This window comes from Palaemon carinicauda, chromosome 13 (genome assembly GCF_036898095.1).
Source record: "Palaemon carinicauda isolate YSFRI2023 chromosome 13, ASM3689809v2, whole genome shotgun sequence".
Taxonomy (NCBI): Eukaryota; Metazoa; Arthropoda; class Malacostraca; order Decapoda; family Palaemonidae; genus Palaemon; species Palaemon carinicauda.
Window position 1 is genome coordinate 34781354 of NC_090737.1, and position 72089 is coordinate 34853442.

General features: G+C 43.5%; 2 protein-coding genes across 2 annotated transcripts in view; both read right to left on the bottom strand.

The window, feature by feature from the left end:
* Positions 1 to 2534: 2534 nt before the first annotated feature.
* On the bottom strand, positions 2535 to 46468 carry LOC137652274 (protein RCC2 homolog). The gene is made up of 6 exons (XM_068385565.1): positions 46151 to 46468; positions 34283 to 34502; positions 32805 to 33055; positions 19755 to 20006; positions 8044 to 8400; positions 2535 to 6795 (listed from the first exon to the last, which is right to left on the bottom strand). The coding sequence occupies exons 1-6, from the start codon at positions 46325 to 46327 to the stop codon at positions 6625 to 6627; spliced, it is 1428 nt and encodes a 475-aa protein (XP_068241666.1). The 5' UTR covers positions 46328 to 46468; the 3' UTR covers positions 2535 to 6624.
* Positions 46469 to 70656: 24188 nt separating this feature from the next.
* Positions 70657 to 72089, bottom strand: part of LOC137651496 (ankyrin repeat domain-containing protein 10-like) — an 86950-nt gene continuing 85517 nt past the window's right edge. Inside the window, exon 7 of the mRNA XM_068384722.1 lies at positions 70657 to 70791. The gene's annotated coding sequence lies outside the window, so the exon portion shown is untranslated. The remainder of the gene's footprint in view (positions 70792 to 72089) is intronic.

Consider the following 72089-nt stretch of genomic DNA (forward strand, 5'->3'; position numbering starts at 1 on the left):
TCATTCCAGGACTCGCACTCCGGACACGTGGCTGTAGGGGAACACACACTGCCCCTACACGACGAACACGAGGAGTACGGGTCAACTTCGGGCTTAGAGAGGAAAGCGCCACACGAATTACAGGCTACAGGCCCACGGCAACGACGGGGATGCTCCATAACGCACTAGTAATACACCGCGAGACACAGGAACACAGAGGGAAAGGATAGGGAAGCACACAAAGGGACCACGTGAGACACAAAGGGTCGCACTGGGTTAAGAAAGAGCGTCGGGGTGTTAACGCCGGCGCGACCAAAAACTTACTGGAGATCGAGACCTGAGCAAGCATGCTCTCTGACCCCGGGTCGTCTCTGGGCGCGTATCACTCCGCCAGAGATTACCCCGCATAGAAAAAGGGAGTAGGGTAAACTACACAAAATTCTGGTCGGATGGGAGGAGATCCCAGATACTCCTAAGAAAGTAGGTCTAGGTAAGTACTCCGTGTTAGAACAAATGTACAATAACCCCCCAAGTTATCGGAACCGGTCGTCCAAAATACTTGATAGAATTGCTACATATTGCGCAGCCAACAAATCGTGTCGACACGAGAATAGTTACAGATGGCTTCAAACTGTTGGAACTTAGATTTATGTCTACTTTAGGCTCCAGAGCCTTTAAATATGCGGCCCCGAGACTATATAATAAGCTCCCACGAAACATTTGAATGATTGAAGACATTAAGGCTTTCAAGAGGAAACTGAAGACTTTCTTATTTCATGAATCTTTTGACAGCGACAATTTAACAGTAAATGAATAATATGTGATATGAAATGTTAAATACTCTGAATGAACAAGGTAAAACGACAGTGGAGGTCCTGTAGAGAGTGGGGTTCCCCTGCTGTATGGGACCGGAAAAGCAGCCATCAAAGTAAAGTAAAGTAAGTAGATAATTGTTTTCAGTTCTTTGTACAAGGGGAATGGGGGAAGAAAGTTTTGCAGTTTTCCCAATAACTGTAACCAACTGATTTTTCTCTGAAACCTGACTACTGTATATACACTTCTTGTCCCGGCTGCTATGACCTCACAAGTGTGAACTGGTAACGATGATGTCAGAATAACCAAGGAAGTGGGGCATTACTGCATTGTCAATAGGAGAACTTCAAGTTAAGTAGTCACGGCAGCAGCGAAAGTCCTTCTGCCAGACTATCACATCAGCAAGCTCAAGGAGGTGGTGGAACACTTTTTGTTTCAGGCAGAAAGTACAGCTCAGCGCTGGCAGTCTTTTGTCGGCCACCGTTCTTCGCTAGAGATTTGTACCTCATGAGTGCCTTAACAATAGAAATCTTCAGGGGTTTGAAGCATCACTGGTCAGCCTCCAGGAATCGTTCTTGCTCCAGTGGGGCAGGAGGCTCGAGACCATCATAACTGTTGGCTACAAAAGGAAAACTTCACCACAGGTCTTGCTACTCTTTCCCGTAACATACAACTGTTTTCAGATCTGACGAAGGAGGGGTGGGGCTCACCTGGAATGTGGTCAGAAGAAATGCATCTGCAGATTGACCTTGAAATGTAAGCAGCATTTCTAGTGCTGCAAATATTCCAAGAAGGTTTGAAGAGGCACTTGGTAATGTTGAGGAGAGACATCACCACCATAGTGGCTGATGTCAACTAGCAAGGGGGCACGGTCTTAAATCCCCTCTGCAAGCTGACGAAGCGAGTGCACATCTGAGCGACACTCAACGCTGTAGTTGCCAACCACGTACATTCCAGGCAAAAGGAATTCAATAGCAGACTTATTTAATTGCTTGGGGCAGGTTGTAGGGTCTACATGGTCCCCTTATCTCTACTGCATAGTAGAAAGGCTTCTAGTGGCAACTCAACAAAATGTGCATCGTTGCAGACCTATTGGCCATGTATGACTTTTCTCGGTTCAATGTGAGCCATTCACTAATCAACGTTTATTACACCAGGAGACAGGATAACACTGATGGCTTCCAGACACCCATATGCAGAGTGGTAATCAGTTAACACTTGTCAAGATCCTGAGAGATCTACACCCATGGCCCACACTCCTATGTCAGGTGCGTCTTCAGAAGTACCACCATTCAGTGAACTTGACGGTTGAGACTATCCAGCATCTCAAAGCAAATGGCATTTCTTGAGGCACTGCACAGATGTCTAGGTACCTGTGACGGTCAAATTTAGTTGAATATCAGGGAAAGTTTGTAATTTTCTGTGATTGGTGTTATATAAGGGATACCTCTTGGTCTGAGCATCTCTAGGGTAGATCTCTTCTTTCTTTGCCAAGAAAAGCTCCTCTCATTTGTTGCTGTCAAAGACTATAAACTAATAGTTTGAGTAACCCAAGCTCTTTTTCCATATATTCTTAAAACTTGTCAATCATATCACAGAATTCCTACCAATGTACCAATTTGTCTGAGTTTTTTGATAGATGCTGTAATAAATGTTGAATATCACAAAATTGACACGAGGACCAGTAAAAGATTTTTATGCAGCCTCAACTGTATTTCATTAATGGTAAATAAAAAGGACCATTAATATGAATAAGTGTAAAGTATATTTGGATTATTTTCTTACTCAAATGAAATAATTATAGAGTACCTTTACTCACAATAGCCTTATATCTAAAATACTAAAATGTAAAAATTTGGTGCAAAAAGAAAAAATCAATAAATTAACACCCTGAATCAGCGATACTGCAATTATAAAACTTGGTACAATCAAACTTATGTAATACTGATAAAAATGTGTCCATAAGAATTGCACCACTTATAAAAATAATTAGGTCGTGAAACTCAACCCCTTAGTTATTATCATTTTCATGAAACTGCTTTTAAATTCACATGCACATACTATACAATTAAATCTAAACCTACACTAGCTATGTGCTAAAAACTTGCAAAACTACAAAAGGTGAATGAATGTAACTTTCTTCGCTTTTAAAAAACTTTCTGAGAATCGATTTTTTTGAGATCAGTTTAATTGTAAACTTTCAATTTCTATGAAAATTAATATGGTTAACTTGTGTTTACATTTCAAACTTATTCTTAAGAATAAAAATTTTAGCACGAAGACTTAAATTGCACTGAAATCTCCACAACCAATTTAGACCCCGTTATAACAAAGTTTTATTTCACTGAAATAATGATAGTATTACATTATGAGGTAATGAAATGAAAGCAAAATGATTACCAAGGTAATATGGGTACTGAGCAAAATGCTGAAAGCCTTGAGACTATGACAGCAAGAAGGAGCATTATATAAAGACAGCTAGACTTGAGTAAAGACTATTCTTACATTGTACATTACAGTCAAGAAAAATAAGTTATTGTGAACCTTGCGATCTGACTGGCGAGCGAGGAGAAAACAAAGAAGGGCATGAGGTTAACACACGTAATAGTCCTGTTAAAACAGATTTTGATTAATTTGGTAACTTAACAGATGAAAATTTCCAATTTCCCCTAAGCTTCACCACCTGGAAAATTATATTTTTTTCATAATATCTTCACATTACCAAAGTATAATAAGAAAGGCTTGGTAACCTTTTTTTCCAAAAAATAAGCATACATATGCAAAACTGTGTATTGGAAGATCAAACACAAACTCACTTTCTGAAACTACTTAAAACTACAAAGGCACACATACACTTATCATTAACTCGCACTCCTGAGCAATTAATTGGGAAAGTGCCATAGTTCCCTTGGTGAAAACTGTCAACTTGTGCTTATTCACAACTATAAATCAATTTTACACTGGTATGTATGCCTTACATGGAGCGCCTATGCATTCTATTCTCAAGCATTGAAGAGTTAACACCTGCACAACAAAGTTATGCGGATGTACATCTTTACAAAAGCTGCTGAAATATCAAACATTCATTATTCATAAACAATGAACAGATTCCACATCAAAATATTTGTCAAAGGTACATGCTAATGCAAAATGCAGATTAGGAAAACAAATCTCCAAGAAATATAGTAAAGATGTTTTACATTAGACATGCAGTTGTCTGGTGTTCTAACTTTGAATTACTACTACTGTAAAGTAGTCTACATTTTTATTGTCATTTTACACATTTCAAGACTGAAATACTGTACACTCACTCAAGTTTTTAAAGATCAATACAAAAAGTCATTACAGTCTGCCCTTGACTAACTTTAAATATGATGTGATTTCTAGCAGCAAAATATTTGTCCACTGCTAATTTCATATAAAGAAAGCCAAGCTTTTTGAAAGATGTAAATAATACTTTTTAGGGGTTTCTTAAAATGTCAGGTACCTTTATATAAAACATTATAGCAGTTTCAATGGTTTAAAAAAAAAAAAAAAAAAAAAAAAAAGTCATCTACTGCGAACAAGTTCATTATTAAAAAATGGACCTGTCCTTGTACAGTTACTAAATATAGAAAATTAAATTGGTTCATCTAAATATGTTATGATTAAAAGACTTATTCATGCTATGCCTAAATGAATAAGTGAACTCTTGAATCAATTAAATTTGTGGATTCTCAAAACAAATGAAACCAGTCTTTCGTGAGTTCAAGAAAAAATATGAAGCAAGAGTAATTCTCCCAAGTAATGCATATGGTAATATTTTTCAAGGTCTCCCCTGGCTTAGTCAAAAGTCCTCATTAGCATGGGTGTTAACCTTTAATTTGACAAAGACATGAAAATAAATATTCTTGCTTACACCAATTTTCCAAAATAGCATACTAACTCTTAATAACTAAACAACAAAATGTGTTGAAATATGCTTATTTTTCAAAAAAATTTCATGCTTGCAGTCGACTGACCAACATTAAAATTTTGCACGCAAGTCTATTGGGAGTTTAGGTCTGACATGTACTAAGGGTGAAAGACTGCTTTCAGTGCGAGTCTTAGGGCAAACTGTAGAGTAATATTCAAATATTTTTTATTATTCACCTGAAAAATTAATTGGTTCATAAAACTAGTACAAGTATTACTTTTTTGCAGATAAACAGTGAATATAAATAAACAGTATGGGGAAAATTAAGAATATATAATGTACAGTACTGTATGCGTACATTTCTGCCTGAACAAAATGCGCTTAATAAGGAATAAAATTTGAATGAACTTGATAGTAACTGGAAAAAAAAAAATGCTAATAATAATCAAAATGCAGTTTTTAGCGAATAAAATGAAAAGAGCCTCTTTTAATATATACGTACAATGGAGAGAACAGACTGTTTAACACAACGTAAACTTTTGTAATGGCAGCATTCTCATTAACTCTTGTACACATTCAATGACCTGTTGAAGTTCACAGATGTGGACTTCAATAATGTCATTGTCTGAAATCACTGTCAATCTAAGAGAATTTCAACATGGAATGTATTAACAGTTCATATAAAATTTTCCAACACAAGTATAAATAAGACTAGCATAACAATGCCAGGAGACTGAATTTCAAGGTATAATATAAAAAAACAAGAGCACCAACGCCAATGGCCGGAGTTAGAATCCCATTTACTACATATGCAGGATAATCCTCAAATTTTCAAAACCAAACCTACTTACTATTCCTACTAAAGGAAACTTACATCACAGCAAATATTACGACTTATAAAATCTTGTTTGAACTAGAAAAGCCGGCACTGGATCCATAGGTTTTATATATAGTACTTCACTGCCTTTTCCCTCTTTAAGAACAAAGTTTTAGCAAAAATAAAATCAAATAAATATTGTCATAATTGTTTAAAAGACTACTACCTAGATATCAGTAGCACAATAAAATAAAAATTTATGTTCATTCTTAAGAGAAATATTTTCCTTTTATACATTTTGATCACCAAAAACTGATGTGCTACCTGACAACACTAGAATCAAAACTGGGAAATTGCTTTAATGATTTCAAAGAATAACCAAAAACAATTTTCAAACTAGCATAACACCTTAAATGAAATATAATCTTTTGAGAGTCCTGTCCTACTCCTGCGTTTGTGAAGTTTATGTCAATAGCAACACAGTATAACACATGCTTATGCACCTTGCTCTGAATCTCCTAAAAGGTAGAACTGAAAACCTAAATTGAATCAACATCCTACTTACTGGGTAATGCTGATGTCTTAAATTTTACCACAAACAGGTTTCTTTCATTAAGGTTATGAGACAGAACCCAACACAAGAATAAAACCAATTCACAAGCAAGATGGTATCATTAAAGAATTAACCAGAACACTGAGTTTAACAATTAACTCTCAAGGAGCTGGCCTGGAAAACTGAAATTCTCTTACACTTTGTCAAGTTTGAGGATTAGAAAAAGTGTCTTATTCAAGACAGAATACAGTAGTTAGTACCTCAAGTAAACTTCACACAATACTACAGTAAATCGAGTGATTCTTTGTATCATCAAAGAACATCATACAGTATAAAACTGGAAAAGTTAGTTCTGACTACCATGAGTTCCATTTTAGTCAGATCAATTTAAAGGAAAATTCTTAAGTATTAGAAATACTCTATTTTTGGTAAACATTTCACTTTGGAATTGTCAAAAAAGGTGATTGCCGCCATGCATAGATAAACACTATTATCTACCCATAAATTAGGACAATTTGAACACTTAACTTTCTCTTGATTTAAGTCACTAACATCGCAAATAATGGCTTACATGGTGACCTCCTTCAACTTAGAGAGAATCTCTTTATCCTTTTCAGTTTCATCTCGTACCAACATCAAAGTGTGACCCATCCCACATGTGACTTGAAAAACATGAGCACCTTCCAAAGGTTTGACTTCTTTTGGCTGAGTACTAGATTTGACATTTTCTCCAAGACCCTGTAATAACAATAAACAAGGTTAATTACCTACTAAATCTTTGGCACTACTTTAAATATAAAGCTCACCAATAAGATAATCTAGACTTATTCAACTATAACTATTTTGTTAGAAGGTTAAAAAAGTTTAAATATTACATTTACATATTGGAATTTGTTCTTATATTATTAAAAAAAAAAAACAGGAACTGGTATGTTATACATTAATAGACTCCTGTCAAGACCGAAGGCATCTAATACCCACGTGGTAATGAAGCCTGAGAAAAAATCTGGACCAGGCCAGTCAATAAAATCCTATGTAACTTCATTTAGCTAAGAATTTCATATAAACCATTAACTGTCACCTCATGTCCATGTTTGTGACTTCCGTTCATGGTTATCTACTTAAAGTTCACATTTTCTACACATAATCTGATCTTTGTGAGAATACAAAAGCAGTATTAATTATATCATATATTCATACATTTATGGTGGTTCTATGCAGCTAGTATTTTAGCTTCAGTGACCAATAGTCACTGATAAGCAAGTAATCTTTTGGCTAAGGTATGTGACAAATTGAGAAATAATCTTTGGGCTAAGATATGCATAATTAGATGAACGATCTAGAATCTAATGCAACTGGAAAAAAGGAGGCAATACAGTTGGAGGTTCAAGAGATGCTGCTAAGAAGAGACTTTTCTGCCACATTGTAAACTGCAACAAAAGCAGATTCTCTAGAGTAAATAGTTTCTTTAATGCTATTCATATTACTGTGATATACTATTCCCATTTATCTACTTCTACATCTTTAACTTCATCAGAAATTAAGAAAGTATTAAAAGTGAAAAGATAGTGGATTGCAACACATCAAATTTAGCACGAGCGAATCTTTTGATATTTAATATTCAAGACAAAGTAGAAGTTCCTTATTTTTTCCGGTACTTGATTTATGGATTTCAAGCTTTACTAGAGAGAGACCACCATTTGGTGGTACAATATACATTTTGTCAGCATTGAACAAGCAGGTCTGGTGTTTTTCTCTTCTTTTCTTTTCCTCACTAGAAACCAGCAACAACCCACAATACTCAGCTAACAAATCAGTACCTAATTTCCTGCCTAAAACACCACAGGCATGTTGGTATGTGAATCTAACACTGGTTACTCATGATTGTGGGTTGAATCCACTTACCACAGCACCCAGGGAATGTGATAAAATTTGTAGAATAGATTAATTTTTTTCTAAGAAACAGTGAAAGGAAAAACTGCTTACCAATTCTCCATACGTAGGCGAAGGACCCCAAGCTATTACACTTTCATCTGCAGCAACAACTATTGAGGTAGTTGAACAACCTACTGACCGAATATCCCAACCACACAAGTCTTGCAAGGGTTTAGGATACATATTAGCTTCTCCAGTTCGCTTGGTCTGGCCCCACAAGAAGGGACCTAAGAGACTGATTCCAATCGTGTATGTGGAGCCACAATAAATTTTGTTTACACCACGATTATGGCCATCAAAGTATTTTATCAACCGGGGTATATACTCATCTTTAGGCTCAGCATGACCCAATCTTCCATAACCACCAAAGCCCCATGAAAAGGCCCTCTTTCTAGCATCAACTACTACCTGAAATGAAGAATAATTACAATTAATCTGTGGAATAACTTTAGTTCACATGAATTAAATCCATAATTTACTAATAAAATATCCCTCATAAAAAATGAAATAACGTTGAAACTATTGCTTTGTAGTCATGGTTAAAAGTCTCAATTACATACATAACTAGAAAAGCCCTGTGAGATTGCAGACCTCCTTCACAGCAGCTTATTTCTCAAGACCAGCTTGCCTAAGGGTCGACATTTTGCTCAACCTCGACCTTTGACCTAGGATTTTTACCTCCTCCCAAATTTTTTGGCGGATGTAAAAAACATGTCAAGCAAGTGATGATTAATATTCAGAAAAACATCTCTCCAGGGAGAAATAAGCAAGTCAACAGGATCAATCTGATCGCTTGTCACAAATGTGTTTTCGAGATTCACAACAAAGTTAATATCTGGGTCTGTTACCATGTTTATCTACAGTCTAAGAATCAAGCTGACCACAAGGACAGTAGTTCCAAGAATATTGTAGCTTCATTACTTTTGGATGAAGGAGTCACATGAGGCTCAAATCTGGTCTGAGAGAATGTCATTAAAATAAACAAAAAATATTAAATACATAAACTAGAAAAGCACACTTGAGAGTGCAGACCTCCACCGTGGCAGCTTATTTTTCAAAACCAGCTTAACCTCTTACCTTTCCCAGAATCAATTTAGACTGTAGGTATATTTGAAGTCTGTGTGACAACCATGTGCAAACTTGAGGTTAAGGTTAATTTGGTCGACCTTGAATTTGACCTAGGAATTTAAAATTTGAATAACTTCCACATCTCAACTTCACAAATTTCAAGTAATTTGTGTTTTTCCTAACAGTACTTAACTCGAACTACTTTCTTAGGAGTATCTGGGATCTCAACCGACCAGAGTTTTGTGTAGTTTACCCTACTCCCGTTTTCTATGAGGGGCAACCTCAGGTGGTGTGATACGCGCCCTGAGGCGACCCCGGGTCAGAGAGCATGCTTGCTCAGGTCTCGATCCCCAGCAAGTTCTTGATAGCTTAGGTTTCTATGAGGTCCAGCAAGGCACTCGGGGAAGGATGGGTGGGCCATTACCCGAAAGTAGTTCGAGGTACGTACTGTTAGGAAAAATACAAATTACTTAAAATTTGTGATTTGTTCCAATACCGAGTACTTACCTCGAACTACTTTCTTAGGAGACTTATACCTTAGGAGGTGGGAGTGACCTTCATGACCTAGAGACCATGAGAAGTATATAAGAGGAACCTAGATAGGAGACTAGGTTCTGCTGACCCCAAGGAAAACACGAGAGAATTGGGAAAACTACGCACAAACCCACCTCTGCAAGAAATCCTAGGAGACATGTCCTTCCAACGATAGTGTATCCCATGGCAGTTTCAGGGGACTACTGGAGTCATTTCGGCAAGGGAACAGGGGAAGGAAGAACAAGGGGGGTTAAGAATGGAACCTGTGTCTCTTGGACTTACTACCCGCGGTTGTCACTGGGGCTACATATTTAAACCATTTGGAGCGCAGAAATGACGGGACCTATCGAGAACCCGTCTAGGGACTTCCTCGAGTAGTCCTTCAAGTAGTGAGCTGTGAAGGTTGACTGGTTAGACCAAGTACCTGCCCTCAGGATCTGGCCCACTGCCATATTTTTCTCAAATGCCAATGAAGTACTTAGACCCCTAATGTCAAGGGGTCTGGGCTTTCCTGGAAGGGGGACCTCTGCACTACTGTAGGCCCTGACGATCACCTGCCGTAGCCAGAAGGAGACAGTATTCTTGGAGACTGGCTTCTTCACTAGTCCCGAGGAGACGAACAGACTCTTGATCTCGGGTCAAAGTCTGGCTATCCTCTCTTAAGTATTTTCGTACTGCCCTGACAGGGCACAGCAGCAAGTCCCTCGAGTTGTCTGAACGAGGAATTGCCGGCACTGAGAACCCTTCAAACTTGGGATCCCAAACGGCTGGATTCTGAGTCTTTGCCACGAAGGATGGGACGAACCTGAAGGTAGCCTCACGCCAACCCTTCGAGTGAGATACCTCGTACGACAGTCCGTGCAACTCCCGATGCCAGAGCTAACAGAAAAACTGTCTTGAGGGGGAGTTCCTTGACCAAGATGTCCATTAGGGGTTCGAAGGGAGGTTCTGTCAGCATCTTCAGGACTCTGGTCACGTCCCACAGGGGCACCCTACTAGCTTGAGGGGGGCACGATTGTTCGAAGCTCCTGATGAGCATCGAGATATGTCTGGAGGCACCCAGGTCAATGCTCTTCAGGAGGAAGACTTGACCCAGAGCAGCCCGGACTCCTTTGATGGCTGGGATGGACATGTTTACCTCGTCCCTGAGATAGACTAGGAAGTCCGCTATCTCTGTAACGGAGGCCCTCAATGGTTTGATGTTCCTCGAGACGCACCACTTAGTGAATGTGGCCCACTTTGCCTCAGATACCCTGACATCCTTGCTGCCGTTCTCGAAGAATATCCTTCCTTCCTCAGGAGACGCTCGATAACCTCCACGCATGAAGGCGGAGGGACCGAGGGTTCTCGTGGATCCATTGAAAATGGGGCTGCCGGAGAAGGTCTGGCCTGTCCAGAAGGGGCCAAGGTGGAAGGCGCGCCAGTTCCTTTAGATCCGCGAACCACTCTCTCTCCGGCCACCGGGGCGCTACCAAAGTCATCCACAGGTTGTCCGCTCGCCTCACCCTGTTGAGGACCTGTCTGAGCATCCCGAAGGGAGGGAAGGCGTAAACATCGAGGTTGTCCCAAGGGTGCTGGAAGGCATCCTCAAACGCTGCTTCTGGATCTGGCACAGGAGAACAAAATACGGGGAGCTGTGCATTCAAGTCTCGTTACGAAGAGGTCCAACACTGATGATCCCCATTTCTGAATGAGGGTGTTGGCCACTTCCGGGTGCAAGGACCACTCAGATACTACCACTTGACCCATTCTGCTGAGGCCGTCGGCCAGGACGTTTCTCTTCCCTGGAATGAATCTTGCTGAGATCTTGATATGTTCCCCTTCGGCCCATTCCAGCAGTCTCAACGTGAGGCCGCACAACTCCTTCGATTTTAGTCCTCCTTGTTTCTTTATGTAGGCCACCACCGTGGTGTTGTCGCACATCAGTGCCATGGTGTTTCCCCGGAGCTGATGGACGAACTCTAGGCACACTCTTCGCACGGCCATCATCTCTAGTACGCTTATGTGCTGGTTTTTCTCTACGTCTGTCCAACTTCCTCTTGCTGTCCTGCCGAGGAGATGGGCACCCCACCCCTCCTTGGATGCGTCCGTGAACAGAAGCATCTCCGGAGGTTCGACTGCGAAGGGCATTCCCTTGAAGGTGTTCGATCTGGCGATCCACCACTCTAGGACCTCCTTCGTCTCCGGGAACACCGGGACCACCTTGTGGGGGGAGTCTCTCTGATTCCAGGTCTCCTTCAGGTTCCATTGGACTCCCCCGAGTTTGAGTCTCCCCTGGGGGACTAGCTTCTCCAATGACACGAGGTGGCCTATCAGTCTTTGCCAGTCCTTGGCTCTCCTGGGCTGGTCCGACAGGAAGGGCCGGAAGATCTGGTCCAAGTTGTCCAGTCTCTCCGCGGAAGGGAAAGCTCTCGCCAACCGGGAGTCCAGGACCATTCCGAGGTAGGTCATCCTGGTGGAGGGTATCAGTTGGGACTTCTCTAAGTTGATGATGATACCCAGGACGTTGCAGAACCGCAGGAGCTTCGCGCCTTGCTCCCTCAGTACTTCCCCTGAGGCTGAAAGCAACAACCAGTCGTCCATGTACCGAATCAGGCGGATGCCCTGTTCGTGTGCCCAGGCTGAGACTGTTGTGAAGGCCTGAGGGGCTGTGGACAGAGCGAAGCAGAGGGTATTGAACTGCAATGCTTGGGCACCCCATTTTACCCTTGGGTACTTCCTGCTGGAGGGGTAAACAGGGATTTGGAAGTACACGTCCTTGAGGTCTATGGACATCATGAAGTTCCCCTCCCTCAAGGCCGCTAGAACCGACTTCGGGGTGTCCATCTTGAAGTCGGTCTTGCACACGAACTTGTTGAGGGCTGAGAGGTCTATGACTGGTCTCCAGCCCCCTGTCGCTTTCTCCACCAGGAAGTCTGCTGTAGAACACCGGACCCGGGTTCTTGACTGGTTCTATAGCCCTTTTCGCCAGCATCGCAGAGACCTCCTCTTGTAGGGCCGTCCTTCTCAAGGGGTCCTTGGGTGCTAACCCCTCTGCCTGTTGATCTGAGAAGACTGAGACCAGGACGTAGTAGGGGCGTCTCTCCTGGGTTGACTAGGTGAGGCGCGAGGAGGATGGGAGGCGTCGGAGGGCGCCCTTCTATGGGTAGGTCTTCTCGCTGGAGGGGGTCTGGAGTCTCCCGTATCCTTCAGCTTCCTGACCCTCTCTACCGTCTCTTCCACTGCCTTCAGGGGGAAAACTGAGTCATCCCACAGGGGTAGGCTCCTCAGGAACCTCGCTTCTCTGTCGGGGAGCCTCCTTACGAGCTTGTTGAGTACCGTATCCCTTTTTCGCAGAACCCAATTGGCAGCCTGCGCGATGGATTGATACGAGAGAAACTTAAGGGCTTTACCTCCCGAGCTAATCAGCTCCTTCAGTAAGGCCTGGTTCTCTGGGATAGTGAGGTCGTAGGAGGACAGGAAGCCTACCAGCGTAGAGGCCCACCAATCCAGCCAGGAGGAAACGTTCACCAGGTCCTTGGCTATCTCCTCCATCATGGCAGCTTCTGAAGGCGAGATACAGATAGGGGCGGTAGTAGTCCTCTCTTCAGCTGCTCCTTGCCCCAGGATGGCGATTGCAGGTTCCACAGTACAGGGACCCGCACGATGCCCTTCAGGAAGGTAAAACCGGCTCTGAGATTTTAGGCCTTGAAAAAGCTTGGAGGAACTCTGGGTCTTGGGGGCTTCTGCATGGTTGGCCACGATCTTGTCCAGTGAGCCCTACCCAGGTTAACATCCCTAGCCAAAGGTAGGGCTAGCGAGGGTCTCCACTGCAACGGGGCATCAACCAGCCTGCTGAGGCTCGAGAGCCAGACTTCGTCGGAGGAGGGCTCGGGTTCGTCCAGTCTGTGATGCCTGCTAATGAGTACTATTACCCTCCTGTAGGCCGAAACTTCTGCTACTGAACCTTCTCCGTTGTCGTCCATTTCCTCCGTAGGACGTTCCGCTGCCTGTGACGGAGGTCGTCGCGGGGGGGAGGGGGGGGGAGACATCTTGGACTGGTCCAACTTCGGCGGCTCAGGGCGTAGCACGGGCATCGCCGTTGGGACGGAGGCCTCCGTCCTGGACTTATCCCTGCTTACGGAGGTCCAGGTAGATGCGGGCTTGCTCGTCGAAGGGAGTTGCTTGTCTCGTTCCTGCCGGTTCGACGTTAACTTGGAGGTCGGGACGCGGCTACCAGACCAAAGGGGCGACTCTCTCCGCTGGGCGGATGGAGTCGGAACCTTCGCGGACTTATGCCTGTCCGCTGGGACCTGAATAGACGACACTCTCCGTCGATCGTATCTGCCGCTGGATACGTACCTTACTGGTGAGCGAGCCCTGGGAGCCAGTTCGAGGGGCCCGGAACTGCTGACATCTCTAGAAGTTTGCTACGAGGGATGACGACCCATTCTTCCCCGGGGAGTCACTTCTCCTAAAGTTCCTCTTGGGGGATCTAGAGCGCCTACCCCCGTGGCGGGATCTGGAGTGGGAGCGAGAACGAGAACGTCTCCTGCGGGACCTCTCACGACGTCTCCTATGGTCCCTCGGGGCTCCGTCTTCCGAGGAGCAAGAGTAGGCTTCGACCGAGGAGCCCGATGACTTGCACGTTCTCACCGGCGGGCCCAACTCGTGCCGCGTTGTAGATGGGTCCACGCGTCGCTAGATGGAAGAAGAGGGCTGTACGAAGACGGACGGAAACGTAGCTGAAGGAGCTGGAGGGGAGCGTGGGAGTTCCTCGATGGGGGACCAGGTTTCAAAACCTTCCTCCATCCTCAACGGAGACCTGGAGGGCGTCTTCGGCGGGGACCACGCGAGGGAGTCCGACGGCAGCGAGCCTTCCTTCTCGGCGGAACCCTCGACCGCGGAAGCACCTGAAAAACATGCCCACGAGGCGGGAGAAGAGGTAGGCACAGTTTTTCCCCACATAGGATCATCTGAGGAGACGGGCCCTGCTTGCACCAGGATTCCGTCCCCCGAACACACTCCCGTCTCTCCCTCAGGCCCATCACTTGCCTGGAATGATGCCACAACACCACTATCCCGCAAATCAGACTCCTGGGGAAGGGCCATAGGCCTGTTCCCCGCAACCAACTTACCTCGTCCCCTACTCTGGGTAGAGGAAGGCGGCAGAGAGGCTCTGTCTGACGAAACGCCCGGCGAAGCAAGAGGAGAAGAGACGTTAGGCTTCTTAGGCGATCTCTTAGACGCCTTCTTCTTTTTAGTGCCGTAACGCACCCACTGCACCTCGTTCCAGGACTCGCACTCCAGACACGTGGCTGTAGGGAAACACACACTGCCCCTACACGAAGAACACAAGGAGTGCGGGTCAACTTCAGGTTTCGACAGGAAAGCACCACACAATTTACCAGCCATAGGCCCAGGACAACGGCAAGGATGCTCCATTACGCACTAGTAAAGCACCGCAGGAGACACAGGAACACAAGGGAAAGGGATAAGGGGGAACACATCGGTACCATGTGGTAACCGCGCGAGACACAAAGGGGGTTGGGGACACAAAGGGTCGCACTGGATAAGGAGACCAGAGAACTTACTGGGAATCGAGACCTGAGCAAGCATGCTCTCTGACCCGAGGTTAGCCTCAGGGCGCGTATCACACCACCTGAGGTTGCCCCTCATAGAAAACGGGAGTAGGGTAAACTACACAAAACTCTGGTCGGTTGGGAGGAGATCCCAGATACTCCTAAGAAAGTAGTTCGAGGTAAGTACTCGGTGTTGGAACAAATAACAATTAATACCCGAAAACTGTGGTCAGAAAGTTGTTCACAAACAAATAACCAAACAAACAAGGGCAAAAACATAACCTCCTCCCAACTTTGTTGGCGGAGGTAATAAAATCGCTTTCATCATTTCCAGAATTCCCTCTTTCCAGGTAGCCTATTCTAAACAGCACATTTTAGATGGGACTAAAGCGTAATTGCAATGGCCATGCAACACCCTGCTATACTGCTGTGTAACAAAATGAATGCTGTTTTATCTCTATCTATATACCAAGGCACTTCCCCCAATTTTGAGGGTTAGCCGACAAAAAAAAAAAAAAAAAAAAAAAAAAAAAGAGAGAGAGAGAGAGAGAGAGAGACCTTTCCTCTCTACGCTCCTCTCAGCCTGCCAAGGGATTCAACCGAGTTCGGCTGGTACTCAGGCTAGGGAGCCACAGCCCACCCTTCCCCGTTATCCACCACAGATGATGCTTCATAACGCTGAATACCCAACTGCTTCTACCCCCACCGTCATCCAAGGTGACTGGAGGAAGGAGCAGCGCCTATTGGAGCTGTCACAATCACTCACCATTCATTTCTATTTCTAGCAAGCGCTCTTGCTTCTCTCACATCTATCCTCCAATCACCCAGAGCTTTCTTCACTCCATCCATCCACCCGAACCTTGGCCTTCCTCTTGTACTTCTCTCATCAACTCCTGCATTCATCAACTTCTTTAGCAGACAGCCATTTTCCATTCTCTAAACATGGCCAAACCACCTCAACACATTCATATCCACTCTAGCTGCTAACTCATTTCTTACACCCGTTCTCACCCTCACTACTTCGTTCCTAACCCTATCTACTCGAGAAACACTAGCCATACTCCTCGGACACTTCATCTCAAACACATTCAATTTCTGTCTCTCCATCACTTTCATTCCCCACAACTCCGATCCATACACCACAGTCGGTACAATCCCTTTCTCATAAAGAATTCTCTTTACATTCATCCTTAACACTCTATTCTTTACCACTCCCTTCACTGCCCCCCAACACTTTGCATCCTTCATTCACTCTCTGACATACTGTACATCTGATCTGTTTCCACTCCACTTTTTGCTGCTACAACAGACCCCAAGTAGTTGAACTGATCTACTTCAAGTAACTCTCCATTCAACATGACATTCAATCTCGCACCAACTTCCCTTCTTGTACATCTCATAAACTTACTCTTACCGACATTAACTCTCAACTTCCTTCTCTCACATACCCTTCCAAATTCTGTTACTGATCAGCTAAGCTTCTCTTCCGAGTCTGCAACCAGTACAATATCATCCGCAAACAACAACTGATTTCCCCCCCCACATTCATGATCATTATCGTCTATCAGTTTCAATCCTTGTCCAAGGACTCGAGCATTCACCTCTCACCACTCCATCAAAATGACAAATTCGTAGATAATTTGTGTTTTTCCTAACTATACAAACCTTAGGTATTTAACAGGGGTATTACTTTCGGCGTAGCTGAAATGACGAGCCATTAATTTTTAACGAGGGTAAACTACCCACACCGCTAGATAGCAGGGGGTAGGGAGGGTAGCTTGCTACCACTCCCCCTCACACACCTGTGATTGAGCTCACTTTGCTTGGAGGTAGGACTTCAAGGGGGATAGGGCTGGCGGGCAAGTTTGGTTAAATCGCTAAGGTTTGTATAGTTAGGAAAAATACAAATTATCTACGAATTTGTCATTTGTTCCGTAACTGGAATACAAACCACGCTATTTAATAGGGGTGACTCACCCATAAGGAAGGGTGGACGTCCAAGCCAATCTGGGTTTTTGGCTTCGCCCGGGGGCTCCTTATCTGAGTGTGTTAGCACTCAAGGAATAAGGAGCCCCTCTCCTCGCAAAAACTTTGCTACGCAAGGTTCGCGGCCTACACAAGCTGTATGTGTAGGTATGTAGAAGTGTGACTTGTCCTGGTAAAGTTATTCCGAGTTCTTTAGATGGAAAAACTGTGCACTAGGACTTTCCCAATACCACCTTGTCAGGGTATGGGGACGCAACAGTAGTAATCTTAATACTAGATACACAAGGGAGCATGGTTTCCCTGCAGTGGTTTAAGGTTAGCTATGCAGAGAACCCAGGATGCTGCTTTCCCCAAGAGAGGGGAGAATGAAGAAAAGAATAAGGGCCAGTCAAGCCTTTTCATTCATGCAGACTAAAACCGGGTACCAATGCCCTCAACCTTCTGCTACATGTCCAATAGGAGCTTGAGGTTTTAAACCAGCTGTTGTGCAGCCACTACAGGACCGATAAGAAACGTATCGAGTTCCTGTGGGTCACGTCTTGCAGGTAGTGGGATGTGAACGTGTTCTGATGCTTCAACACCACAGCTTGAAGAACCTGCGTCACTGAGTAGTTTCTTTTGAAGGCCAGGGACATAGCTATGCCCCTGACATCATGAGCTCGGGGCAACGTGACGGAGGAGGGTCTGGATTCAGTGCATTGTCAGTGACCCTGCGAATCCAAGCTGAGATGGTGTTCTTGGTGACCGTCCTCTTGGTCCTTCCTGTGCTGACGAATAGTGCAGGCACACGAGGACGTGCTGCTGCTGTTCTCTTAAGGTACAGCCTCAAACTCCTTACTGGGCATAGTAAGAGATGGTCTGGGTCATTTGTTACAGTATGGAGACTAGAAATCCGGAAAGAGTCGAATCGAGAATCCGCTACTCCCAGGCTCTGAGCTTGACCGACTAGTGACAGAATTTGGAAGGGTGTGTGAGAGAAGGAAGTTGAGAGTTAATGTGGGTAAGAGTAAGGTTATGAGATGTACGAGAAGGGAAGGTGGTGCAAGGTTGAATGTCATATTGAATGGAGAGTTACTTGAGGAGGTGGATCAGTTTAAGTACTTGGGGTCTGTTGTTGCAGCAAATGGTGGAGTGGAAGCAGATGTACGTCAGAGAGTGAATGAAGGTTGCAAAGTGTTGGGGGCAGTTAAGGGAGTAGTAAAAAATAGAGGGTTGGGCATGAATGTAAAGAGAATTCTATATGAGAAAGTGATTGTACCAACTGTGATGTATGGATCGGAGTTGTGAGGAATGAAAGTGATGGAGAGACAGAAATTGAATGTGTTTGAGATGAAGTGTCTAAGGAGTATGGCTGGTGTATCTCGAGTAGATAGGGTTAGGAACGAAGTGGTGAGGGTGAGAACGGGTGTAAGAAATGAGTTAGCAGCTAGAGTGGATATGAATGTGTCGAGGTGGTTTGGCTATGTTGAGAGAATGGAAAATGGCTGTCTGCTAAAAAGTTGATGGGAGACGTACAAGAGGAAGGCCAAGGTTTGGGTGGATGGATGGAGTGAAGGAAGCTCTGGGTGATAGGAGGATAGATGTGAGAGAGGCAAGAGAGCGTGCTAGAAATAGGAATGAATGGCGAGTGATTGTGACGCAGTTCCGGTAGGCCCTGCTGCTTCCTCCGGTGCCTTAGATGACCGCGGAGGTAGCAGCTGTAGGGGATTCAGCATTATGAAGCTTCATCTGTGGTGGATAACGGGGGAGGGTGGGCTGTGGCACCCTAGCAGTACCAGCTGAACTAGGTTGAGTCCCTTGTCAGGCTGGGAGGAACGTAGAGAGTAGAGGTCCCCTTTTTGTTTTGTTTCATTTGTTGATGTCGGCTACCCCCCAAAATTGGGGGAAGTGCCTTGGTGTATGGATGGATGGAAGCACTGAGTAACTCTGTGCAGACTATATTACCATCTCAAATACCAATTGCATGAGTAAAGAGTCAAAGAATCCTGGACTCCTAGAAGTTTTATAGATGTTAAACTAACTCCTATGCATGACTTACAATTGTCTCCATGTCTATTACAAGAACTCAAAGCCGAGTCAACACAAGTAGTAAATCAGCAAGTGCAGGCTAAAGCTTGAATTCAAAATAAAGAGATTCCAACTACACCATTCTGACAGAACTAAAGAGGCTGAATGGAGATCTCACTGAGATGTGTATGTGTTTAATAGCACAACTCTGGTAACTTATGTGGTCTCTATAAATATTGCGTTTGTACTACAATGTTTCTGAATGCTGTGGTGCTGGAAATCTCAGCAAGGGTCTAAAATTTCTTTTAATCCAACTAAGACCAGGGAGAACTAGGCTATAGCTCCTGGTAACTCAGCATGGAGACTTATAAGGCACCCCAAAACTCCCACCCATACTCTAAAAAAGACAGTGATGATCATGAGAGTTAAGAGTTGCTGGCAACCCAACTAAGCTACCAGGATATCCCTCAACACTAGTCATATTCACAAGAAGATGCTAGTAATGTGGCTGAATGGATACTTATAAGAGACAATGTTTCAATAAATTTAATACATTTTTCTTTTTTGCTTCACCTATAACCAAATAATGTACACTGATACACTTACTGTATGATTAGCTCCACATGCGACATCTACAATTTGTACATCTGTAACAGGGGTAGGGTGACCATCTTTACTGCGTTCTACAAAGATCGGAACTCTCCTGGGCGATCTTTCATGCTGGAATGCAAGCTTGTTGCTGGTTAAGAAAAATTTACCATCTGTATTATGGCCAAGTTGTCCATATTCAGGTAAACCAAAGGAGTAAAGGTAACCTTTCTTGTCAACAATCATGCTGAACTCTCCTCCACATGCTACCTGTAAATAGTAAAAAACAAATAGAAAATATCAATAGGATAATTCATTTAGCAAAATATCTATGACACAAGTGATCTTTCTTGAAATGATACAATAGATTTAATTTTACAATTTATATATCTAAAATTTACAAAAATACCCATCAATCATAGTACTATACTATTCTTCATTATCTTATGTATAGGAAAAAATACCTGTCAAATCAACCAAGACTGTTAAAAAATGAGAGAAATCTACTTTGTACGACCTGATTCTTTTACTCCTCACTACTTGGTATGACTACTGGGAGTAAGAATATTTCTTTCTTTCATTAACCACCTTTTACATCATTATACTACAGTATACTTTTCATTACTTATTTCATTGTTTTCATTCACTTCATCCATGTCATTTTTATTATGTAATACTGTACAGAAACAAGGCTGGCATTCGGGATACGAGAAAGGAAGAGGAGGAGGAATTCAAGATAGAATTCAATGAGGTGAAGGTTGGTTACTGCTCACAGGGATAGTCTCCAACCATGAGAACTTTGGTTAAAATAAAGGGAACTCTCTTGAATTGCTTTCACTATCAGTAAATGCATCACTTAATTTAATTTTTCTGGATACTTGGTTGTCTTTTCTTTTAATCTTACTATCAGTTTTGACAAGGAACCTATTCAAAGTTGACAGCTTTGTCCTTTTCTTAAAAATGATATTTTGATTATAAAATAAATTTTTGCATATACTTACCCGGTGAATATATAATAGCTGACGTCTCGGACGGCTCGACAGAAACACAAAAACTCGCGAGCGATCGTCATGAAGGTTGCGGGTGTACCCACCAGCGCCAACTATCGGCCAGATACCGCATATACATGTAAACAGCTCCAGTTCTTCTCATCCCGCTGGGTCTCTATCGGGGAGGAAGGGGGGGCCTTTAATTTATATATTCACCGGGTAAGTATATTCAAAAATTTATTTTATAATCAAAATATCATTTTAAAATATTAAACTTAGCCGGTGAATATATAATAGCTGATTCACACCCATGGTGGTGGGTAGAGACCAGTATTAATACAGTTTACGGCGTATATGCTTAGAGTTTTTGACAGTTATATCATAACAAAACCCAAATAAATATAGGTACCTGGTAAGGAAGCTGACTCTGACGATTACTCTGCCTTGTTAGTCTGCTTTCCTCACGAAGCCCAGCCATCCTCTTAGGATGCTGAAAGACTCCCAGGAGCTGAAGTATCCAGGGCGACAACCCATACAACAGGACCTCATCAAAACCCTCAATCTGGGCGCTCTCAAGAAATGACATTTGACCACCCGCCAAATCAACCAGGATGCGAAAGGCTTCTTAGCCTTCCGTACAACCCAAAACAAGATTAAAAACATTTCAAGAGACAGATTAAAAGGATATTGGAATTAAGGGAATGTAGTGGTAGAACCCTCACCCACTACTGCACTCGCTGCAACGAATGGACCCAGTGTGTAGCAGTCCTCATAAAGAGTCTGGACATCTTTTAAGTAAAATGACGCGAATACCGACTTGCTTCTCCAAAAGGTCGCGTCCATAATACTTTGCAGAGATCTATTTTGCTTAAAGGCCACGGAAGTTGCTATAGCTCTTACTTCGTGCGTCTTAACCTTAAGCAAGCAACGGTCTTTTTCACTCAAGTGAGAATGAGCCTCTCGGATTAAAAATCTGATAAAATATGACAAAGCATTCTTTGACATAGGTAAAGATGGCTTCTTAACTGAGCACCACAAGGCCTCAGATCCACCTCGTAAGGATTTGGTACGAGCTAAATAGAACCTAAGAGCTCTAACTGGACACAGTACTCTTTCAAGTTCGTTGCCTACGATCTCTGACAGGCAAGGTATATCAAATGACTTAGGCCAAGGACGAGAAGGCAGTTCATTTTTGGCCAAGAAACCAAGCTGAAGTGAACATGTGGCTTTATCCGTGGAAAAGCCGATGTTCCTACTGAAGGCATGGATCTCACTGACCCTTTTAGCCGAAGCCAAGCACACTAAGAAGTGTCTTGAGGGTGAGATCCTTCAGGGAGGCTGAATGTAATGGCTCAAACCTGTCTGACATGAGGAACCTTAGGACCACGTCTAAGTTCCATCCAGGAGTTGCCATACGACGCTCCTTAGAGGTCTCGAAAGACTTAAGGAGATCTTGGAGATCTTTATTATTGGAAAGATCTAAGCCTCTATGTCTAAAGACAGACGCCAACATGCTCCTGTAGCCCTTAATAGTGGGTGCTGAGAGGGAGCGAACATTTCTCAGATGTAAGAGAAAATCTGCGATTTGGGCTACAGAGGTACTGGAAGAGGAAATAGATGCTGACTTTCACCAGTCTCGAAAGACTTCCCACTTCGACTGGTATACTTTGATGGTAGAAGCTCTCCTAGCTCTCGCAATCGCTCTGGCTGCCTCCTTCGAAAAGCCTCGAGCTCTTGAGAGTCTTTCGATAGTCTGAAGGCAGTCAGACGAAGCGCGTGGAGGCTTTGATGAAGATCCCTTACGTGGGGCTGCCGTAAGAGATCTATCCTTAGAGGAAGACTCCTTGGAACGTCTACCAGCCATTGAAGTACCTCTGTGAACCACTCTCTCGCGGGCCAGAGGGGAGCAACCAACGTCAACCTTGTCCCTTCGTGAGAGGCGAACTTCTGCAGTACCTTGTTGACTATCTTGAACGGTGGGAATGCGTACAAGTCCAGGTGAGACCAGTCCAGTAGAAACGCGTCTATGTGGGTCGCCTCTGGATCTGGGACTGGCGAGCAATAGATCGGGAGCCTTTTGGTCAACGAGGTGGCAAAGAGGTCTATGGAGGGTTGACCCCAAGTCGCCCAAAGACTCTTGCACACGTCCTTGAGGAGGGTCCATTCCGTGGGGATCACCTGACCTCTCCGACTGAGACAGTCTGCCAAGACGTTCAAGTCCCCCTGGATGAATCTTGTCAACAGGGAGATGCCTCGATTTTTTGACCATATGAGGAGGTCCCTTGCGATCACGTACAGTGTGTGGGAGTGAGTGCCTCCTTGTTTGGAGATGTACGCCAAAGCTGTGGTGTTGTCTGAATTGACCTCTACCACTTTGTTTCGAAGAATGCTCTCGAAACTCATCAAGGCCAAGTGGACTGCTAATAGCTCCTTGCCGTTGATGTGCATGCTCTTCTGAACCGACGTCCAAAGACCCGAACATTCCCGACCGTCCAGAGTCGCACCCCAACCAAAATCAGACCCTCTCTCAGACTTATGTTGCTGTCCCACCAGTTCAGGCATGCTTTTACTGGCTCGGAGACCGGGATTGATACAGCTTCTAAAGTCTTGCTCTTGTTCCAGTGAGAGTCTAGATGGAACTGGAGAGGGCGAAGGTGAAGTCTCCCTAGCGAGACAAACTGCTCCAGGGATGACAGAGTCCCTACGAGACTCATCCAACTTCTTACTGAACAACGTTCTCTTTTCAGCATGAGTCGGACTTTGAGCAGGGCTTGTTCTATTCGGGTGGCAGACGGAAAAGCCCGAAAAACTAGACTGCGAATCTCCATCCCCAAATAGAGAATCGTCTGGGATGGAACCAGTTGAGACTTTTCTAAGTTGACCAAAAGTCCCAACTCCTTTGCCAGACCCAACGTCCAGTGTAGGTCCTGCAGACAGCAATGACTGGACGATGCTCTGAGAAGCCAGTCGTCCAAGTACAGGGAGGCTCGAATTCCCGATAAATGAAGGAATTTTGCCACATTCCTCATGAGCCTCGTAAACACGAGAGGAGCAGGGCTGAGGCCGAAGCACAGTGCTCGAAACTGGTACACCACATTCCTGTAAACAAACCTCAGAAACGGTTGGGAATCCAGGTGTATAGGAATGTGGAAGTACGCATCTTGCAGGTCGAGAGAGACCATCCAGTCTCCCTCTCTGACCGCTGCTAGGACGGACTTCGTGGTCTCCATCGTAAATTTTGTTTTCGTAACAAAAACGTTGAGCGCACTGACGTCCAGCACTGGCCTCCAACCTCCCGTATGCTTTGAGACTAGGAAGAGACGGTTGTAAAATCCCGGTGATTGAAGGTCCGAGACTTTCACCACCGCTCCCTTCTCTAGCAACAGAGACACTTCGTGATGTAGAGCTTGTCTCTTTGACTCCTCTCGATACCTGGGAGAGAGGTCTAGAGGAACTGTTACTAGAGGAGGTCTGCGTACAAAAGGTATTTTGTACCCCTCCTTGAGCAACAACACAGACTCTTGGTCTGCACCCCTCTTCTCCCAGGCCTGCCAGAAGTTGTTCAGTCTGGCCTCTACCGCTGTCTGAGGACGTGGGCAGTCAGACTCTGCCACGGGAGGACTTGGCTCCTCTCCTCTTACCTCTCTTTCCGTCGGCACGAGAGCCTCCCCTGCTGGGAGCTCTGCCACGAAAGGGCGGGATAAACCTAGACGCAGGAGTCTCGATTCTGGGTCTCACAACAAAGGATGAAGAAGGAGCTCCCTTGCGAGCAGAAGAAGCCATCAGGTCATGTGTGTCCTTCTGTACAAGCGAAGCAGCAATGTCCTTAATCAGCTGTTGAGGAAACAAGGCAGCCGATAAGGGAGCAAAGAGAAGTTCTGATCTTTGACAGGGAGTAACTCCTGCTGAAAGGAAAGAGCAAAGGATTTCTCTCTTCTTCAAGACTCCAGACGTAAAGGTGGAGGCGAGCTCATTGGAGCCATCGCGGATGGCTTTGTCCATACAAGACATAATAAGTAAGGACACATCTTGGTCAGCAGACGAGATCTTCCTACTTAATGCTCCTAGAGACCAATCTAAAAAGTTAAAAACTTCGAAGGCCCTGTATACCCCTTTAAGGAGATGGTCAAGGTCCGAGGAGGACCAACAAATTTTAAAGCGTCTCATGGCCAGGTGACGGGGAGAGTCTACGAGGCTTGAGAAGTCACCCTGGGCAGAGGCAGGGACTCCCAAGCCGAGAAGTTCTACCGTGTCATGCCAGACGCTCGATCTAGAAGCTAGCTTAAAAGGTGGGAAGGCAAAGGCCGTCTTCCCCAAACTCCTCCTGGTAACCAACCAGTCGCCTAGAAGACGTAAAGCCCTCTTAGAAGAGCGAGAGAGCACTAGCTTAGTAAAGGCAGGCTTGGTAGCAGCTAAGCCTAGCGCAAACTCAGACGGAGGCGAACGAGGAGCAGCAGTAACAAAATGATCTGGGAAAAGATCCTTGAAAATCATCATGATTTTCTTAAAATCCATAGAAGGTTGCGCAGCCTTAGGCTCTTCTACGTCTGATAAAAAATCCAAAGGATTATCAGTAGGTGGAGGATCAGCAACATCCTCATCTGAAGGAACCTCGTCCGACAACTGATGAGTCTCAAGCAAGGGAGAGACCTGCCGTGGTGGCAATGCTTGACAAGCAGAGTCCACACGCAAAGGAGCATCAGTAGCAGTCAAGGACGCTACGTCATGTAACTGCTTAAAGGACTGACCAGCAACAACAACAGGAGCGGGAGGACGCTCGACGTCAAGTCGAGACTGCCTTGACTGCCTAGATTGAGCAAACAACTCTTGACTGCGGTGCTTGACGCTCAACGTCAAAACAAGTCAACTTAGCTGGTTGGCGAACGTCCTGAACGTCAACACGAGCATGCGGCAGCGGCTGAACGTCAACAAGCGGCTGAAAGTCAACACGGGACTGCATCGAGTGAGGCTCTACAAAACGTGACTTTGTAACGTCAACATCAACAGGACGAGCAAAGGCTCGTTTGGGCGGCTGACGGCCAGGATCTCGATCAGCGTAACGGCGAGGATCATCGTGAACCTGCTCAACGGTATACTCCTCCATAAGGGAGGCAAGCTTATTCTGCATATCCTGCAGGACAACCCATTTAGGATCAACGGGAGTCGGTACGGGTCGAGACGATGGTAACGTCTGTGACGGCGAGCAGTCTTCCGATGACTGCACAGGGTCAGAGCTGTCCCAATGGCTACAGCCAGGACGCTGGACCTGTCCTGAAGGGACTGACTTCCGCTTTAAGGGTCTAGAAACCTTGCTCCACGGTTTCTTTCGCGAGAAGCCTTCGGAAGACGAGGAGAAAACCGCCTCGCTCGTCTTATGGTAGGGGCGGTCTTGACGAGACACGCCCGAAACCATAGAGGGAACGTCTGTTCGTTGGTTATAGCCTCTCGTCCCCATAAGTCCTACGACATTACTTCTCCCTGGTGCATAGGAGCTTGCAAGAGGTCTCGGACTAGGCGAACGACAAGCACGAACAGACGAACCCTCGGTCGCAACACTAAAAACACTTTGCGCACTAATCACTTTATCCCCACGATTTTCTAATGTGGCACTCTGACACTTTAACACTTTCACATCCGCCATGAGTTGATTACGGTCCGTAGCCAAAGACTCAACTCTCTCGCCCAATGCTTGAATGGCAAGCAACATATCCCGCATGGATGGTTCATGAGTGCTAGTAGAAGGTTCAGGCACAACTACTACTGGGGAAGGATTAGGTTCAGGGGCATGGGAGGAGGAAAAATCTAATGATCTAGAGGAACTTCTCCTCACCCTATCTCTCTCAAGCTTACGAGAATACTTATCAAATTCTAGCCAGTCGAATTCCGAAAGTACCACGCACTCATCACACCGATCTCCTAATTGGCAGGTTTTACCCCGGCAATTAGAACACACGGTATGTGGGTCGAGAGAGGCCTTTGGAAGACGTTTGTTACAATCCCTAGCATTACATTTACGAAATTTAGGAATCGGAGAAGGGTCAGCCATTTTGAAAAGTCAAAGAAAATCCAAAAACAATCCAAAGTCATCAACAATAAAATCTATCCAAAAAAGGGTTCAAGAGTTTTAATTGAAGATAAAAACACCTGCACTGCGAAAGCTCAAAACCAAAAAGAAGTACTTCACCAAGAATGACGAAAAACTCCAGGTCAACAGCGAGTAATGGAATCAACTTGTCGACAAGACCGACAGAGAAGAACTGGAGCTGTTTACATGTATATGCGGTATCTGGCCGATAGTTGGCGCTGGTGGGCACACCCGCAACCTTCATGGCGATCGCTCGCGAGTTTTTGTGTTTCTGTCGAGCCGTCCGAGACGTCAGCTATTATATATTCACCGGCTAAGTTTAATATTTAAAATTGCATTGTTGCTATTATTGGATAGATTCAGTACTCAGCCTGATGAAACAGTATCTTTTATCAAATTTTATAGGCTTTCCCGCATTCTTAACATCTCCAATACCATTGCTTTTCCAGAAATAGTGTCTTGGGTAACTGTATCACGATCCAACTGCTTCAAAACAATTTGGATTAACTGTTTACTTTCAGTGTAATCCGCTTCTTGGGATTGCAAGTGATGTGTGTGGCAAGAAGTTTGTTCAAGGCAGCATACGGAAGGGCAGTGAATGGTGGAATGAAGGAATGAAGGTAAAAGTGGAAGAGAAAAAGAGGGCTTTTGAAGAATGGCTGCAGAGTAATAGTGAAAGATATAGAGAAAAATGTGGAAGAAAAGCGCAAGTTAAGTGAGGCAAAGAGGGTAGCTGACCCGAGGTGGGGTCAGGGATTGGGTCATTCATATGAAGAGAATAGGAACAAGTTTTGGAAAGAAGTGAAGAGAGTAAGGAAGGCTGGTTCAAGAATTCAAGAGACCGTGAAAGATGGAAATGGAAGGTCGTTAAAAGGAGAGAAGGCAAGGAAAAGGTGGGCGGAATATTTTGAAAGTTTACTGAATGTTGAGGATAATAGGGAGGCAGATATAATTGCTGTTGCAGGTGTTGAGGTGCCGGTGAAGGGAGATTAGAACGAGAGAGAGATTACAAGAGAGGAATTGAGGAGAGCACTAGATGAAACAAGAGTAGGAAAAGCATCTGGTATGGATGGTGTGAGAGCTGAGATGTTGAAGGAAGGGGGTGTGACTGTACTTGAATGGTTGGTGAGATTGTTTAATGTGTGTTTTGCGTTGTCAATGGTACCAGTAGATTGAGTTTGTGCGTGTATTGTACCACTATATAAGGGTAAGGGAGATGTGCATGAGTGTTGTAATTCAATGGGTATTAGTTTGTTGAGTGTGGTGGGAAAAGTGTATGGTAGAGTAATAATTAATAGGATTAAGGATAAAACAGAGAATGCAATCTTAGAAGTACAGGGTGGTTTTAGAAGAGGTAGGGGTTGTATGAATCAAATTTTTACAGTTAAGCAGATATGCGAGAAATATTTAGCAAAAGGTAAGGAGGTGTATGTTGCATTTATGGATCTGGAGAAAGCGTATGATAGAGTTGATAGGGAAGCAATGTGGAATGTGATGAGGTTATATGGAGTCGGTGGAAGGTTGTTGCAAGCAGTGAAAAGTTTCTACAGAGGTAGTAAATCATGTGTTAGGATAGGAAATGAAGTGAGCGATTGGCTTCCAGTGAGAGTGGGGCTGAGACAGGGATGTTTGATGTCGCCGTGGTTGTTTAACTTGTATGTTGATGGAGTGGTGAGAGAGGTGAATGCTCGAGTGCTTGGACGATGATTGAAACTGGTAGACAAGAATGACCATGAATGGGAGGTAAATCCGTGAATGAAAGTGACGGAGAGACAGAAATTGAATGTGTTTGAGATGAAATGTCTAAGGAGTACGGCTGGTGTATCTCGAGTAGATAGGGTTAGGAAAGAAGTAGTGAGAGTAAGAACGGGTGTAAGAAATGAGTTAGCAGCTAGAGTGGATATGAATGTGTTGAGGTGGTTTGGCTATGTTGAGAGAATGGAAAATGGCTGTCTGCTAAAGAAGGTGATGAATGCAAGAGTTGATGGGAGAAGTACAAGAGGAAGGCCAAGGTTTGGGTGGATGGATGGAGTGAAGGAAGCTCTGGGTGATAGGAGGATAGATGTGAGAGAGGCAAGAGAGCGTACTAGAAATAGGAATGAATGGCGAGCGATTGTGACGCAGTTCCGGTAGGCTCTGCTGCTTCCTCCGGTGCCTTGGAAGACCGCGGAGGTAGGAGCAGTAGGGGATTCAGCATTATGTAGGTTCATCTGTAGTGGATAACGGGGGAGGGTGGGCTGTGGCACCCCTAGCAGTACCAGCCGAACTCGGTTGAGCCCTTGTCAGGCTGGGAGGAACGTAGAGAGGAGAGGTCCCCTTTTTTGTTTCATTTGTTTGATGTCGGCTACCCCCCAAAATTGAGGGAAGTGCCTTGGTATATGTATGTATGTATGTTATCCGCTTCGCTACAATGACGTCAAAATTTTCTCGGTACTACACACGATTACGGACCAGATAACGTCATTTACAAATATAAACCAAATATAAGTTACAATCACACGTATATCTTACAAAAGAGTGCAGTATATGGTCATATATCCTACTTATGAAATTTCACTAAGAAAAGCTCCCCCTCCCTGATATTAGCCCCTCCTCCTCCTTTCTTCAGCCAAACAAAATTCTTTGGTCCTGTGGTTCTGCTAATAAGGACAGCGTCATCAGCATACTCTATGTCAGCTAATTTCCTATTACTAATCCAGTCCAATCCTTCTCCACCATCCCAAACAGTTCACTATGCATTACAAAATCCATGAGGAGGATAAATAACATAGATGACACCACATTCCCTTGGAGTACTCCACTGTTCACTGGAAATTCATTTGATAAGACTACACTATCATAACTTTGCACTTGCTATGCTCATGAACGGGCTAAATAAAATTTACATATTTAAAATGAACTCTACAATAGCGCAGGACTCTCCACAAAATTGGCCGGTGCACATTATCAAAGGCTCTTTTCATAGTCTACAAATGGCATCCAAAGTGGATTTCTATATTCTACACATTGATGTACATACCTTAAAATGAAAATTGGTTCAGTTTAACTTCTACCTTCACTAAATCTTACTTATTCATCAATTTTTCTATCTAGTCTCTTTAGAATAAGCATAATATATCTTTTCATGATAATTAATGAAAGTACAGAGGTAACTTGTTCGCTTAGCATTTGCACAGCAGCAAATCGATCCCAGCCTGGGACCGTGAGTTTAAGCTGTTTACTGGGGAGGTTACTGGTGTGATTGGGCACCACAGTGGGGGTTGGGCTTTCCAGACTGACATTCTGGTGAGCATCTCTTTTGATGAAACCGGAACTGAAACCACACACCTTTACCTTTTACCTTAAGTGCGGTGACCCTTTTACTATTGTCGTCAGTCAGATCTCCTTTTTTTTTGCCATTTTCACCATCACACCTAGCTCCCATTTATCAAGTTTTTCTTCTTCACGCCACATTCTATAAAACAATCTTGTAAGTATTCTAGAAGTCACTTGATTTTCAGCCAATATTTACTCAGCAGTTATTCTATCGTAACCATGGGCTTTCAATCTCTTCGAGTTATTTAATGATAGCTTCAACTTCGAACACGGAATTCATTCATAGGCACATCCGTCTTCCTCAGCTTAGGTATAGCAATAAAATTATTCCCTTCATGTACCCTATTCATGACCTTACTAAAGTGTTCCATCCAACGTTGTCTTTATTCATCTTTTGTTGTTATTACAGGTCCATCTCTCATTTTAATGGGTATATGCTGCTTCTTCTTTGCCCCAGTAGAGATTTCATTAATTCTATTAGTAATTCTTACATCATTGCCACTGCTTGAATTCATAGCTTTGTCACCCTCACCTGCTTTGCTGCCTAAATATTCTTACCAGTTAATCCTGGCTTTTATTTTGACCTCACTATCAATATCAGAATACTTAGCATGCTTTACCCAATAATATTCATTACTTTCTCAAAAAATTTCAACAATCAATTTCTGTCTTTGTTTTATATCCCAAGTATCATTTGATATCCAAGGCTTAACTGCATGTCCAAAAATTGCACAACCAAGACTGATATATGTTCTTAATATCACACCATTCCTTTGTTAATTGTCTTCTCTTTGTCCTGAAGTTTCGAAGACTGCAATTCAATTCTTACATTCAATTGCAAAGGTTTCTCTGTGCTCATCTTCTAGAATCTTAGCTGAATCAAACCTAGGTATTCTATCTACATTTCTGTTGGGTGCTTTCAGTTTTCATTTCAGTATGGCAATGAGAAGCTGGTGATCACAACACATATCTGCACCTCTATATCTTTATTAATGGCTATATGATCTATTTGATTTTTGTAATTGCCACATGGTGAAGTCCATGTATATTTGGGAATGACTTTGGGCTGGAAAAGAGTACCTCCAATAACAAGATTGTTGAACAAAAAATTGATTTGCAACTTCGCCAAGAACCTCAACACCAATCACCTTCTCTATACCTTAATTATTCCTTCCAATTTTGTCATTGATGTCACCAATCACAATCTTCATACTCTCTTGGATCTCATCTATTACACTCTGCAATCCTTATTGCACTGCTTTGATTTATAATTTGCAGTTAACAAAAAGTTATTCCCAAGACATGTGAGAGATAATTCTTCTACTAGTGATGCTAGGAGATCGAAAGAATTAGGCTTTGAGCAGGGGAGGGGAGGTTGCGAGCTGTTACGAAAACAAATTTGCAAAAAATAAACCTGTGAACACTGCATGGGTACACATCCAAATCTTGTTCATACTTGTCTACAAAAAAATTTGAATACGGATACAATGTTTTGCTCTGATACATATAAATAATGAACACAATATAAAATAAAGCTGAATATTAGTTGTTCTCTAAGGAGGAATTAAGGTTGGACGATTCTCTTCAGCTACGGCATGCAGCTCTTCTCAAAGGGCACTCCAAAATCAAACCAATGTTCTCTAGTCTTGGGCAGTGCCATAGCCTCTGTACTGTGGTCTTCCACTGCCTTGGGGTAGAGTTCTCTTGATTTAGGGTACAGACAGGCACAAAATTCTATCTTATTTCTCTCCCTGCTTTTATTGTTTATTCTTATAGTTTATATATGAAAGATCTATTTTAATGTTGTTACTGTTAAAATATTTTATTTTAATTGTTCATTACTTCTCTTATAGTTTAATCATTTCCTTGTTTCCTTTCCTCAGCGGGATGATATTGGAGCCCTTGGGCTTATAGCATCCTATTTTTCCAACTAGGGTTGTAGCCTAGTGGTAGTAATAATCTGGGAAATTCAGGACATAGATGTTGTGTCGTAAATTCTTGTCAAGGGATAAATGAAATTCATTACTATTTAAGGGTTCCTGAAGCACATTTACTATACTAAAATTCATCGTTTGTTTGGTAGACAAAGGAATGTAAAGTTTTGACCTATTCCAAGAACATAAATGTGGACATATTTAAGGAATGAATTTTGGGGGATTAGATGGTTGTTTATATTCAGGAAAAAGTTTTAATTAAAGTACTACAGAAGATCCCCAACTTGCAAACAATTGAAGATAAAAACACGAATCCAACAGAAACCATAAATCTCAGATATTGTACCTAAAGCTCATAATGAAATACAGTAATAAAACAATACTGTATAATCTAATACAGTAAGCAAGACGACATTTGCAATATGAAAAGGGACTATTTGTTGACCATTGAAGCTGAAAATTGTAGGCATGTGAGTTAGATGAAGCCTATTCTAGAGAAAAATTTAACAAAATCCCACTTAAAAAAGCTTCTTAGAACCTAATAAGTTTGTAAGATGATGACTTTCTGTAATCTAATCAAATAGCCAAAATGTGTTAGCCTATTGGCGAGTTTAAAATCAATACCTTCAATATATAGAGAGGTCATTATCAATCTGCAACCAATAAAAAGACTAATGCAAAGTCATCAGACACCTGCATACTCTTTAAATATCAAGTTAACAAGAATAATGTAAGTGCAACTTACCTTTGTGATTCTTGATTCTTTAAAGCTTATCCTGCAAGGAACATTGATAACAGCAATAGTATTTCCGGTACCGCACTGCCCCGACTTGTTATCACCACAAGCAAACACAGTTCCTCGGTCTGTTAAAAAAAGGGTGTGATTGCGTCCAACTGCTGCCTGCACTATTGTGAAATCTGCAAGACTGTTTACCGGAACTATTCCAGCATGATTTTCCGTATCGCCAACACCAAGTTGACCTTTCTCGTTACGACCTATGAAGATGAGAATTATGTTGTTTAAAAGAGCCTGTTGAGGTCCTCAGGAGGTAGAGGCCTATTACATGAAATACTAAAAACCATGTGACATAAAATGCATTCAAAATCTTCAAGACAATAAATTTTCAGCTGACTTGAAAGAAAACAAAATATTTTCAGGAGAAGCAGGTGGCCACAACTTTTTTTTTTTTTTTTCAAATTTGTGAAAAATATAAATACTCAAGCATGTTCAGCTTTCTTATTTTTCATTAATTTCATAAAAGGTGATTATTAAATAAGTTTCCAGATCTGAATATTCCAAAAATTCACATCTATTTTCTCCATAATAAAAATAGAAGGGATGAAAAATTCATCTGAAATTTTAAAACTTGTCCAGAAATATATCTAACAAAGTAATATAGTACTGTAGTCTTTCTCCATGTATTTGATACTTTTTTCTTTTATATTTGTTTTCTAAGTCTCGCGTTTCTTTACCTACCATACATAATTCCCAAGCCTTTTTCCATTTATCGGGGCACACTTGCAATATTTTCATATCATACAGATAAGGCAAATAACTGATTTATTTCTCTGAAAATTTTATATAAAGATTCTTTACCTTAAAAAATGAAATAATTCTATGTTTTATTCAGACTTTATTCAGCTATGAAATTTAATCAAATGTGGATGTGGACATGTTCAACTCTACAACTGATATTCCAGCTCCACTAAAGCCATATTCTCCTTAAAGATCGTGGGCTTGTATTACATATAGGAACAAATAGTGGTAAAAACCTACTTGATTCCACTACATGTCACGATAAAAAATGTACTCTTATTCAACTAGAAAGATTAACGAATACAGGTCCTAAACTTACAAACATAATTGGTTCCAAGAAGCTGCTGCTTGCAAGCCAAATTGTTTTCAAGTCCAAATCTGTTAAATATTACTATGATTTCCAGCTACAAAAGTTAACAAATAGTCAGGTTTCATATGAAATAGATCTCAGGTTATTACAAATGTTGTTTTGCTTACTATATCAAATGATATATTGTTTTACTGCAGTATTTCTTTATCTTATCTTTTATTTTCAGTTGGATTTGTGTTAGTATCTCCAAATGCTTGTAAGTTGAGGGCCTTCTGTACTCGAAAGTCGGTAAAATTCATTGCCCATTCACTTAATTGCAGCCAATACTTAATGCAAAGCTGAGCTATAATAAGAAAAACAAGAACACGGTTCTTACCAACAGTAAATGCTTTTCCCTCTTCTGTTATAATAACAGAATGAGCAGCTGTACAGTGTGATGCAACAAAGGCTACTTTAATGCCTTTGAAGGTTGAAATTTGTTTAGGAACAAAGTGAATTAAAGATGGTACCTGGTTCAGGTTTCTCCGCCCAATATACTCCCATTGTGCGCATCCTGTGAAGAGCACAGTTCCACGTTCTTCAGGAATACTGAGCCTCTGAAATATTAACATGGCATATAGTGTAACAAAAATTAATATGCAGTCAAGTAATTTTCATATACTAATGAAAAAAAAATTAATTTGTGTGCAGCAATTCTTGCATAAACTAAATCTGTTTCACTCTATCAAAACACTGAGTTAAGAGGTAAGCATGTAAAGTCTCATCTAAGCAGAATAAACAACACTGTAAAGCCTTCTACAAAGACTCTGAAAAAATTAAGTTCTTTTAATATAAAATTAGTTTTTTCATACTGTAAACACCTAATTGCAGTCCACAATGTATCACAAACAATCCCTAATAGCAATTGTAGTGACCATAGACTAAATCTTGAAGATCTCTGCCTCTATAGGTAACAGAATAAAGTCAGGTGCCTTTCTTCCATCCCCTACAACATTCACCAGCAGGCCCACGAATAGAATGGGGTGATCCCCTGAACAAGACGAAGGATGAATGAGCATTGGCTAGTCTCCATCAATGACTGACCTACTTCTGGCTCTCATGCTCTCCGAGGCTAAGGGATCTTAGTCTTTGGAAAGCAAACGGAAAAGTGTGGCATCACACGGAGCACAGCACACTCAAGCAAGTACCTGTCCTTGGTTAGAGAGGATCCACACCAACAGCCATGCAAGCACAGTGTGGCTTCTCGGTGTTTGTAGGAGTGACGAGATAGGACCTGAGAACTCATGAACAGTCAGGGCATGTCAGAAGGTCTCAAGTATTGAAAGAAATTTGGGGCGGGAGTGCTGGTAAGGAACGGGTGGCAGATATACTGTAATAGAAACCACCCGAAGAACAAGTGTAATTTTCGACCATGAATCCTGATCAGGTAGTTACTGATAACGGCAGATCCCATGGAAAATAACAATCATGGAGAACGAGTTAGCTTGTCTCATGGAGAGGAAACACAAACAGAACGTTGTCGTGGAGATGAAGTGAAGATCATGAGGAAACCTCGGATCTGGAAAAGAACTGGAACGAAGTAGAATCTAGTTCTATGATCCGAAAGTCACTAAAGGATGGACAGGAAGGGTTCAATCGCGATATGTCTGATCATCTGTTGTCCAACAAGTGTATAAAAGACCAATTATGTTGTGAATGGGGACAACGATACCACTGGTAACGGAGCATGAGAAGACTAGTAGCAACATGAAAGGAAGTGCATGGACCCTTTGCACGTGGATATCATACATGTGGTGACTGTGAACATGGAAAGCAATCTTGTGGAGATCAAACAATTGGTCACCAAAGTGTCCCATGGCAAGAGAGGGACGAGAGCAACTGAGAATATCCTGACCAGCAGTGTTTATGCATGAATGCCAGTACTGAATCATATTCTCTGGGAGGCTCAGGTTTGATACAGGGCTGTTCCTCTCATGAAACCATGCAGATGAATTATTCAATGTTTCACAAGACTCGGCCTAATCGGTCATCCTATGCTTCGATGACTTTTTCCTTCTCTCAGGGGCAGCAGACATCATGTCCAAGGGCTCAGCAACAGTAAAGGAAGATACAGTAGTACCCTAGGTTACGAGTAATGTATCTGCCTGCGAACAAAATTTTTGTACTGTATGGGCATTTTTTGAGGAAAAGTCGTAGAGATTTATGAATTTACGTCTATTTAAAAAAAAGGGAAGTAGTTGTCTCTAGATAGGTTCATTGTCAATTTGGATGTAAGAGTGTAAAAGAAAAAAAAGACAACCAAGTTAGAATATTGTTCTAGAATTCGTGTAGTACTTTCACAACAGAATTCAATCAATCATGACTCAACAGCAGAATTAATGAAAATATTGGCCAGATTAATAACCCTTGAATGTGCCACAGTAATAATTACAATGTAATTAATGCACTAGTTGACAGAATCTTAATCAAAAGGTATATTTTTTGTATTTCATAAACCTATCTCATGTAAGACTGCTGACATCATTCTATAATGCAATCCTGAAAATGAAAAATCTTCCACGATAATGGTGATAAAGTTATGGAACAATGGGGTTCTTACAACATAACATGACATGACAGATACCATGTGCTAGTTTGCACTTACTGTTAAATACGATCATTCTGGCGACAGTAGTGAAAATTGTGCAGGTAATAATGAAACAAAAGAATGTACGAAGGAGTCTGTCATGAGTACTGTATAAACTTTTAAAGAGAGCAAAACTAAAAGGGAACAAATGCATTCTTAGTAAATTCAAAAATATTTCAAAAGAATTAGGTACAAGAGAATATTTGACACTGCATGACGAATAAGAAGAGTAGCCACAAAATCACAAATTTTAAGTAATTTGTATTTTTCCTAACAGTACTTACCTCAAACTACTTTCTTAGGAGTATCTGGGATCTCCTCCCTAACCGACCAAGAATTTTGCGTAGTTCCCGCTATCTCCGTTTTCCCTTCGGGTCCCTCCGTGGCGGATGGATACTCGCCCTGAGGCGACCCGGGGTCAGCGTGCGAGAGTGCGCTGCTAGGTCCGAGTGGTCAGTAAGCGTATGTTTAAGTACTACTCGAACTCCTGTAAGACACTCGGGGTAGGATGGGTGGGCAATAACCCGTAAGTAGTTCGAGGTAAGTACTGTTAGGAAAAATACAAATTACTTAAAATTTGTGATTTGTTCCAACACGGAGTACTTACCTCGAACTACTTTCTTAGGAGACTTACACTTTAGGAGAAGGGGGTGGACTTACAGGCCGGAAGACCCCATTAACATCCTGGGGCACGGGACCTAGATAGGAGGCTAGGTCTAGACGACCCAGTGGACAGGGTAGGAGAGTCGGGGAAAGCACGCAAAAGTATACCTTACGTACAACTCACCTTTATGTATAATCCGGACATGGGTTTCCAGAGCATCCATCTCTCACATGGTAGGAGGAAAAGAAAGGGGAAAAAAAGGGTAGCAAGGAAAGGGGGGAGTAAGGAGGAAACTTGTGTCGCTTGCGATTACTTCCCTCGGGCTACCCGGGGCCTTTAACCTTTAAACTTGTTGCATGGCGGAAATTACTGGTCCGATGGAGAAGGAGTCCAGGGATTTCCTCGTACCGTCTTTCAGGTAGTGGGCCGTAAAGGTGGACTGCCTGGCCCAAGTACCTGCTCACATGATTTGGCCCACTGCCATGTTGCTATCAAATGCCAAAGAAGTGCTAAGGGCCCTAATATCATGGGGTCGCGAGGTCCCAAGAACCGCAGATCCATCACTGTCATAAGCCCTCTTGATGACTTGCCGAAGCCAGAAGGAGATCGTGACTGCCCTATTGACTGGGCCAGAAGAGACAAACAAACTTTTGATGGCTGGCCTGAGTTTGGCTGTCCTACTAAGGTACTTTCTGATTGTTCTCACTGGGCACAGGAGCAAGTCTTCCGGATTGTCTGAGTGAGGGATTGCTGGAATTGAGTACTCCTCAAACCTTGGATCAGCAACTTGTGGGTTCTGGGTTTTGGCCACGAATTCGGGTAGAAACTTAAAGGACAGTTACTTCCACCCTTTTGAGTGCGAGACCTCGAAGGACAAGCCGTGGAGCTCACTCACACGCTTGGCTGAGCCTAGAGCTAGTAAGAACACTGTCTTGAGAGTGAGGTCTTTATCCAGAATGTCCTTAAGGGGTTAGAAGGGAGGCCTCGATAGAGCCTTGAGAACCTTGGCCACGTCCCACTGCGGAACCCTAGAAGCGCGTGGGGAACAAGACTGTTCGAAACTCCCGATGAGCATGGAAATGTGGCGAGATGTCCCCAGGTCGATGCCTCGGAGTTGAAAAACATGATTGAGTGCTGCACTGACCCCCTTGATGGCTGGAATGGAGACCCCCAGGTCATCCCTCAAGTGAACTAGGAAGTCTGCAATCCTGTGGACTGATGCATTTAAGGGCCTCAGGTTCTGTGTGGCACACCACTTCAAGAACGTGGCCCACTTGGCCTGGTACACCACGCACGAGGACTTTCGAAGATACCCTGACATCCTCGAAGCTGTCTTCTCCGAGAACCTTTCCTTCCTTAACAGGCGCTTGATAACCACGCGTGTAGCTGCAGGCACTGCGGGTTTTCGTGCAGCCTTCGGAAGTGCGGCTGGTGTAGTAGATCTTCCCTTACTGGAAGGGGCCACGGAGGGAGTGTGGCCAGGTCCTGTAGATCCGCAAACCACTCCCTCTCCGGCCACCAGGGCGCTACGTATACGTCGAGACCGTCCCAGGAGTGCTGAAAGCCGTCCTCGAACGCTGCTGTCGGGTCTGACACCGGAGAACGGAACACGGGTAACTGAGCATTGAGCCTCGTGGCGAACAGGTCTATTACGGGTGAGCCCCACAACTGGAGAACCTCCTGCGCTACTTGCGGATGTAGAGACCGTTCCGACCCTACTACTTGTCCTGTCCTGCTGAGGCCGTCGACCAGTACGTTTCTCTTTCCCGGAATGAACCTGGCTGTGAGAACGATGTGGTTCTTTTCGGCCCATTCCAGAATCTGAACTGTGAAGTTGCACAGTTCCCTTGATCTTAGGCCTCCCTGCTTCTTTATGTATGCCACTACAGTGGCATTGTCGCACATGAGGGCTACTGAGTTTTCTCGAAGTAGATGGGCGAACATCGCGAGGGCCTTCTGAACTGCCAGGAGCTCGAGCAGGTTTATGAGGAGGGTCTTCTCCTCCAGGGACCACTTTCCCTCCGCCATTTCCTCGAGTAGATGGGCTCCCCAGCCCTCTTATGATGCGTCCGTGAAGAGCAACATCTCTGGAGGAGCAGACGCGAAAGCTATCCCTTTTAGAGTGTTCGCCCTGTAGGACCACCAGAGGAGCATGTTCCTGGAGGCCGGAGTCATCCCGACTACATTCTGCGGAGGGTCACCCGGTGACTAGAGGTCCTTCAGGTTCCATTGGACTGGCCTCAGCTTGAGCCTCCCCTGAGGGGCCAACTTCTCCAACGAGACCAGGTGTCCCACGAGTCTCTGCCAATCCTTGGCTTTCATTGGTGTGCCTTTCAGAAATGGATGAATGACTTGGTCCAGGTTGTTCAGCCTCTCCTGGGAGGGGAATGCCTTTGCTAACTGGGAGTCCAGGACCATCCCTAGGTACGTCATCCTGGTGGTGGGGACTAACTGGGACTTCCCTAAGTTGATGGTGATCCCTAGATCCCCGCAGAACTGCAATAGTTTCGCCCCCTGCTCCTTTAAGGCTGCCTCTGAGGCTGAAAGTAGCAACCAGTCGTCGAGATATCTGATCAGCCTGATGCCCTGTTTGTGTGCCCAGACAGATACTACAGTGAACACCCTCGTGAACACCTGAGGCGCCATTGACAGGCCGAAGCAGAAGGTCTTGAACTGTAGGGACTGGGATCCCCACTTCACTTTGAGGAACTTCCTGCTGGAGGGATGTATGGGGATTTGAAAATAGGCATCCTTGAGATCCAGGGACATCATGAAATCCCCTTCTCTCAAGGCTGCCAGCACTGACTTCGGCGTGTTCATCTTGAAGGACGTCTTCTTGATAAACTTGTTCAGGGCCGAGAGGTCGATGACTGGCCTCCAACATCCCGTAGCTTTCTCTACCAGGAAGAGGCTGCTGTAGAATCCTGGGGACGATTCTTGGACGGGTTGCAAAGCTCCCTTGTTCAACATGGCTGACACCTCCTCTTGCAAGGCTGCTATCTTGTTGTGATCCTTGGGTGCCAGCCATTCCACCCGATGTTTGGGGATCAGAGGGGGCGGTTCCGACAGGAAGGGAATCCCGTATCCCTCCCTTAGGATTGTCACGGACCAGTGGTCCGCACTGTTGTCTCGCCATGCTTGACAAAAATGTTTGAGGCATCCCCCCACCTGAGGCGAGGGAAGGTGTAGGGGGCCTCTCTCCCTATCTCCTTCTGGGGAGACGGTTTGAGCGGCCTCTCCTTGAGCCTGACTACTACTGCCTAAAGGAGGCCTGGTCTGGAGCACTGCCCCTGTGGGAGGGCCGTGGAGATTGGTGCCAGGAAGGGGAGGAGGCAGGTGGCGTAGGTGGGTAGGCCCCGTCAACTGATGTTCTCCTGTGGGGAGGACGTCTTGCCGCTGTCTGCCTGGGCACCGATGAGTCCTTAAGTCTGGCCACTCTCTCCATTGTTTCAGCTACCGCCTGAAGGGGGAACACTTCTCATCCCACACCGGAGCATTCCTTAAGAATTTCGCCTCAGGTTCGGGGAGTCTACAGGGAAGCCTGTTAAGGACTGTATCCCTCCTCCTCAAGACCCAGTTTGCCGTCTGGGTCAGGGACTGGAAAGTGAGGAATTTCATCACTTTACCCCCCCGAACGGATAAGTTCCTGCAGTAGGGCTTGGTTTTCTGGTACTGATAAGTCGTGGGATAGTTGGAACCCTGCTAGGGTGCACGCCCACCAGTCCAGCCAGGAGGTCACGTTAACAATATCTTGGGAAGTGTCCTCCATCATGGCGGCCTCTGCTTGAGAGAAGACCACTGTGGCAGTAAGGCTCCTTTCATCAGTATTGCCCTGGTTTAAAGTTGTGACGGCTTCTTCTAAGGTGCGGGGCCCTAAATGACGACCATCCGGCACATAGAACTTTTTCTGGGTCCTTAGTCCAGACAGGAGCTTGAAGGACCCTTGGGCTCTTAGGGAGCTCTTATGCCCTGCTACAAACCGGTCGACATGTTCCATGTCCAGGGCTACGTCGGGCGCTAGGGGTAGGGTCAAGGATGGCTTCTGCTGCACCGGATTGTCCACCATCCTGCCCAAACCCGAAAGCCAAGTCTGCTTTGACGAAGGTTGCAGCTCGTCTAACCTATGATGGTGTCGTATTAGAGCCAGGACCTTCCTGTAGGAGGACACCTCATCTGAGGAACACTCGCCGGTATCCAACAAACCCTCTACCACTTGATCCTCCGTGTCGGCTGCATCCTCGATCATGGATGGATCCGTGGGGGCGGACGTATCCCTTCCTTCCAGCCAGGTCGATGGAGCGGCTGCCTCCGTCAAGGATGTAGCCGCCGGGGTAGAGGTAGCCGTCATGGGTCTACCCCCCCCCCCGGGAAATCAGTGGAGAGTAACTTCCTTGTTGTGCCAGCGGCTGCATCTGTAGCTCGGAAGGAGCCGGTGAGACAAAGGACGTGGGCGCTATGCTGCTGGGTCGCGTCCGCGGCTGCCCCCGCTGGACGGATGGAGCCGGTGACTTGCCGGGCAAAGGCAAGGAAAAGTGTGCCAACGGCTGCATCCGACGGGCAGACGGAGCCGAAGAGACACTGGGCAAGGGCGCGGAAGCGGCTCCAGCAGCCACCGAGGCAGGCACTGGAGCGGCAGGAGCCCTGCTCGACCTGCGAGGGGGAAAAGCCACTCTAATGTACTTCCTCCTGGAAGAATTCTTCTTCTTACTCCTCCTTGTGATCTTGGCCTTCTTCCTCGAAGGGCCTGCGTACAAGCTCGCCTTCCTCTTCCTTCTCGCCTCTCAGCCGCTGGAATCCTCCGAGGAAGATGAAGAGGAGGAGGAGCTCTCTGAGTCCTCCGTGTCTTCTGCTACTACTCTCGGGGCCTGTGATTTTGCTACCAGGGTGACGGGCTGCATGAAGTCCGACGGAAGCGACGCCAAGGACGTGCGTAGTGAACCTCGAGAGGCAAACCAACCCTTAAACTCCTCTTCTTGCCGCATGGGGGACCTGAAGGGCGTCCTTGGCGCCATCCACACAATGGAGTCAGGGTCTGAAGAGCACGTGGTCCTCCTTTTTTTGTCTCGCCTGCCCCCGGAAACCGTTGTACCTGTAAAACACTGCCACGATGGGGGGGTAGGAGCTATTTTAGGCCTCCCACACACCGGGTCTTCACTGGAGACGGGTCCTGCAGGCACCAGAACCTCGTCCACGGTACACACTTCCGCCACACTAGCAGACCTCCCAATCGTCTGCGTAGGCCCCACACAGTTAGCATCCCCGATAACAGACTCATGGGGAATGGCAAAGGGCCGTTTCCCCACAACGGACTTACCTCGTTCCCTACTCTGGGTAAGAAGAACCTCTCTCCGAAGGCGCTGAAGGCGACGTCAAGGGCGAGCTGGTGCCCGCCTTCCTGAGAGACCGTTTGGGTGCCTTCTTGTTCTTCGTCGCGAATAAGGTCCACTGCAACTCCGGCCAGGACTCACACTCCGGACACGTGAAGGCAGGGGAGCACTTATTGCCTCTACACAAGGAGCACAACGAGTGCGGGTCGACATCAGGCCTGGACAGCCAGGCCCCGCAAGACTTACCGGCCTTGGGCCCGGGACAACGGCGTTGAGATTCCATACAGGAATACATGAACACGCAAGCAACACAAGTAACACAAGGAAAGGATGGGGAAACACAAAGGGAACACGTGGAACACAATGGCGTGTCGGACAGGATGTGAGAGAGAGAGCGGCGAGATGTGATCTACGACGCGACCAGATGCTTACTGACGACTCAGACCTAGCAGCGCACTCTCGCACGCTGACCCCGGGTCGCCTCAGGGCGAGTATCCATACGCCACAGAGGGACCCGACAAGGGAAAACGGAGATAGGGGGAACTACGCAAAATTCTTGGTCAGTTAGGGAGGAGATCCCAGATACTCCTACGAAAGTAGTTCAAGGTAAGTACAGTACTCCGTGTTGGAACATAACTGATTTAGAACACTGTACAATGGCCATAAAAATCACCAAGGAGTTTACTTCATACTTAAGGAAGGAAGTTTTTTAACAATCTAAACTTGCATATAAGTCCTCTAAACATGATCGACAGTCACATGATCTCCAGTGTATTCAACCATGTGCTCCCCCTACTAAGTCCTCTTCTATGCTGTCCGCCACAAAAATAAGAGGAAATTGTCAATTGAAAAGAAGAATGGGATACAATCAGTTGGTTCTGACTTCAATGACTTTGCATATTGTAAGCACAGCTATACTTGTTTTTGTAAACATCACAATCTGAGTGATTTAGATAATCAAAATAATGTCAAAACGCTCACCGACGCGGTTGGCATGCACAGCACATCAACATACTGCTTACCAAAACCGAGGAGCAGTGAAACGATGTTAAATTGCAAGCTAAGAGAGCCACGTCGAGTAATTTGATAATTAAAATAATGCCAGCAAGCCTATACTCAACCACCCGGCTTAAGCGCATAGCACAAAATGTACTGCTCACCAGAAAAGAGCAGTGAAATAATGCTGAATTGCGAGTGAACAGAGCTACAGGCGAGCAAAGATCAGTGACGCTAGTGTTACTTTGGTAGATCTATTTACCCACAAATACCCTTTGGGAAAGTGTTTTGTTGTACAATGGCAACAGTGATTAGAAAATGAAAAGGATAATTCCATATTCTATGCATGTAAGAGGCCTTGGCTGTTATCATAAAAAGGGCCCAAAATTTAATAACAGTAGTATGGAATCTAGTGAATTGAAATGCCAACCAAAGAAGTTGGTTGACATATCAGTCTAAAGAATTTTAAAATCAAATTTAGCAAGCGGAGACTCTGTAGTTTGTTGGGACAGGGTTGGAATTGCCAGAAAATTGAGTAAAAAACATCAGAAATTAGCTGTTTTTTTCACAAAAATTATACCAGAACGAAATGGTAATGAATTCCCGAGTTTTGTAAACGCTTGTCCCAACAATCTACATACTGGGACCACTCAGCGCACGAATGTAGGAAACGTGCAAGAATAGCCAACAAGAAACATATTGGAACACCGAGAAAACCCTAGTTTGGTGCATGACATTTCATACGATATCAAATAACTGAAATTTCATTAATTTGTCGTAACCTAATTACTAGGAGAACACTGTATATGAACATGTTGGAATACCCCTTCCCAACAGACACAGGTGGGAACCTGGGACTTTGGGTGTGCGAAAACAGGACAAAACGTGATTATTTTACACTTCTGCCATTTGTAAAAGGCCACTGAACCTAACAAACTAACCTAACCTAGCATAGTAGTTCCCAGGTCACAAACCTTAGCTAGGGGCAAGCCCCCAGACTTCCTTCCCAGGTCACATCCCCTAGCCGAGGGGAAGCTGCTGAACCCCCTTTCCAGGTCACACCCAAACCTAGTAGTTCCCAGGTCACAACCGCTAGCAGGGGGCAAGCCCCCAGATCCCCTTCTAAGGTCACAAACCTAAATGAAATCACATATAACTCCTTACAATATGATAAAGTGAACCGAATAAATCTCTCTCCTAGACAATCAAAGCGATGGACAGAACTGTAAATTATACATTAACCATACTGTAAAAATAAAAATGTAACTCAGGGTTACTTTATTATTCGTAATTGCTAAAAACCAAAATCCTCAAAGCATCAAGCTGATCAATGAATAATAAATTCAACCACATCGCTCAAAGAAAACCTGTGGGACATACGTCTGTCCATCACAGCGGTTAGCGTTGGAAAGGCCAACCTTGGTTGGATTAATCTTTGGTTGCGACCGGGGGGGTGTAAAAATTTTTTAATCAAGCTAACAAAAGCAGGCCTATAAGTGTACGGAAAAGAAGGGTTAGTTCGGGTAGGCTGATTGACACTGGCTTAATCCTCCTAAACATCTTAACTAAATATTTCCTAATCTAACCTTTGATTGTACAGTACATACAACAAATTAGTGTTCAGTATAATTCCAGGGAGTGTCCCAACAAACTATAATCTTAACATGGGGTAAGAAAGAAGATTGTTGGGATTAGCAAGAACATAAGTCCGAACATCAGTAACCTTTCAAGCTTGTTCCACCAGCTGACAGGTGAACAGAGCGCCACCCAACAGGTGTTTTATATAGTCAGGCAGGAAGTAATGCTTGAGGGAAATTTTAAGATTAAGTAACTTGGCTGTGGTTTCAGCAACCGATACATTGTAACAACCATTTTTCTACTAAACATTTCATGAAAATTAATACAGCAATATTCAATGCAACTGTACAGGGTGTGTCCCAACCAACTACAAACTTAACAAAGAGGCAATAATGCATATGGATTGGACAGCGTTAATAGTAAAAACGAACGCTTCATATCCTGGAACGACACGGACACTATATATCAGTAAATTTTCAAACTAAGCAGGAGCTACTTGTGATTTGTGTGAGAACCAGGCTGAACTTAGTAAATGTTGCTGTGGTAAAGGTAAATCATATTATGTAAAATGATAAAATATTTTACTATCTTGGGAGATCAGATCATAATAAAGAACATTATTTTACAAGTAATAAGAAAGATAATATCTTTCTTATTACTTGACCACAAGACCAGATGGGGGTGATATTATCACCCCCATCTGGTCTTGTGCCAGGGGATGGAAACTGGATGGAATTGTCAATCCATCTGCAAAATGTACACACTGTCGTCTAGATGAATTAGACCGTTACTTCATAATGTATATGGAATACTGACCAAAACATGATCAGCTAGTCAGTATAGGTTTCGCCTGGGGAACGACATAATGGAAAGTGGTTTGAGCAAACTATAAGATATGGGTAAAGTTTATATGTACCAAACACTAATATCGAATTAAAATATATGATTTATTCAATTGTAAATTAAAATGCCATACAATTACTGCCTGGCCGTTTGACAGGTTTGAGCTACAGGCTTTCAATACCCAGATTTACGATAGATTAGGGCTGATTGTATATAAAAAGTAACCCTATCTTCAGATTACTCCGGCATCTGTATTATGTTATGCATTACCTTCTTATCTGGATCCGACGAAGAGGCCGAATCAGAGGCAACACTATCCTGACTGGTGTCATCCTGCAGGAGCGATGCCTCAGCAGATCCCTCGTTAGCCGCTAGCGGTGGATCTTCTTTCAATTTCTTAGTCTCCTGTTCCTCCTCATCTTCTGCTGGTCTCTTTTCCGGGGTCATCTTGGGGGGTAATTAAATGGTGTGTGACACAGGAGAGTCCCGCGAGAGAGACGCGACCAAAACTTATTTTTTTAATAATACAAAGCTTAGCTTGAGCTGTTGTCTTCCCGGTACCCGACAAGCGATGAGGCACATAAGCAAATTGTCCGAAATATTTCATTAGCGACTTCTTCTGCTACACTTATCATTATTATTTTATCGGAAATGTCATTATATTTGTTTAATTTATCCTTTAATGAGGCGGAAAATGTGATTTTCATAATAAAACAATAATTGCATATTGCATAATTTAATAATGACATTATTATATTTATGTTTATTTATGCATATGCATTCATAGAAAATGTACAAATGCCTATCAAACGTCACATTTTATTAAATATTATTCTTATGGATAATTATATTGAAGTTAAGTTATAAAATGCATTTTTTAAAACATTTATGAGTCGTAATAATTTAAAATAAATAATGATGCATTTAAAGCCGTGTGGACTGTTTCAAATAAGCCACTGACGCTTCCCTTTTCTTTTGTTTACGTTTAGCGTCATACACAGCGCGCCATCTGTGCCTGTCCCTCTCTACAATTCATTGTGAAAGACAATACTATCATACTACCATTCACTAGAAGATCATGAATGACTCATGCTCCTAACAAGTGTTTGATGGCATTAATGAATATTAGTTTGGTTTGCTAAAGTTAAAATGGTGATGAATTAGGTATTGTTTTATTCATAATTTAATGATATAGAAAATGTTGGATTTTAGGATGAACTCTCAAATACATTTGCGTGTGCTCTGAAGCAATTCGATATTTCCTGATTCCAAATGTCATTGCCTTTAAATAAGAATATGACCTTGTTCGGAGATTTTTTTTTATTTTAATATGAACTGAATCTCATTTATAAGGGTGTGATCTAATTATACTTTATTACTAATAAATCACGTTCCCTTAAGATATGCAAGAAGTTTCCTGGAGCATTTAGACCTTATAATCGTCAAGATTATGATTATGAAATTATTGTTTGTTATTCTAAGGGAATACTTTTTCAAGCAAATTTCGTGAAATCGTAATTTATATTACTGCAGATGATGTAGATTATTTTTGAATGTGCAAACAGTGGTCTAAAAATCTATGACATTGCATTCGCTTAAAGTTAACCCTCAACTTATATACAGTAACTTTTAGTGATCAGAGGTGATTTTAATTACGATGATAATAATATTAATAATAACAATGGTACTACTTTTATTGCATCGTTTTTTGTTCTCCAGTTGAATACGGAGATCAGCTTCAAGGCTTTCAGCTTACTCAGAATAGTTCTATTGAAAATCGTAGCTGCAGCTTATACAAAACTTATCATCTTGGGATGTGGTGACGATCTCTTGATTATTCAGTTGCAATTCCATCATATATTAAACACTTATTTAAAAAAATGAGAACAAGGTCAAATTGGAACTTGATGAGGAAAATGTTAAACGATAGGTCTAAACATTAATATTATAAGACAAAATCAATGCTGTTCGGCTGAAGGAACCAGGAAAAGTGTACTGACATGATTTTATTTGTGTAAGACTTATCTTGCTATAGAATTTGTTGAAGTAGCTTACAGTTTCGTAGTGAAAGAATGAAGCGAGCTTGAGAAGAGGTTAACAGAAATCATATAGTTCGTGTCCTTTTTTTCCGTTTCATGTTTTGAATAAATGTCTCTTATCGTGGACCTTTTAGAATTTTCTAGCTAAAGAAGGCACCAGGTAGAAAATAATTGGAGCAAAAATCAAGTCACGGATATAAGTAACTTGATTTTGCATTCTTTGATAATTATTTGGTGCTGTCTGTCTGTCTGTATAGATTGCCTTACCTTGTGTAAGACCCGGGCTCTTGCCTCTGGGCAGCCCGGAAAATAATATTTGGTGCAGAATTTAACTGTCAGTGAAAAAAAAAATATTTTTAATTAAAAGTAAATTAAAATTGTCAATTTAAATTGTAGGCTGTTCCAATGATGTAAGATTGTGGTGTCCAATGTGGTAATGTCCCTGACTGGTGAACACCAAACTGGGGTTCGAGTCCCACCTAAACTCACCATCCTTGTGAACTAAGGATGTGGATGGGGGAGCCTATAGGTCTATCTGCTGAGTCATCAGAAACTATTGCCTGACCCTTCTTGGTCCTAACTTGGGTGGAGAGGGGACTTGGGCGCTGATCATCCACATACATATGGTCAGTACTCTCTAAGGAATTATCATGCTTGATAGAGCAATGGCACTGTCCCTTCCCTCTGCCATTCATGAGTGGCCTGTAAACCTCATTAAGAGATAGAATTGTGAATGCATCATATAAATTGTATATATCAAACGAAATACCTTTGTAAATTGTTAAATACTTTTTAATGAAATAAAAAAAGACTGAAGATTCACGATAAGATGTATTGTTATATTTTTATTTGATTGTTGAGTGGAACTTGTTCCGGGAAAGTCTCCCTACAACATTTACGCAAAGATCAGCAGGGGAGGAAAAGGAGCACTATCACTCAAAGGCACAAACGCCCTGTTAGTAACTTTGATGATGTAGTTCACATACCTTCATTCTAGATGCAAAACCCCGTACTCTGTCCAGAGACCTGAAAACTCCAAAGGTTTACATGTGTCAAAAATTATAGGGGTAAATCTGAAATAGAGGTATTTAAGATGATTTTATCCATAAATGAGTAAATTGCGTTTCAACAGGTATGTGTGAGTAGAGAGAGAGAGAGAGAGAGAGAGAGAGAGAGAGAGAGAGAGAGAGAGAGAGAGAGAGAGAGAGAGAGAGAGAGAGAGAGAGAGAGAGAGAGAGAGATGGTATAAGGATATCATTTCATAAATTAATTATTCTGAAAACTTACCCGTTCAGATATGTGATTTTAAGCATTGATCTGTGGTGTTTTCCATTCAGTACTTACTTACTTTACTTACTTTGATGGCTGCTTTTCCGGTCCCATACAGCAGGGGAACCCCACCCTCTACAGGACCTCCACTGTCGTTTTACCTTGTTCGTTCAGAGCATTTAACGTTTCATATCACGTATTGTTCATTTACTGTTAAATCGTCACTGTCAAAGGACTCATGAAATAAGAAAGTCTTCAGTTTCCTCTTGAAAGTCTTAATGTCTTCAATCATTCCAATGTTTCGTGGGAGCTTATTATATAGTCTCAGGGCTGCATATTTAAAGGCTCTTAAGCCTACAGTAGACATATATCTAGGTTCCAATAGTAGTGTGAATATTTCAACTTACAGTACGTATATGATCATTGAGTTTTACAGTGTGCAATTATTAACTTTAATTTCAGAATACAAGGTCTGGTCATTCTTTGCCTCTTCTGCCAGTGTCCGGATTGTACAGTTAGACACAGGAATTCTTGGCAGACCTCATTCTGAAGTAGACCCTGTCACATTTTCTGCAGGCCAGTTTTTGTTTATCTCCTAGCACCAACTCTGCCATCTCCCCTTACACTAGCTGTTTGGTTACTCACTTTGCTGTTAGGGTGTGGTAGGGTGCACATTCTCAGAGTGAGATGTGCCATGGATTTCTGTGTCCAACTGTACAGTATATTTTTAACCCGGAAAACAAAGTTGGAAGGAGGTTATGCTTCCACCCCTGTTTGTGTGTGTGTGTTTCTTTGTGAACAGCTTCATGACCACAATTTTAATCGTAGGGTAATGAATCTTACAGGGATTAACTTTTATGTAAAAAGGTTGGAAGTTATTACATTTTGGAGGGTCAAGGTCACTGTCAAGAAAATGTCCAATTCATGTAATCAGTCATAAGTTTGTCCATCGTTGTCACAGAGACTTCAAACTTGGTTCATATTTGAGTGTATGAAAATACACGCCAGTTGATACATGTTGAGGTTAAAGGTCAATGTCGAGCATAAGGTCAGGACATAAGCTGCCGCGGTGGAGGTGTGCAGTCTACCGAGTGCCCTCCTAGTTTCTTATTAATTTAATGTAAGGAAGTGTATTTGGGGGATACGTTTATATATTTGTTCTCTATTCTCCCATATATGTGCTATATAAGAATGATGCTGTTATTGTGAACCTTCTGGACTTCAAAATTAAAAGTATATAAAGAGATGGAATGGAGTTTGGAGCCTAAGTCACAATATGGGTCTCTCGTTTCTGCTCACAGTAACGGGATACCCTTCAGTATGTTCTTAGTTGGAGTAGAGCCAATAACACTGCGCCATTACAAGTGGGTTTATACAGAGTTGTTTTCACATGTACAACATTGTACCGCTCCAACAACTGAGTAAACTCCTGGGAAATAAACTCAGTCTGTTAATAGTCAATATCTGGACTGGAACACGAGGAATAACCGGAAAAATTCTGTCTTCCAAGCGCCTGGCATATCTACTGCTCTTATTCCTTATGGGTACTGCTGTCACCCACTTGGAATAATGGTCGATTACCATCAGACACCTAATAAAACCAGTACTGGTTGTTGGGAGACTCACAAGGTCCATAGCAATCAATTCAAAAGGAGAAGAGGTCACTATCTTCAAGGTCAGTGGGGCAACCACCTCCCTTGAAACCTTACAAGTCTGACATTCCCAAAACATCTGGCACATACCCATGATTACACTAATCAAAGATTTGGGAAAAACGAGTCGACGGAGCATTGCAGTCATTTTCCCGATCCCCCAATGAGCATTCTGGTGGTGTGTCTCGGCAACTAGGTCTATCCGGACATTGAAGGTGACTACCGGGACTACTGAGCCGTCTGGGTTAGCTTCACTAGCAAACCCTGGTGCATTTCCAGCCTTCCAGGTCAGACTAACATCTCCTATAGATAGGGCAAGGCCAATAGAATTTTACAGGTAAACAGACGCGCAGCTTTCGCTCGGATAGCCATTATTAATGTGACGTCACTAGGTTCAACAACTGAGACACGTGTCCTATCTCTCTTGCTTTCTTTCTCTCCTCTGTCTCTCTCTGACTGCTTATCCATAATCTCATTTAATTATACTGTTATTATTATTATTATAATTATTATACTTTTGATATTAGTAATATGAAATAATGATAATAATAATAATAATAACAACAGCCACCACCAACAACAATAATAATAATAATAATATCAGGAGTATTACAATAATAATAATAATAATATTGCTATGATTATTATTATTCTTTTACTCTGATACTATTATTACTATTATTATAATTATATTCCTTATATTATTATTATGGTTATTATTATTATTATTATTATTATTATTATTATTATTATCAATTATTACCGTTACCATATATGATGGAGGCGATTTATATTTATACAATGGTGACCTCTCAATAATCATATCTGGGAATTTAAGAAAAAAAGTATGCTAAGGTGCAAAATTGACCCGACGACAAAAATTTGTGATCTAATTTATTTCAAAAGCAGATTTTTCGAAATGCTTGCTGCATATCCGCTGCGTCATGGGGTTAAAATTACCCTTCCTCCCGCACAGCTGAATCCATTTGTCTTGTGTTTCTTTATCTTTCGGAAACCGATAATAATTATAAATTGATTTTCCTATCGAATAATTTGTACAGTCACGCACTGCGCAACTAGGCATCGTGGAAAGTTGGTGCGAGCTAAAATTCTGTAGGCCTTGGGACCGATATGACCTTGAGACAGAGCAAGGCCGTGAGACAGATTGAGTCGGAGAGAGATGGATGTCTGACCTTCTGGGCCGCTCATTACAGACTGACCATAGGTTCAGCCTAGACCTCTTTTGAGCCTATTGACGTCATGGATACGCATACGACAAAAATTTCAAGCGGCCGTGGGTTGACCTGTTTAAATTCTATTGGCGTTGTAGATAGGGCACGTAGGAGCGTGGAACTCGAGATGCAGGAACTCCACAGTAGATCATCTTGATGACAGATTGCATCTGTCGATGATCTCCTTAGATCTTGGCCACCTGACTAAAGGACAGAAGAGCATTCCCGGAGAACACTCCACGATCAGGTTCAGGGTCAGTCACCATAACACTGGTCTCGCTATGCACTATGCAGTGGGGAGATTGAGAATACCTTGAGAGACAATTTAAGAACAGTAGTGTGGTCAATGGTATTACACCAACTGTTCTCGGGATGAATGATAAATCCAGTGTCAGGTAGGCTGCGTCCAGTAGATCCCTACAAAGAACAAAACAAAAGTTAACGTCTTTGGCAGCTACCACCGCATAGTTAAACAACGGAAGTCTACCCGGAAGGACACTTCATCTCTAACTGGATGTAACCTAGAATGCTGGTGCAGGTAGCCTACAGGTCAACCCCTCTATTATTATTATTATCATTATCATTATTATTATTATTATTACTAACCAAGCTACAACCCTAGTTGGAAAAGCAAGATGCTATAAGCCCAAGGGCTCCATCAGGGAAAAATAGCCCAGTGAGAAAAGGAAATAGGGAAATAAATAAACGATAAGAAAAAACTAACAATAAATTACCCCTAAAAAACAGTAACATCAAAATAGATATGTCATATATAAACTATAAAAAGACATATGTCAGCCTTTTCAACATGAGAACATTTGCTGCAAGTTTGAACTTTTGAAATTCTACTGATTCAACTACCTGATTAGGAAGATCATTCTACAACTTGATCACATCTGGAATAAAACTTATAGAATACTGTGTAGTATTGAGCCTCATGATCGTCAAAGCCTGACTATTAGAATTAACTGCATGCCTAGTATTACGAACAGCTGTGATGGAACTGTCCAAGAAGATCTGAATGTGAAAGATGGTCAGAATTATGAAAAATCGTATGCAAAATGCATGATGAACTAATTGAACAACGGTGCCAAAGATTAACATCTACATCAGGAATAAGAAATTTAATAGACCGTAAGTTTCTGTCCAACATATTAAGATGAGAATCAGCAGCTGAAGACCAGACAGGAAAACTATACACGAAACAAGTAGAATGAAAGAATTAAAACACTTCTTCAGAATAGATTGATCACCGAAAATCTTGAAAGAAGGCACAGACTTAATGTGTTTCTCAAAAGTGAATTTGTTGTCAAGAATCGCACCTGAAATTTTAAAAGAGTCATACAAAGTTAAAGAAACCTTATCAATGCTGAGATCTGGATGCTGAGGAGCTACTGTCCTTGACCTATTTACAATCATACTTTGAGTTTTGTTAGGATTTAACTTCATACCGCATAATTTTCACCATGCACTAATTTTAGCTAGATCTCTATTAAGGGATTCAGCAACCCCAGATCTACATTTAGGAGATAGAATTGACGCAAAGAGAGTAGCATCATCTGCATATGTAACAAATCTAGTTTTCTAGACCAAACCACATGTGATGTGTATATAGTATGAAAAGTAATGGGCCAAGAGCACTACCCTTTGAGACACCTGATATCACATTCCTATACTCACTACGGTGCCCATCAACAACTCTTTGAGATCTATTACTTAAAAATTCAATAACAATGCTAAGAAACTACCCACACACTCCCAACTATTTGAATTAGAAAACAAGGGCCTCATGATTAACACGATCAAAGAAAGCACTAAAATCAAGGCCAATCAATATGAACTTCCTGACCACAATCAAGGGATTTCTATACAGTATTGGAGATTGTAAGAAGGGCATCACATGGTCCAAGGCATTTACAAAAACCAAATTGCAAACTAGGAAATAGATGATTACCTTCAGCAAACATATTAAGATGTTTCGCCAGAAGACATTCAAAAACTTTAGATGATATGGGAGTTATGGAAATTGGGCGGTAATCAGTTTGACTTGAGCTACCATAAACACATTTACATAGTGGAGTAACATTACCAATTCTCCAACAACTACTAAAGGTCCTCTTCTTGTTAACTTGCGCAAAATAACAGATAACTTTGGAGCTAAGAAATCTGCAGTATTTATAAAAAACAAAGGAAAAATACCATTTGGATCTACACCTCCAAGAGCATCAAGGTCCATCAACAGAGCTTCAATTTTACAAGATCGAAAAGCTGAACTAGTTATTTTAGCCTCAGGAAATCATGAATGAGGAAGTTTGAGTTTCTCATTACTCTGTTTATTGTCAAACGCATCAGCCAAAAGGGTTGCCCTTTCCTTTGGACAGTGAGTGACTTAGCCATCTGGTTTAAGTGAAGGAGGAACTGTTGCATCTACACCAAAGAGTGCAGTTTCAAGGGTAGTCCACCACTTATGTTCTTGGGTTGTACCAGAAAGGATTTCTTTTATGGTTAAATTGTATTCCTTTTCAGTTGAAGCATAAACTCTCTGAGCAAATGCTTTAAGCTGAGTATAGTTATTCCAGGTTAAATTTGATCTGTTACCCTTCCACAGATGATAAGCCTCCTGCTTCTCCAAATAAGCATGCCTACATTCATCATTGAGCCACGGTTTTTCCTTCACTCAGTACCTTAGCACATGAGAAGGGATACACCTATCAATTATGTTGACTAGATTCTCATTCAAAGGGACAACAGGATCAACACTAATATATAATTGTGACCAATTCAATCCCAAAAGATCATGCAAAATCCCATTCCAGTCTGCTTGAGATTTCATATAAATTTTACATGAGTATGATACATCAGGGACAGGCTTCTCAGTCTTCACTACTAATGAAATCACGGCATGACCTCCTCGCCAGAGAAGACAGCGCCAGCCAGCCACTGCTCCTCATAAGGACCAGCAACGACCTGCAACTGCTCCTAATAAGGACCAGCACCGACCAGCAACTGCTCCTCATAAGGACCAGCACCGACCAGCAACTGTTCCTCATAAGGATCAGCACTGACCAGCAACTGCTCCTCATAAGGACCCGCACCAACCAGCAACTGTTCCTCATTAGGATCAGCACTGACCTGCAACTGCTCCTCATAAGGACCAGCAACGACCCTCATCCTCAATCCCATCCCAAACCTTGGCTCAAGAAATTGAGTCTCTCACCTTTTAAGACCTCATACCTATCTCCTTCCAGATCCTCACCAGAGTCCTTTCCTTATCCCCGACCCCCACCTTCCTGCAGCTCCTGCAACAATTCCACTTTCCAGCCACTGAGCAGGGATAAGCCTCTTAAACCTACTCCTTTTCTCTCCTACTGCAGAATACTTCTCTCCTCTCCCAGTCTCTCCTACTTACTGGGACTTGCTGCTATCAATATTTTTTCTCTAACTAAAACTTTTCTTTCGTGGACCTAAAATGGAATCCCCTTTTCGGGTTACTTTCTGCCCCTTTCCATGTCTTGTCAAATCCCTCCTTTAATCCCTTATCCTGCATCCTTTTTCTTGTTCCTGACCCTTTCAAATCCAACCTCTCCTTTTTAATACACCAACTTTTGGCTCCTTTTGGAGTTCTCGTTCCAGATTGTTATCCTCCTACGGGCTGTCCAGGACAAGAGCCCGTGTCATGCTATAGGCATGGCAATCTTCACCAACCAACCAACCATCAGATGTCGCGACTGGTGAACCAACCTTACTTGTTATAATACCAGGGGAGTCAGTGTATACAAGGTCCAAGCAGTTACCAGACCTGTGAGTAGCTTCACCTATGATTTGCTCACAGCCTGATTCAGAGGCAAAGTCTAAAGCTCTTAAGCCATAGTGATTGGTAGGAGAAACAGAACTTAACAACTCCCTATGGTGAGCATTGAAATCACCAACAAAGACAAAAGAGGCCTTTCTATCATCGTCTTGTATCTTAGACATAATGGTAAGAAGACAATCGAAGATAGAATCATCCATGTCTGGATTCGGGTAGATCTAACACAAATAGTTGTTATGTCTGCCACAAACTTTTATCACCTGAATCTCATGACATTCACATTCATAGCAGGACATATGAGAAGCAGGGTACTCAGTCCTAATATACACCACCATTCCCCTGGCCCTAGGGATGGCATCATGTTTCAACATTATTGGCTTCTTAAAACCAGTTATAAGGAGCTCAGATGAGTGCCTCATATTATAAACCAAAGTTTCTGAGCACAGAAGAATATCATACTGTCTTGATGCAACTATAAGGTCTTGAATATTTGCATGAAGACCACGAATATTGCAATACAGTAAATTACATTGACAAACTAGGAAGTATTGGTCCCGGATTTTGCTCATGAGACAGCGTAAGAATTAATGGTAAAAAGAGACATCACACTTGAAAACTACATTAACAATAATGATAACAAAAAAAAATATGTACAGAAATATAAATGAGGTGATTGATCAAACCCATTGACTATAAAAAAAAAAGTCGGACATAACCACTTCAAATACCTAAGAATGTGTACGACAAAGATCTCCAGATGAAAGGCAGTTGACCATTCCAAATGCACTTGAGTGACCTTGGATTCTCAGACTGATACAGTAGCTAGGGCTTCAGCTTGTAGCCACCAACAGCATTGACCCCAAGAAGAAAAGTCAGTCTCGCTGGTTTTATGACCTTTTGCTGTCTTCTCTTTGGTGATGTAGGTACTACAGTATTAAGCATATGCTTACAAAATTAACCTATCTTGTCCACACTAAAAGTCCTCTTCAGCAAGGTATATCTTCTTGATTATTTCAATCACTATATTAGGATACAACACTTGCTACTTTCCCATCACAACTAATGGATTCAACGACGATACTTAAAACCTGTAAAATGATCCGTAATTGCCAAAGTATTTTTCAGTAAGGTATATCTTCTTGATTATCTCAATCAATACATTAGGATACAATACTTGCTACTTTCGCATCACAATGATACTTAAACCCTGTAAAACGACCCCTAATGACCAAAAACTTCACTTCCCTTTGCTTACCCACTTTCACCATTCAATGCCTCAAACAATCACTTGCCTCTTTCCTGAATAAACATACAACTCACTGGGTTACAGCATTGACAGTGGTCTTCCAAGTTGAAAGACCACTGTCAATGCCGTTCCAACCAAAGAAATGTCCCTCCATTCAAGTAATGATGCCACTAAGCTGCGATGCAATCACTAAGAGAAGATTTCTTCTCACACCGAGTCTTTCCTTAGTAATTGTTACGGCTGCTGAATAGCTTAGTAAGAGTATGAGGCCGAGGTTCGTAAGGGTTTCTATCTTTACCTTTCATTTCATTTACATGGTGATGTCTCTCCTTTTTTTTAAAGCACTTCCATCTTTGTATGCTTTACACTTGGGAGCCATGATGATGGGCAAATATTTACCGATAAAAGGGACTTGGAAATATGTAATCCTTATAGAATTTCAGTATTTTCCCCAATGGATATTTGGTTTCTGTGGTACTTACTACATAAAATAGAACTCCGGGTTTACAAGAGCGTATTTTTTAGCTGATTGAACTGAATAACTGTAGGCTACCAATTGCTATCCCTCCCTTTATATGTCAACTTCCTTAGATATACAAAATATTAATTTTGGATTAGAAATAGTCTTCTAGACAAGATTGTGGGGTTAAATCTATGATTAGTTGCTCCACTTGTACTTCATGACCTCACCTTAGCAGATGTCTAAATATTTTAAGAGGTATTAAAAACAGGATAACATATTCTAGAAACTACAGTGAAGTGTAAACAAATCATGTGAGGGAAATCTTTAGCTTCATCAACATATAAATCCTTATAAAATAACAGTCTAAGATCTGTATTTTCCATAATTATACAAGCCTGAGTTCTTTAGAATAGGGATATGTGTTCAGCAGAGCTGGAACGACCATTCATTCGATAACAAGTACAGTACTGTACTGTAAATTTCTAATGACAGGTGGTACAAGTAAAAGCCCCACCCACCCACCTGTCAAAGAATGTCTACTTGTCCTTGGGCCTACGACTGAGAGAGGTGGGAGACATAGTTCAAAGGGTTCAGATTTGCATAGCTATGAAAAATAAAAATTACTTTCAAAATTTGTTGCTTATTTCTATATAAATACAAACCTTTTGTCTCTTAGAATAGGGATACTTGCTCATTGGTTAGAGGAAGTCCCCTGGAACCAAACTGAAAGCTTCTTTCCTTTCTGGACATGTGATCCTTAATTTTCCTGTATGGGTGTGAGGAAGGCGAGTCTAACAACTAATCATAGAGAGATGATGTTGGCCATGTCAAACAAATGTTCGGCAAGAAGCTGACCCATTTTCCCCCTTCCCCATAAGAGGGGTTAGTGTCGTCAGTGTACTGTTGTCATTAGTAAAGGGCGTTGACAGTTTTACTTTAGCTTGTATCTGAATATGTTGCCCATCATCTAACTTGTACCTCAGTGTAACCATGATTTTACCCAAGATGCAATTGGGCCCTGAATGGCCTCACATGCCCCAGAGCTGAGCTATACAGCCCAAATACATGAATACATTCCAACCATCCTCTCCCTTGCCAGAAAAATGGAGTTGCTTATTGTTTGACGCAGTCTGCAAGAAAGATATTTCATACCTAGTAAGCATCATACATCTGACTAACTTGTAACGGCTGCAGCTGCTACATCCTTTAGAGATGGGAAAAAGAAAGAGGTAGAAGAATCAATTTATTATACCTCTCCTCGAGACTTATGGCGAACACCTTACTTTAGACAAAATGCATAACAATTTCTGTGAGGGAGCTGAAAGTATTACCAAACTATCGAGTAGTCACCTCAGTACTCGAGGAAAGGGTTCCAAGGGCATGTGGGCAACACCAGTAAGGTACAGAGTCAAAGGTGGAATAAAACCTTAAGCTTCAAGTATACCAACAGGTAAACCATGAAGGCTACTGACAAGACTAGGCTTCTAAGTTCTTGCTTATGGCAGAGGTATGCATTGACCAAAGTTGTATCTACAAGCAAATACCCAAATCAAACCAAGAGTAACAGTATCTGGAAACTACTTGTTTTTGCTGGGACTAATGAGAAGGCCACGCCACTCACATACAAGGTGTTGAGTCCTCTTTAAATAGCTATGCAAGTGTCCCTCATGTAACCCTAGGCATCTTCTCCCTTTGCAAACCATTCTTCCTAGTCACCATAAGTAGTTCCCCATTTAATATTGACCAGGAACAGGTATGCTATCTCTTCAAGTTTACCAATACAAGTACACAGAAAATTTCCCAGTAAAATGACAAATTCGTAGATAATTTGTATTTTTCCTAACGATACAAACCTAGCTATTTACATGGGGTAATTACTTCGGCGCAGCCGATAACGAGCCATAAAGTTTTATCGAGGGTTTCCTACCCCACCGCTAGTTAGCGGGGGGGGGGGGGGGGTAGGGAGGGGTAGCTAGCTACCCCTCTCCCTCACACACACCGGAGAATACTCCACTTTACTTAGAGGTACAGTAGGACTTATCTTGGGGAACAGGGCTGGCGGGCACATAACTGTAAATAGCTAGGTTTGTATCGTTAGGAAAAATACAAATTATCTACGAATTTGTCATTTGTTCCGTAACTGAACACAAACCACGCTATTTACATGGGGTGACTTAACCCTTAGGAAGGGTTTTAAGTCCCGGCCATACTGGCTTTGGCTTGCCCGGGGATTCCATATTCGAGTGATCAAGTACTCGGACAATAGGGAATCCCTGCTCCTCGCTGGCGGTTGTGAAACTGCCCCGGCCTACATAAGGTGTGTGCGAAGGTGAAAAGTGACTTGTCCCAGGCAGTTGCCCTGGAGTCCCTCAGAAGGGAATCCAGGCTAGGACTTTCCCAATACCACCTCGTCAGGGTATGGGGACATGACAGTATTACACATAATACTAGGAACACAAGGAAGCATGGTTTACCTGCAGTAGTTTGAGGTCAGCTGTGCAGAGAACCCAGGATGCTGCTTTCTCCGTGGGAGGAGAGGATGAAGAAAAGAATAAGGGCCAGACAGATCTTTCCAATCATGCAGACTAACACCAGGTAACAATGCCCTCAACCTTCTGCTACTTGTCCATCAAGGAGCCTGAGGTTTAGACCAGCTGTTGTGAAGCCACCACAGGGCCGATAGAAACGTATCAAGCCCCCTGTGGGTCATGCCTTGCAGGTAAGGGGCTGAGAAGAAGGTCTGAGGCATCAACATCCCCGCTTGCAGGACCTGCGTCACTGAAAGATGCTCCATGAAGGGCAGGGACGTATCTAAGCCCCTGACATCATGGGCTCTAGGGCGATGCGATGGAGAAGGGTCAGGATTCAAGGCAGGGTGTAGCACCCTGCGAATCCAGGCCGAGATGGTACTCCTGGAGACCCTTCTCCTCGTTACCCAGGATCCACGAATGAGACTCGGACTTGGAGACGAACTGCAGCTGTTCTCTGAAGATACCAGCTCGGACTCCCCACCGGCAAGGTAGGAGATGGTCTGAGTCATCTGCTACAGGACGGAGACTCGAACCCTGGAAGGAGTCGAAGCGGGTCCGGCACTCCCAAATTCTGAGTCTTGGCAACACCTCAGGGACGAACCTGGAGTTGTCTCCCCCTAACCCCCTGAACGGGCGAAGTCGTAAGAGAGACCATGTGACTCGCTTCGCTGAAGATAGGCTAGCAGGAACACTGTCTACCCAGAAAGGTGGTGGTCTGGGGACTATGTAGTGGTTCGTCAGGGGGTTCTCTTTTGAGACTAGAGGACTCGAACCACGTTCCAAGGAGGAGGTCTCACCTTCGACTGAGGGTAGGAGAGGACAGGGCCTCGCATGCGAAGGAGAGCTCCAGCGGGGGGAGAAATGTTTGTCCCTAGAGCCAGGAAGCAAGACTCACGGCTGAGGGATAACCTTTCACAGTCGAAACTGAAAAGGCACATTTATCCTGCAATCCCACTAGGGGCTCCGCCATTGCTGGAAGCGGCATCGTGTGGAGGGATGCCCCCTCCCCGACACCGGCCACAGAACCTCGCCCTATCGCCTGGGAGACTACTGCGGAAGACTTGCGCAGGTATCCAGGCCTCCTTTTCGCCACTTGTTGCGAAAGTCCTCTCTTTGAGAAGCTGGATAGACTCCCGGCGGAAAGAGGAGCAAGCTACGGGGGCAACACATCGATGGTGTCCCACCGCTGCTGGAAGGCCTCCTACCAGAGGGCCTTGGGATCCGTGACCGGGGAGCAGTACAGCGGAAGCTTGCAGCTCAGTGCTGTAGCGAACCGGTCCACTGAGGGAGGCCCACCGAGGCAGAACTTGTAGGCTACTTGAGGATCCAAAGACCACTCGGAATGTGGTGTCCGTGACACAACTGCTCAGACTGTCGGCGAGCCCATTCCTTTGCCTAGAATCAAGCGAGCTGCCAAGGAGACCGAGGGGGACCCGGACCATCCCGATATATCTATCGCAGGATGGGATGGTTGTACTGAAAAGTACCTCCTTGTCTGGGCCAGAAAACCCTCACTGTGGTGTTATTGATCCTCATAACCACAGAGTAGTCCGCCAGGCTAGATGGAGCTACTGGAGAGCCAGAAACACAGTTTCTGCCTCTAGTAGGACTAGAGAAGGTTCTTCCTGGTTCTGCTGGTTCTGACCCCCGGCCCGAGGACCCGTGGATCAGAACGTGGGGCCCCCCCTTTCCTTTGACGCGTCCGAAAACAGCATCAAGTTAAGGGGAAGGACAAGAAGGGCCACTCCCTCTTGTAGGCCCCCCGACAGCTTCCCACCCCTATGGGTTCGTCTGTACCAGTTGACCCCTAGGGGTTTCAGCGTCTGGGGAGACGTGCCCCCGACTCCCCCGCGCCCCGAGTCGCCACTGGAGAGAACTCAACCTGGGGCGACCGTGGAAACCAGACAGGCCCGGGAGGAGAGATGTAACAACCTTGGGTTGGAGGGTCTTCCCGTGTGAGGAAAGGTCTCACGACCTACCTCTGCCTTGGTACCCTGACGTCTGAAGGGAAGGCTACGGGAGACAGGAGCCTAAGACTAGGCTCGGTATACCAGACTCTGAGAGGGCTGCGGGGAGGACTCCTCGAGGACCACCATGATCTTTAGAACTTGGTAAAGTCCGAGGAGCTTGTCCCGATGACGAAGAAGGGAAGCCTTCGAGTCTGCCGGATCGGCCAGCCACCCAGGAAGTATCGGAGAACTGTTGAGGTGCCATGGAGAGGCCGAAGTACAGCCCTTGAACTGGTATATCCGCCTTCCAGGCGGACTCCAAAGTACCTCCTTGAAGATGGGTGAACCAGGACCGGGAGTACGAGTCCTACCGGACCAGTGTACCCATGAAGACTTGTGGTCTCACCGCAAAGCTGACCGCGTCTGCTGTCGCTATGCTGAACAGAGACTGTTTGACAATCCTGGACCAGCTCAGAGAGCTGGCCCTTGGCCTAGTCTCTGGCGCTCTCCATTCCCTGAGACCAGGGCAAGCTGCACTGGCGTAAGGGATTCCTTGGGTGAGTAGAACTCGGTCCAGGACCGAATCCTTCCCTTACCGAAGAGGAATCTCTGAATCTGGGATCCCCTTGAGGTTTCTCCTGAGGGTCAGAACCTGCCAGAACGCAAGTTCCAACCCCTGGAGCTCCTCCTCCTGATGGACTGGCAGCAGGGTCTCCCGTCCCTGGAGGCTCTTCCTGGGGAGATTCGTAGACATGCCCCAAGGGTCCAACTTGATCCTGCCGGATCCTTGCGGAAGACAGGGCCTTAGGATCCCTCCTAGGAGGGAAACAGGACCCCAGCGATGAAGGATGTAAGGCTTCGCCACCCCCGCACGATAGGACCCTCAGGAAGAGGCGGGGATTCTCCCTATGGAGTGAAGGGGGAGAGGACCGGGTCTTCCAACCCTCCTAGGGATGGGCAAAGCTCATCCGCAGGGGAGGGGAGATGGAGTCTGAGGAGGGCTTATCGCCTGCGTAAGGACTCGCGAAGGGACAGGATGGTCCTTGGGGAAGATACTATGCCAGGGATTCCTCTCACCCCCTTTAGGGGAAGAGGAAGCTGCTACTGATTAGTGACCCTAGTCAGAGGGCACAGGCTCAACACCTGCTTGAGTACTCTGACGACGACATCCCACCAGGGATGCAAACCAATCTTCGCGCTTGCAGGGAGTCCCTCTGGAGGGAAGAGAATCGTTCGATCCTCTGGAGGAGATGACACATGAGGGTTCGCCCGTAGAGAATCTGCAGTGAAGGGAGAAGCGAACTTTGACCTGACCGGAAACCTCCCCCTCCTCCGTAGAGGGCGCTGCTCTGCGCTGCGGGGAAGGGAAACGCGGAGGTGGCCTGACCGCCATAAGCCCTGATGTAAACAGGGCGCGGTCATGTCGGAGAACGGTGCGCCGATCACGCTGACGATCGCGCGAAAAGCACAGATCTGGAAAGCGCGTGAATAAAGCATGCGTAGCAGAATAACCGCGCTCGCATGCCCGCGTGAGTGTGGGCGTGTCGGCGACCGCGTGAACGATCCCCGCGTATGAAGATCGCTGGCGCTTGCGTGTGAAAAATCGTGAGCGAGGGAAACCATCCCACGCGCGAATCGATCTTGGCGAAAAAAGATCGCCGGTCCTAGCGCCGTTGGCGATTGCATGTGAGAAACCATCCCACACGCGGAAGAACAATGCTGACAATCTTCAGTGCTTACGCGAGTACGAAGATCGTCGGCGCCTATGTAAGACAATCGTCGGCGATTCGCGCGAGCCCGGACGATCCTCGACGCTCACGTGTAAGCGAAGATTGTCGGCGCCCACGTGCGAGAGAAGATAGTCGGCGATCACGAGCGGGAACCTCGGTGCCCGCGCGCGAACAATCTACGACGATCGCGAGCGGGAAACCGCGCGCGGACCATCCGTGCGATGATTGCGTGAGCCTCAATGGTCGCGCGCGGGAAACCATCCCGCGAACGGAACGATCTTCGGTGCTCACACGTACTGCGAAGATCGTCGGAGCTCGCGCGCCTACCGCCGAATCCGAAGATCGGCGGCGAACGGCCGTCAACGATCGCGTGCGGATGGCCTCATTGCCGTGCGCAGGATACCATCCCACGCACGGAACGATCATCGGAGCTTAAGCGTACTAAGAAGATCGTCGGTGCTTCCGCTTAGCGCCGGATCCGAAGATCGCCGGCTAACGACCATGCCGGGTTGACGATCGCGAGATCGCGCGCGGGCGATCATCAACGCTTATGCGTTAGCAGGAACAGAAGATCGTCGGCTAACGATCGTCGATGATCGCGCGCGGGAAACCATCCCACGCGCGGGCGATCATTAACGCTTATGCGCTAGCGCAAGCAGAAGATCGTCGGCTAAACCGTCGACGATCGCGAGATCGCGCGCGGGAAACCATCCCGCGCGTGGGAGATCATCAATGCTTACGCGTTAGCGCGCATCAGAAGATCGTCGGCTAACGATCCTAGACGATCGCGAGATCGCGTGCGGGCGATCTATAGCATCTAAGCGATTTGCAACATTTACGCGTTGGCGCGTAACGGGAGATCGTTGGCTAACGATCCTAGACGATCGCGAGATCGCGTGCGGGAAACCATCCCGCGCACAGGCGAATATCAATGCTTACGCGTTGGCGCGCATCAGAAGATCGTCGGCTAACGACCCTCGACGATCGCGCACGGGAAACCATCCCGCGCGCGAGCGATCTACAGCATTTACGCGTTGGCGCGCAACAGAAGATCATCGACCAGCGATCCTAGACAATCTCGAGATCGCGCACGGGGAACCATCCCGCGCGCGGGCAATCATCAGAAGATCGTCGGTTAACAATCCTCGACGATCGCGGGATCGCGCGCGGGAAATAATCCCGCACGCCGGCGCGTCAACGATCGCGCGCGGGCGATCATCAACGCTTACGCGTTAGCACGAGCAGAAGATCGTCGGCTAACCGTCGACGATCGCGAGATCGCGCGCGCGGGCGATCATCAACGTTTATGCGTCAGCGCACGTCAGAAGATCGTCGGCTAACTCGTAGATCAGGAACTGGGATATGTCCCTAAAAGGGAGGGCATCCCCTGAAGAGGACCCAGAGGTCTACTTCAGTGCCGACGATCAACTGAGGGACTGCTAAATATTCCGAGGAGTGGTCTCTGTGAGGTACCTTTCCCGCGAACGGGAGAGGTGTCCTTCGTAGAAGAGACTTAGAGACACCCTAGGCTGAAACGCTGGTGAACGCCAGTGCGCTAACTCAGGAACCCCAACGATGTGCGCAAAATGCGCAGGGAACGTTGGTAGCAGCCTAACTGAATACTGGAACGGGGTGTCTCTGAGGGCAGACTCTGGAACAGCAGGAACAGCAGTCGAGCGCAAGCGCGTAGGGGAACGTTGGGCGCAGGTGATACCTGGCACTTAAGGGACTTACTCAAGGTGTGAGAAAGTCTCTCCTGCCCCGAAGGTAGGAGCCCGTTAGATAACGGGGGCGTGGGCGCCCAAGGCGCCTCTTCAATCAGGAACGGATACAGCAGGCACAGGTACACTGAGAAGTAGTTGCAAGACCCCGAAGGGTCAATGCAACGAGAAACCGAAGTTTCTCCGTCACTAATCACCTAAGTGTAGAAGTGACTAAAGTTACAAGAGCCCGAGGGAACTGCGTAACTAAGATCCGAGACCCCGAAGGGTCAGGGAAAAAAGGAAACCGAAGTTCCCGTCACTAAACACCGAAGTGTTAGTGACTGAACAGCAAGCTGTTGTAAACAGGAACAATCCTCCGAAGAGGAGTCTCTATGAGTGGCCTCTCTCGCGAACGAGAGAGGTGAGCACTTCGTAGAAGAGACTGGCAATGGAGCCCCGAAAGGCCCTGAGATCAGCAGACGTAACAGGAACAATCCTCCGAAGAGGAGTCTCTGTGAGTGTCCTCTCACGCGAATGGGAGGGGACACTTCGTAGAAGAGACAAAAGGAGCGATCCTCCGGAGAGGAGCCCTTAGTGAGGCCTCCCTCGCGAATGAGAGAGGGCCAAACTGAACCTGCAGCTGCTCAGCCCCTTGAGCGTAGCCACAGAAACGACCGCTCAGCCCCAAGAGCATAGTCGCTAGTACCATGGTCTAGCCTTGCAACCGCTCAGCCCCTTGAGCGAGTCACAAGGGCGGCCGCTCAGCCCCAAGAGCATAACCGCCTAAAGACCAAGGAAGTAAAAAGGGAAGTTAACTAACTACCCTGGAGGTGAACCTCCTTATCGTTCTAGGATGCAATGAAGAGCTGGCAGTAGTCATGGGGGAACTTCTAAGAGAAGGAAACGCCTTGAGATGGCGGACAAGCCGACTCCCCAGGATAACAGGACAGCTCTGCTTCGAAGGCACACAATAGGCACGAAGAAACAGCATCGCAAACTGGAAAACAAAATAATTATTTAACAGAAATTCCCCCGGGTGAAACTCCGAAGAGAAACCCCGAGGGAAAAAATATAAGAACGAAAGAAGGTATGCGGCCCCCCTCCCCCACCCGGCATGCCCAGGTGAGGGGGGGAAACGAAGTTAACAAACAGAATTATAACATTATAATTATGCAACTGACTTTGAATGTTCCAAGGATCACCGACCCCCGAAGGGACGTGAGCCCTGAGCTGAAAAGTTAAAACACAATTATGTTCATAAAAATAATTGAGACAAATAAACGAAACAGCGACTCGGACTGAGAAGCTATCGTAGGCGTAGTACGGAGTAAGATCTCAAGAGAAGGGCCGGACTCCACGAAAGGCAACCATGGTTGCCTAGAAGTGCAAGGCCGTGATCACGGAAAGATCGTGATGGCCAAAGCCGGCGAACTCTAGCAGACGTACACAATACACACTGCAAGCAAAGGAAACTTACATTTTCTATACACAAAAATATATACAGTATAAGCATCAGTAATGTTTAAATATATCCAGTATAAGAAAAGGAAAGTTAGAAGACAAAACAATAATGGCCGTCAAGAGAGCATAGGAGCGGAAACCTCCGATCACTATGCGAGCCAAAAGTAGAGTGGAGTATTCTCCGGTGTGTGTGAGGGAGAGGGGTAGCTAGCTACCCCTCCCTACCCCCCCGCTAACTAGGAAACCCTAGTTAAAACTTTATGGCTCGTCATCGGCTGCGCCGAAGTAATTACCCCATGTAAATAGCATGGTTTGTATTCAGTTACGGAACAAACAGAATTACCAGGTATTTTGTCCTTTGCTAGGCCATGAGATCACTCTCAAATTTTAACGAGAGCAACTATAGTCAATTCTTTTTAGTGAGGCAGATTTACACAGACTCGCAGGGGTGCCCCTTAAGCTCGGAAAAGTTTCCTGCTATCTGATTGGTTAGAATTATCTTGTCCAACCAATCAGCGATCAGGATACTTTCCCGAGCTAAAAGGGCACCCCTGCGAGTCAGTGCAAATCTGCCTCACTAATAAGAATTGACTATAGTTGTCTCGATCTTCTCATCCGGGAAAATTATGAAGACGATTTCCATGTGGACATAAGTGTTAGCTCGACACTTAGATGCTAGTGTTCTGTCATAGGAATGCTCACCTGCATCCTTTGCAATACATGACTAATCGCAATATAAGAGAAAGGAGGAAGAACAGGTTGGTAGAGGAGGAAGAGAGCAAACCTTCCTTTGGCAACAATTCTTCTTTACTGTCGGAGTCATGGTCTGAGCAACCTTTAATGACTGTGCTCCTTCAAAGGAGGAAGTCACAAGTGCTTCCTCTGCCACAACATGTAGAAGAGAAGCACTGGGAACACACTGTGAGACTACACTACACACAAAGGACCATTTGAGGAATACTGTCAGTGACAAGTAATGTTCGTAGTTGGGCATGCACGTACGGGGAACACCGGTCTGAATCTGGTTAATCCATCCTGAAAAAGTTTCTCTAACAAAGTGTCACGTGTTACGCTCAGTTCATAGTCTTCTTTATTAGAGGTGCTAAAACACTCCCAAGGTGGGGGAAGGGGAGCTGCATAGTTATCCCTCAAAATAGGTACACAAAATCCTCAAATAAATAAAATTCCCTTTAGCATATGCTTACCTTATGTTGCACTTCTGCTTTTACTAGCATGTAATCACAAAATATTTAAAAGTAAGGGAAAATCCAAGTCAAAAGAGAGCAAGAAGTATGTCTATACTTGTTGCAGCCAGACAAAATGGGCTACTCTGACATGTGGGTGGACAGTGCTTCCCCAATGACCCACCTATCACTAACCAACCACATTTTTACATTCATTGTCCATTCCAGCTCTGCTGAAGACATATCCACATTTCATGGGATGGAAGGTTTGTGAATGTGTAAGAAAATCTATAATTGTAAGCCAAACATTACATTTTTGTATAGAAAATGGCAATAATAGGGCTCCCTATAAAGTACATGATAAGTTTATAAAACAATATTGAATATTTTAAGTTTTAATGTACAGCACTGAATACATTGTTACATCCACATTAGTATGTTTATTTCTTTTTATAAAATTAATGATCAATATGATCATACAAAAGTGAAAGGTTAAATCTGCAATTTATCAACTTCTATATAAATGTTTCAGAAACAAATACAGTACCTAAAATAATTATTCTTTGAAAAAAAATTCCATACCATGTATGAGCTATATCACAAATTAGGCATGAATAACAATAACAACTTGAAATGCAATTGCAAAGGCTGCAAATGATTTCATTTCCTATGCCAATCAATATCCTCCATTAAATGAAAGATGTTTACTTCTAGTTGAAAATGAAATCTTAAGGAACCAAATATACCTTGTTTTGATACAGGTTAAATACAAAACAAGACACCAAGGTACAAAATTCAGATTACACATCAAGATGGTGCAACTGGAACCCTATATAGGTGGAGATTGCCTGTTTCAAGATACAAAACATATCACATTCCTTATAATATAATTTGTTCCTTCATTAATGAACACTCCTTTGTCATCAACAATTCACCAAAAACTACTTTTGTAGCAATAACTTAGTTCGTGTTCCTAACAGTAAACATGTTTGTTGAATTCTTAAGGCATAAAATTAAAAGGCAATTCCATATACATTTATGTAATGAAAACATATTTCTGGTTATATAAAGTTTTGGAAACTTATAAATCATTTCCATTTTACAAAAAAACTCTACCCTAAGAATATCAACCATAAAGCTTCAAACACTACTTACTAAGCAGAACTTAGCAAATAAATTTGTTAGCCAGGATGAGATGAGATCAATTATATGAATGAAAAAATGACAGCCACTAATATTAAGACCTGCAAAGGTATGTCCCAGCATGAAAAAAAAAAGCAGTTTGCATGTCTCACTGTCAAAATGTTCCGCTTCTCTTCCGACTATTCTTCACTCCTAAATCTTTGTTATTAAGCATAAGAAGGCATCATGGTTAGGGGTATTAGTACCATGACAATGAAAATTATAGAGTTATCATGAAACAATGTCTAGTTTTTCTAATAGGGTATAAAATATTTAAAGCTAAAGTATAGTGAATGCAAAAGTGCACATAATTCATTGTACAAACAAATCATGCTAGATATGAAAATGCGGATAAAGATTCCACCAAACGTTTTAGCAAATATATCCCCATTTTGTGCATGAAATATCAAATTAATTTCTAAGATTATCTTAACAATAACTTCCTAATTATGGATGAATGTGGAATGATGTTTCACATACTTGGGATATTTTAAAATCTATCTCGAAATCACATCAACTAATTTTAAACATAAGCATATTTTCTGTTAACAAGTTTTCTCAAGTTGGGTATTTCAATGTATTATTGACACTGAAAAGGATAAAGAACGGAATTTTTATGATTTTTTCCTATCATATCTATTCTACAAAAAGGTATGATAGCTAGTGCTTGAACTCCAAATTTAACCAGTACAATACACAATTGGATTTTTCATGAAACCTAATAAAAATACTTTCCAAAATCCATGACAAATAATTTCCTGGTCTATAACTTATGAACAATGAATTCACAATACTTTTCATAATTTCAAAGTAAATCATTCAATAAAAATTAGCCACCACCATTAGTTCAACTTAATTTATGAAGCAATTTATTGTATAATGTTCTACTAAAATTGTGCATCTGGAATAATTAATTTACCAAGTGATCATCAGATTCTGCATTTCAAGTAAACTTGAACACACAACAGTAGTGTCTGAAGAATGCACAGATTTTAATGTACACACATATTATATTTGAAATGATGAAATGGTTCATATAAAAGGGGACATATATTTCAGGTTTAGTCTCAGAGCGCATTTCAGTTTCATAAATGGTTTGACATGAAGAGGTAAGCAATCATTTCAATTTTTTTTACCTTTGAATGATCAAAATACAAGTATACTTTTATGTTACATATTGTATTACTCTATTTATTGCAATGGCAGTGAATTATCATCATTAAGCTACAGTATAATCAATTCAGAACTCAATGAGATCCACATTCACATCAGCATCCATGCATTTCTGCCATAATGGCCTCAAAATTTAGATTTTCGTATCCATTTTCAGCCTTCACTGTGCAAGAATGATCATCTACTGATGAAAACACAGGTATGATTTTTGTTGGAGATGTAATAGTCATCGGGAGAGTTCTCACGGCAGGAAATACAGTGCGGCTCACAGGATCAAACTCGACACCTTAAAAACAAAAAATTTTTTTTTTTTAAATATTTTAAAATGTAAGTTTACATTCCTGTACAAACTGATTGTATATGAATATTACTGTAAAGTGTTAGGATCCAAAACTGTATAAAGTTTCTGCTATAAACAGCGTAATTCAAAATGTGTCCAGTTTTTCATCTTAAAATGTTCTCTTAATGGTATGAATAAATTTCTATCTATGGTAATCTTGAATAACAGCTATAAGATATGCTTAAAATAACATCAATACAGGGTAAAAAAAAACCTGAAACACAGTAAATTTTCTCATATTGTTTGTCCAATGTTTATTCCCTATCAGAAAGCTAAAAGCTAGAATGGTAATAAGATGATGTTTGTTACCATTGCCTAATTTATGTTTTATTTTTTTACATGCGATTTGTCCTCAGAGACAAGTTTGCAATACCATGATGAACCATATATATATATATATATATATATATATATATATATATATATATATATATATATATATATATATATATATATATATATATATATATCATGTATGTATAGTTTAAAACTTTTGTATCTGCAGTCACTACAGTACATTCAGAGCTGGGTCTATTGCAGAAATCCACAGATAATAAGTAATGTAAACTCTATAGATGTTTCTTTTGTATAAATTTTATATAAGACATAGATAAGAGTGATATATATTAGAAAAAAATTGAGCAATTGTAGAGCAAACACAAATAAGGCATTTTTATCATGTAAAAAGATGCATATTTTAAAATTTTGTCATATATCATATGAAAATACAAAGAATGCTTTTAAATGTTATATGACACATGACAATTGCAATTATTTGTAAACGTACAACTACATGTAGAAAACATTATCTATGCACTTGTATAATTCTCATGTATAAGACAGTCTAGAAGGGTGTTTACCATAACCACCTTCTCTGCCATTTTGTGCAATAAATAACACTAGTAAACAGATGAAGATTGTAATAGAAAGCTGAATAAATTTCCAATTCAATTCTTCAATAAAAACACATAGGTTTTGCTGAAAAATAATTGAGCAATTACAGAACAAAGACAGACAGCACAGTTTCATCTCTCCGTAACTAAATTTAGGATAAAGTTTTGTATACAACTACATCCACCAACAAAGTTAGAAGGTTATGTTTTTTGCCAATTTGTGAACTTTTTGGGATTAATTGTTATGTTCAGACCTCGACGTGAATCAATTTTGAAAGTCCTAGGTCAAAGGTCAAGATCGAGCAAAAGATTGACCGAAAAATACCCCTCGGTCTAAATTGATTCTGGGAA

Coding starts and splice junctions, on each gene's coding strand:
- LOC137652274 (XM_068385565.1), bottom strand. CDS start 46,327: ATGACCCCGGAAAAGAGACCAGCAGAAGATGAGGAGGAACAGGAGACT. Junction 34,503..46,150: donor CGTCGGATCCAGATAAGAAG/GTAATGCATAAC, acceptor TTAATATTTCAG/AGGCTCAGTATTCCTGAAGA. Junction 6,796..8,043: donor CGCCTACGTATGGAGAATTG/GTAAGCAGTTTT, acceptor TTGTTATTACAG/GGTCTTGGAGAAAATGTCAA.